Below are 52,021 nucleotides of genomic sequence, written 5' to 3' on the forward strand. Positions count from 1 at the left end.
CTCCGCCTGCTGCCCTCGGATGTGTCCTTCCTCCGGTGGCCCGGGTCCCGCTGGCACATCCACCTCCCGCCCCAGCCCCTCCGGCGGCCGGTGGTACAGGTGGGAACCGTGAGACCCCGGCAGCGCCGGGGCTGGTGGTTGACAAATGATCACCCTCCTCCCGTGTTGTGTCTTGCACGTAGCTCTATCTGTTTTGAGTTTGGGAGCAAATCCGTCTGCAGCAGTGCTCGGAGGTATTGTAATTAGCAAATAGAATTGGATACACCCTTGAGTATTGTTTACGTCCTTCAAAGGAAACCAGTCAAGTGGTTATTCACGTATCTGGGATTTCTGAATTTAAGATCAATGTTGAGTAACATTGTTACATCTTGTAACACCCTCGGTGCTTTTGCAGCATGTAGGGGGATTGTTTTGTGCGTGTGATTTCTTCTGATTTTGTGGTAGTTTCTGCCTCTTTACTTAATTGTAACGTTTATTGTAACGTAAACTGAATCATCCGCATGAAATAACTTCTGCTAGTCCTAGGGTTTTAAAATGTGTTTCCTTACCTGATAACAAATGTTACAAGAGTTTTTAAAGGGTAATATGTTCCTTTACTATTACCAAACATTAACTGTCTTTGCAAAGTAATTTTCTAGGGGAGTACATGAGGCCTACCTACTATGTTTAAGGATACGTTGAACTGTAAATAAGTAGTCTTATGTTTTGCGGAGTCACATGTAGGAAAAGTGAAAGTGTTTTGGTTTAGTATATTTTAGCTGTCTTGACTAAGAAATACCTAAGCAGTTACGAGTGTTTTACTTTTATAAAACACATGCCATCAGTGACACAGTCTTAATGCCTTACAAGTGTTTGAACTGTGTTTAGGACGTTGATGGTGTATACTTTCCGCTTTGACGTCTGATGTTAGTTTCTCCACCTGGTTCCTCTGTGAAAATCGAATTGTCTTACCTTTCTGCTTTCTAGGAAATGCTTGTTCTGAAAGGGTTTAGCAGTGCCAGTATGTGTAGAGTTGTATAGTCATGAATACCGTTGGAGGACTTGTTTGACCTTTAACTGTAACTTCTATTTTTACTTTCTGCTTTTTAATATTAATAATTTTTTGGCATGTTAATCTGTATTTTAATCTAACACATTTATGAAATACAGATCAAATACTTTTTTTCTTTGTAAACAGAGTTTGGTGTAAAACAGTAATTGCAAGCAAGTCGTTGTGCATTATATATGTTGATAGCTAACGGTCTAGAACTAGAGTAGTTTAGTCAGTAGCATTCTGTTAAATGCTTAAGACCTCAGGAAAAAAACGGTACAGCTTCTTCATGCTGTCCATGTAATTATTGAGTTGTAATTTATTTTAGTTCTTTCTATCAGTGTTGCTTTTTAAGTGGAAAGAAAATTATGAAGGATTTTTAGTGTGTCACTTTTTTTATTGAACAATGCTGAAAACTTCTGTGCAGTTAAAATTTCTTCACGAGTGTATGTGGGTGGTGTTAGAGAAACTAGCATTTGCTTGAAACTGTGTTCAGGGATTACACCATTTCTTAGACTGCACACTAGTAGCCTTCAGTTTCAAGATCTGTAAGCTGGTTGAAGGAGTTAGCTCCTGGTTACAAAATGTAGGTGTGATCTGCCATCAAGCTTGTAAATAAAAGGTGGCATACCTTTAGTCCTGGCTAGAAACAATGGAGCAGTGTGTACACTGGGTGAACTAGGATTTCTTTAGTCAACAGGCGTAGAGATGAGTTTTATCTTGAAGAGCAGGCAAAATCTACAGGGTCATAGTTAAATTGGTGATTAAGATCAAATACTGCTTTATGGCTTTAAAAAAATCTGTTTATAAAAGGAAGGTCTTACTGGTGTTGTATAGGGAAATAGTAGTTTCATTATTTACAAAGCTTTTTTTTTTTATTTAAACACAGGAGTCTTCAGGCAAATTCAAAGCAGGCGTTATCTGCTTATAGCAAGTCATTACTGTGAATTACTGATGACTAATAGCATTTGTAACCATGTTCTTGAGTTTCACTGTAGATTTAACTGGTCACAATGAAGATGATCTCCTGGATTTTAAGAATCAAACTTAGTTACTTCAGTATAATGTAAACATTAATTAACAGTTGAAACGTGATTGGAAAGAAAGTAGTTTTGATGTGAGTTCAAGCTTGACGGTTGCTAACCTCCAGCTCAGGTAATCACTAGATCTGTTTTTGTTGTTGTTTAATCCTACTGTGTTGCCAGTAATATGCTTTGCCTGTGACTACACAATCATTTGAAATTTTAGGCAGGTGAAGTTTAAAAAAATCAGGGTGGCCTGTTTCTTCTGTTTGTTTTTAAATGATCTTGGAAACCAAGAATGGAGGGTCTGTCTCTGTTTTGTCTAATTAATAGTGACTTACAGATGACTCCAAGTAAAATATTGTTACAGACCTGAAATGTCTTATTTAATTGTCACTAATAATGTATGTAGTGTCCTTGACCTTTTTTTTATTTCAGCGCAATCTTTAAATATGATTGCATTAATAATGTTATTGAACTTCCTGGTTTTGGAAGGGAAGAACAGAAATACAAATTTGTAGTCTCCTGCAAAACACGCATTTTTAACATCTGGGGAAATTAAATTATTAATGGTAAAGTATATTTTTACCTGTAATAAAGAATCTTTCTTTCTACAGATAGAAATGCCATGAAACGTGGAATTAATGTGCATTAAGATAACTGTTCTGGTTGCTATTTTTAACGCTTCCCTGGAAGCCTCGCTTGCAATTCAAATGTTTAAGTTATCAAGCAGGAGGTAATAGCAGTGGGAAGTGTGTTTTTGTTTTTCTGATTCTTGACAGACTCACATACCTACTTGTGTATATACAGACCAGCTGTCATCTTGTTAGATGAATAAAATGGGGGCTGGGGGGAAAATAGCAGTGTTTTTGTTCATGTCCAGTAAGTCGCTCTCCTGTCAGTGTCATAGCACACAGAGGCATGGGATGAAAGAGGTTTGAGAGTCTCCTGTTAAATACACAGAAATCAAAGCAGTTCAATTAGTCTTTCACAACTACCTTTGAGATGCATGGGCTATCACTCTCCGGTTTGTAAAGTTCATGTTTTTTAATTTCTTTCATTTGATGCTTGTCAATTTTCCCCTGACTTCAGTGAAAGCATTGTTAGGATATATTGCCAGGTAAATAATAACATTAATATTTGACTTTTGAGGTACTTGCCTTGAAAAATACCTTTTGTGCTGGGCACAGCAGCAGTTGTTGACAGAGCTCTTGTATACAGCTTTTGGACAGGCAGGATTCCAGACAGATGTAACTGATACAGCTGGGAAAAGCAGACTGACTTCTGGGTACAACTTAGCTCTGAAGAAGCTTTTTTGTTTTGTTTTTATTTTGGGGTTTCTTGGATGTGCTTTGTATATTAGCATGTGAATTCACAAAGATCCTGACATTTTGGGCTTGACTGTTCCAAGACAATGTCTTGTTCATTTTGACAAAACCACGTATTTTGTATTTTAGTAATTACTTCTGCTTTTGGAAAGTAGAAGGAGATTTGTGGAAGTAGATTTGTGAATCACAAACAAGATACCATTAACATAAGAACAGCATTTCTAAGTTAGAACAAAGATGCATCTAGTCCATTACCTGTCTCCAAGAGTAAGTAGTCAGTAGCAGATGCCTGGGCAGGAGCATAAAACTGGATAAAGGCAAATGGTTGTGTTACTCTTGTTTTTAGTTCTGGATCCCAAAGTCAGAGTTTATTTCTTTTTGAGTCAAAACTGTTTACTGTTCACATTTTTTTCTCTCTTTTTTTAAAAAAAAATTGATTTTTTTTTTTTTTTTAAATCCCTGTAAACCTCTTGAATCCACAGCATCCTTGGGCAGTGAGTTCCACAGCAATATTGGAGCCTATGTGGAGAAAAATGCCTCTTTTTACTGAGTTTTTTGAACTTGACACCTGATAGTTTTGATGCAACTAAGCTAGCTCTTTTGTAATGAGAGTAAATAATTCTCCCATTCTGTCATTCATTTTGTAGACTTCTTTACGTTACTAAGTATGTGAGCTTTTACAGTAAACCGTGTCTAGTAGATTTTACTTTAGTTTAATATCTACTAACTAATCCTAAGTCAAGCCTGTATGGCTGCAAACTAAAAATTTATTTGTGTTCTTGTGCTTTTCCTCATCATATCCAGAGGGCTGAATCAATATTTTTAGTTTGATCTTGTGGCTTGGATCTACAAAGTGGGATTATTACTGCCTTTTAAGTAGTAGAAGCTTTCTTGCTGATGAAAGCCAGTGGATTCTGAACAAGGATCAAGTATATCTATTCACCAAGTAAATTCCTTGGAAAATTTTATTGTATTCAGCATTACCCGAGCAGGAAAATAGCACAAGAGATTGTAAAGAACCTCTGATGTAGCAGTGCACTTTTTTCTGTCATCTCATTGCACTTACTTAAATTACATGCAAAGTTGTGATTGCTGTATGAGTTAGAGCTGTGGCTGCATGCATGCTCAATGAAAATTTCTCACTGGAAACAACAGAGGTTTGGCTTAACAGTTGAGGTGAATGGACTATAACATCTCCTAAGGTAGTTTTACTTGCTAGCTTAGGAAGAATGTTCTTCGCTTGTTTTTGCCCTATGGTTTATATTTTAAAGACTTTCTTATGAATGTAAGTGTTAGATACTTCAAGAAATCAAACAAAACACTTTTTTCAATTAATATATTTGTAAGTAGAGATCAGTACGTCGAGCCAGATTGGCACCTGCTTTTTCCCTTTCTGGACAACACTTTTGATGGATACAGTTGCTCCTAAGGAAGACAGCTGCCTGAAATGTTTTTGAGACCTTATGATTGATTTGTGTTCAGAGGAGTATTTTGGAGTTCCGTACTGGTTGTACTGAAACTATGAATTCCTTGCAAATTATCTCTAAGCATAAAACTAGGAAATGTTGGACTTGGGTATGACTTAGGAGTCAGATTCCAGAAACTTTTATTTACTTTCTTTAGCAGACACTGTGTCGCATGCCATAATGACTAATAAGGTTAACTGGGCTATGTTTATTGGTGTTTTTCTGACTACTTTAAAGTAGGATTTGCAAATGTCAAGCTCAGTACCCATAGTGTTCTCACATAAGCAGATCTGGAAAGGAACGTGGGAGGAAGAAGGTAGAGTGCATATTATTTGAAATGAAAATAGAGAGATGAGTGTGAAGTTTTTCTAGTCATAATTTGTGTTACAGTTGTTTCTGTCATCTCATTTTTTTCATATTTCCCTCTCAACTGCACACACCTTATGAGTGAACTTTTTTTTATTACTGAAACAGCATTACAAATTGTCATGCACCAATGGGGTAGCTAAGGTAAAGCTTTAACAGTTTTGTGTTTGGATGAAGTAGCACTTGCCTTGCTCTTTCTGTTGGTATGATTGATATGTATATGCAACATCCTTACCCAATTCTCCAGTTTTACTGATCTTACAAATCTTCTTACATCTGTACTTAGCTACAGGAGTAAGTACATTCTTTGTATAGTTATGAGAGATACTACAATGTCCGTTCCAAGGATCTGTAGTTGAAAGACAGCTTTGAGACTCTTACCTTCAGTTATAATAATGAGGTAAGAGATATGTAAATGAAATCATGCTTTGCTTTGCATTGATTAAATCAAAATACAATACTGATCTTTGGTTGTGAAATTCACTGTGTTTGAGCAGGAAGAGACAACTTTTGCTATCAGATAAGTATAAGTTAAGTAAGTTAATAAAGAAAATAAGTTAGTCTTTCACCCTTTTCAAAATAAATGTGTGTGATTAATTTGATGATAATTCGAAAATGACATTATCTTGTAAATATTAGTCCTTCATGAAGGTAGATGTGTTTTGGAGAATAATTTTGCTGTGGAGGAATTCCTCTGCTGTTGGTTGTGGTGTTTTGTTTGTGGGTTGTTGTTTTTTTTTTTTTGAGCATGTGTAATTCTCATGCACAAAGCAAAAGATTTTTTCACAGTCATGCTTAAGCTATTCAAAATAAGGTGATTGTGCATCTGATTTACTGTATCTTTCAGTAGAAACAACAGTGCCTTCTAGACCTCTCAAGTCCCGTTAACTTATGTAAATTATGTAAAACACTGGGAAAAAATATAATTTCAAATAAAATTACGAATTTGTCATGTGGTAGTGTGAGGCCATCTGTTTTCCAGCCTGTAAGGAGTTTTACAGCAGTCTTGATTTTACTAATCAGCTGATGTCTTTCATGGGATTTCATACTGAAATATTGGGAAGGTGGTGGTTTTATCTACTGTCTTGCTTGTTTTCATGATAAAAAGTTGATGTGTAGTGACATTTGTTTCCTGCGACTTCCTGCCTTTAAGGAGTTTTTTGACCTAGATAAAGCAGTCGGAGGGGAGGAACTGTATTTATTCTGCAGCTATTCCATATTGGATGGCATAGAAAATAAACGTTATATTCTTCAGTTAAGATTTCATCGCTACTGTTTTATCACTGAAGGGTGCTGAGGCTTTAGTAAGTTACTTGAAGAGCTAGTGCAAATCTTTGTAATTTGGTAATATGTCACTTTTTTATAGGGCTGAAGAAGGTCTATATATGGTTGGAGTCTTCCTTTCTTTGCGTGCGTTTGTGTGATTCTGGTGCAGCTACTCCTTGTGCTTCTATGCTGTTCTGTCCTTTTCATTAATACTGCGAATCATAAATTTTATAAAGCATCGTCTTCATGTATGCTGTACAGTTGAGTATTTGTGAATATTTCAATATTCAGAATTTCAGAATGTATTAATATTTCTGTGAACACATCACCTTTTTGTTTTGTTTGGTGCACATGGACAAACATGAGCAGATTAACAAACAATTATGTCCGGCTAAACTAAACATTCTTGTTGACTTCAGCAATGTGGATAAAGATGCGTATGGAATTGAGCATTTGTAGAAACAGAACTGTAAAGTAAAAAAGCCAGACACATGTCATTATCATAGCTTTATGAAGCATAACAAAATTAGTATAAAGTTGACTGGAATTAATTTTAATTCTGTGCTAGTTTACAGTTTTACATGAAGTATTACGGAAGGGACCTCCGGCCAAACCCCTGCTGAAGGCAGAAATGACTTCGACATTAGATTGGACTGTTCAGCACCTTGTGCATTTGGATTCTGAGTGTCTCCAGGGATGGAGATAACTATAACTATATAAAATATTTCACATAACTACACCCTCATATTGAGAAAAATATTATCTGTATTTCCAGTAGCAGAATTTTGGGAACACGCAGGGTGGCTAGCGTAATGAGTAACTTAGCACTAAATCATGAAAAAAATACAAAATACTTGATCGCTACTTGATACTGCTACTTGATAGTGTTGTTGGTGACCTGAAGTAAATGCAATTGCTGATAAATATGTACAGAAGATATCAGCGTTGCTAAATATTGTCCTCACAAATAATGAGGACAAAAAATGGACTTGGTCAGTGCATTTAAAAAAAAAAAAGGCATTTCAAAAGGTACACAGGCCAGATCTACAGGATAGGAAAACTGTTATGAAAAGTAGTAGTAGAGTGCATTTGAAAGTCATGACTGTAGAGAAACCATTAGATGCCTGTATTGAGATGATGTGTCAAAGCAGAGTGACGTGATGATTGTGTGGAAATAGGGGAGCTGTATCAGGGAGGTGCTGGAACTTCATGTGGTTCAGGAATCAAAATTTGTGTTAAAGAATTCTGCAAAACTGCAAGGGTTTAAGGTAATGCTTACTAAAAAGAATTGAAGGCTGGAGGAAATCCCAAATAGTGAGGGTCTTAAGGAATTCAGTATGTTTGTCTTATCAAAAAGGAGTGCAAGAGGGCTGCGTTGGTGTATATACACTTTTATAAGTACTGAAAGGCTTGCTAATGGATGATGCACGTTTAAAAACCCAGGTGCTGTAAACTAAACTCTCAAGGTTTGAACTAAGCGCGTATTTTTAGCAGTGTTGGAACAGCTTACTGAGAAGGATGGTGATATCTCTATTTCACACTCTTCTGCTGATCAAAAATAGATACCTTCTTGGAAAAGGTGCTTTAAACAAAAAAATGAACTTTGCTGTACTCAGACTTGGTGACTAGATGCAGTATAGGTATGGTTGGATGAAATTTCATGGCTTAGGGCTAGAAGAGGTACAAGTAGGTGAAGCTTCTTAGCTGTTCAGCTGTTACTTCCTGTGCAAGTCCTTTTTTAATAGCCTCTCATTGGATTATAGCAAGAGACTTTATTATGTGTTTTAACAAGGAGTCAGTATTTGGTTTGGTTTTTAATTGAAACTACTTCTAAAGCATCAAACATCTAGTTGGGCATTTGTTTACTTACACTTGCCAGCAGTGTTCTCGCATGCAAATGAATTTGATGCTTTTGTTCATTATCATCTTGTTCATTATCATAATTTTGTTAATATTTGAGTACACTGTAAAGTTTCAGAGATAATTTTTGTGTAGTATACAGTGATTCTTCAAAAATTCTTGTTCTTCAAATAAGTCTTAGGTGTAGCTCATGAAGTATAAGCCTCTTCTCATGTTGATAAGAAGTCAGGTTAGCATGTAATAGAAATTGTTTTTACACCTTGTACTGAAATTAAATTCAGGTTTTCTAAATCACTTAAATGAAGATGAATGTGTGAGTTTGGTTCAGAGATGATATGGATGAACTAACGTGTCAATAGAAATTGCTTTTAAATTCTAATTTTTACTGACATGTTGGAGTATGGGAGCAGATAATTTGCTTACCCTTTTCTTTATTTTCCCCTCCATTTTTTTCCCTTCCTTTTTTTCCTATGACAGCTGGGGAAAAACAGTTTAACTTCCATTGAAGCATCAATTTCCTCAAAAAAGTATACCTGAAATGTTAGTGTCTTAGCACAGTGTATGATACATTGTTTCACTACCTGTGAAGTAAAAATCTGCTTTATTTATAAAGACACAAACACATAAATATCTGGAATTTTTTTGTTTTGATTTTTTTTTTAAGGCTGAGAATATGTGAAAAAATTGATTTATCACTTTGTATTGTCCTAAGGACATATTTGGGGTGTTGTAGGCGGAATATAATCTGAGCAGACAAAGCGTATGCACACAGTTGATATACTTTAGTAGTAGGCAGGCTTGTTGATTACAGTATCAGTGTAGTAAACTCACAAGGGAAGTAGTTGGAAAGTATAAATGATGGAAACTGACTCTTAAAGAAAACAATTTCCCTCTTTAGACAATACTGCTATCTTCTGGTCTTCCTAGATAGGTGAGAAAGGCCTGTGTAGCAATGAGGAGAAGCAGAGGCTTAAATAAGATCCAAAATAGTAAGACTTAGACAAGAGAAGGGTGAATGTACACATGCAAAATTCTGTGTGGGAGTAGGTTCAGATTTGAACCAGAAGCAGCTGATTATTTAAGCAAGCAAAAAAACCTGTAAGAATAATGGTAAAGAGGGTGATTTTAGCATCATGCCATGTACAGATTAGAAAAATGGAAGAGGAGAGTTCAGTTACTACATGGGAGTGATGAGGACATAGGCCAATGTGTTTTGCTTTAGGATATCAATGGAGTTTGTAGTTGTTATGTGAGGAGAAATGAAAGGGTTTGCTGGGAGGCTTGAAAAAAGACTGAAAAAAGTTGAAGGTCATCTCAAGTTTAAGAACTGAGACTGAGGAGTCATACGATTGTTATCCTTACAGAATGTAAGGAGGCTCTGACTTTGTTATTTAATTTGGGAAATGTGATTCAGAAGAATCTGAGGTCTCACTTTTTAGAAATATAGGCTGTGCTTTCCTGAGCATCTGAGCTAATCTAGTGTTTCACTGCTGCTGAAATGAAGCATGGCAGGGGAAGGTCTTGTTTTCTGCAGTGCTCCCAACTGCAGGTTGTGCTGGCCTTGGAGCTCATCAAATGTTCTGTAAGCTGCTGATGTCTGCTTTTTTTGCTGGTTTTGGGTGGTTTTCTGTTGCATTGAAGTGGCTCACAGAGAGGTCTGGCAAGCTGTAGAGCTGGCATGAAGTATGTGGTGGGCCTGCACAGACTTTCGGCAACAGTCAACTTGCTGTGTCTTGTGGAATCATACGTTAAGGAATTGCAGTTATAAGAGCCATTATGCTCTATGAAATAAAAATAGAAAGGAAAAGAAAGATCCGAAACAGTGGAAGACCAAAAATAATTTTGATGTATTTAAAAAAGCACTTGCAATGTAATATAAAAATGTTCAAGTCCTGAAAGTTCTTGAGACAGCATGCTTTTTGATAAAGGGATATGCTAAATATTTGTTTTGAGTCAAAAAATAATAATAAAAAAGTGAATCTAACTAGGCTGGATGCTGAGATGACTCAGTTGTGTCATACCTTTGGTTAATATGTGCTTTCTGGCCCTTTTTAAAAATCTCTGCATAAATATGAATACACAGAGAAAACTATTAGAGAAGAAGGGGTACAAGTGCCTTGGCTGTGGATCGTCTCATAGCAGAGGACACAATTCCATATGCTAAATCATCATATCTCCTGCTTAAAGGTGGACTTTGCTCCATAAGTCATTAGTCCAGTTGGTAGTTTAAGAATATTGTATACTAGGGGAGTCATAAGCTTTAGGGAAGATTGAACATTAAGGATATGGAGGAGGTAGATGGCCCTTTTTAAAAATTCTGTGTGTTGTTTTTGTTTGTAGTGTCCCATCCCCCCATCCCATCCCCTCCAAAAACCCTTTTATCTTGGAAAGCAGACTTCTTTGCCTGTAAGACAGATGACTGACTAGAGTTTGTGCAGCATTCTGTCATCTGTCTGAAAGAAAAAATTATTTTGAAGAAAATTGTAAAAACCTTTCTGGTTTTTTTCATGTCCTTTATAGCAGGGGCTGTATATGTCTGTATTATTTTTTCAGGAAATACATAAATCTGCTGAAGTTGGCTATGCAGGTAGATCAGATGTGATTTGAGTTTCCTGTATTGTCTTTTGAGGGTCTCTGCTTGATAGGATGCAGAAACATCTCCCCCCAAAAAGTTGTCATGTGAGAGCAAGCTTTTTCTTTATGCAGGACAGTAAAACCAGACTGCCGTTTAAGGCAAATGTGTTAGTAGTCAATAAATAAGTTTAGTTGATCCAGCTGACCAAAACTACTTAGGTAGCAGGCTTGAAAGTAGCTGTGCATTTATTTGCTCCCTGTTCTGATTTAAGTGACTTCTCGCTGTCACTCTGGGATTTCCTTCAGAGAGGGTGAGGTGAAACATTTAAGAAAAACAATCATTTGGAGGAGGAGCAGTTTATAACAAAAGTGTCGTTCATTTCCAGTGCAGTAGTCGGTGGACTTGGATCCTGGCAAAAGTTAGTAGGAGTGAATTACATAAATTATCATCATTCAAAATCCTGTTTATAACTTCCACAGATGTAAGCATTAAATAACATATTGAGCAAAGATGTGTTAAAGGAAGCAAGTTATTTCCTTTCCTTACACGTGTGAGTATTCTGGGTGTGGCTGGGTTAGGTTCAGATAAGATTTCTACTAGGTATTCTGCCTGATCTGTCTTATGTGGTCGTCGCTTGATACACTTGTTTTGGAGTAACCAACTGAAGCACTTGAGTGTCTATGTGTAGATCTGACCCAGGATGTTCTTTTGTTGGGTAGAGAGCATTGATGACTTTGGTCCTTTCTGCCCTTTCGTCTTACTAAATGTATTTGCTTTTTAGTAGCATTAGGAGCTACAAGCCAACTGATGAACTGTTACGCTGTTCAAATGATATGAAAACACTGCTTTGAAGAGTGTGCAATCTATTCCTAAGTAACTTTATTAAAATTACTAGATTGGGTAATAAGATTCTCATAGAATTATGAAATTCATCCTCATGCAGTCCCACTTCCGATGATACTATCAAGAGTAAGAACAGCCTTTTTCCTGGCAGCACTTTTGCAGCTGCATCACTGAGTTGAAGAATAAATACAGTAGTTTAAGGTGGTTACCTTCTGCTATGAATGTGGGTTCTGAAATGAATGCAGAACAGAATTGTGAGTTTAGGGTGGGCTCCACAGTTTGTGGTTGATTACTGTATGATTCATTCAGCTTTCTAGATATTGATAATTGCTACAAACATTTTGGACCTGGAAACCACAGTGTGTATGTCAGTTGAAATGTTCAGATGACAGGCACGTTTAGCAACACAGGAAAGAGATGTAATAGGTAAAAACCACACTAGAACTTCAGTTGTTTGTTTATCCTCTTGAATTGAAATTCAAGCCTTTGTTTTTAAAACCCTTTCCTGGTATTGGTCTGTCCATAAAGCTGAGAAATGCAACTAGTCTGTATTATCAGCAAATTCCAGAACCGTTTAACAGTGCTGAAATGCCTTGTGAACCTTGGCAAGACAAAATAACCTTCTGCGGTGAATGGTACAAAGCTGTATCTTTTCTTGCCGGTTTCATTACTTAGTTCTCGACTAGCTGCATCCCTTTCTTTTTTCCTTCCCTGCTGGCCTCTGAGGAGGGCTGTTGTTTGAACAGAATTACGTCGTGACTTCAGAAGTTCTTGTGAGCTGATTGAACTGTACAAGTTCTTCTGAGGGGTTAAGCAGAGGAATGGGGTGAGATGGAGGTAACAGTGAGCAGCAAGCTGACAACAATACAGACTTTTATAGAAGTGTGTAATTTTTACGTATCATCTTTGCTTGACTATCCAGGCTTTCTGTAACAAAACTTTCTTCATTATTTCTGTGGGCTAAGGTGCTGTTTTCTCATGCAGTAATTTTTCCTTAACTGCATCATAGGATATAGGGAATATTACCTGTTTCAGATAGAAAAAAATTGGTACTAATTAAATGTTAAAGAAACTTATCCAAAGGTGAAATGGGAAACCTCATTCACAGTTGGGAGAAGAATTCACATTCTTCCACCTGTCCCTCTTTTAAAGATGTGAGTTAAATTCTGAAAGCAATTTGTGATCAAGATTTTAGATTTCCTTCATGAATTTTGGCCTGTTTTGAATAGCTTTTACTGTCTACTGCAGTACAGGCAGCCAGAGCAATCATCTGCAAGCACACCCTAGTACACAAATGTTTACTTTTCTGTCAGTAGTAAAATAACCCTGCTTGGTTTATGGTGTGGTTATTCTGAGGTTGAAAGATTGTTGAGCCTGGAAGAGATCACTAACCCCAGCTTGCTACTTAGCTATAAATAAGTTTGGTCTGCTGTGGGCTAGTAAGTACCCAAGATTCTTATGTGAGGTTATTCACTATTATCCAAGGTTATCAGCAAAATGGGTGTTTTTAAACCTTTAAAGAAGCATGTAAACCATGCAAAAAAGAAAAAGAATAAAAGCAGCATGTGAATGTAAATAATTCATCCCTCAGAAGGATAAAATAAAATTCTATAAAAATTATAAGTTTGGAGTTAGCGATTTAAAGATATTTTGGCTTAGTAGTAGCTGAAGAAAACATGACTCATATTTGTGTGTGTGTATACTTTGTGTTAGCTGGAATGTAGCTGAGAAGTGTGCCATAAAATAATTGAACTTCATCTGAAAAGCTTAAAAGCATGGTTATATAGAATACAAAATAACCATAATGTGAGAGAGTGATTTTGACTACTTAGAGAAATAACAGGATAGTGCAGAGGGAGAAGAGGCTGAGGAAGGTGTTTCTGAGGAATCGAATTTGGTAGTTTAATTGGAAATGTTGGTTGTAAAAATCAGGCTTTTCTACAGTTTTTGACATTAAGAAAAAACCGTGCAGTTGTGGAAATGAACATGGGAGATGGCAATGTAGAAGTGTGTTGCCCAAGTCTCTCTTTGTTTAGGGAGACTTGGGAAGGCAGGACGTGGTTTTGGCAATTTTCATAATACTTCCTCTGATTCCATTCTTGTACTGAAATGTGTTTATGTGCCTTATCTCCAAGGTAAACTATTGTGTCTGCAACTTTTTCTTTCTGCAACAACATTTGATATTAGGAGGGTTAGGGGGGTTTCTTGTTCTTCCAGTTAAATTTCTTATCTTAAAGGTCTGAGTCATTTAGGGTTAATTACTTTCAGATAAATATAGGTAAGTACCAGGGGGGTTGGGTGCTTGTTGCAGTGACATTGCATTTCAACTTGGAGATCCCTAGGCTCTGATTAAGGAAGCGTTGGTTACTGGATGCGTTACACTAATGCATTTTTGCCCTACTAAGGACTGTTTTGTCTTTGTGGTAACTGCTTGTTCAAACTTTCCCCGAGAGATTTAAAGAAGAGAATATATATGACTGCCCTCTGTTTTTATAAGGACGTTTTGTGGTAAATAAATTGCTGACTGAGAACACAGTGACAGTGTCTGATACAGAGAGAGCAAGAAGTTGGGCTGATAAAGTTCTTCACTGAGTGAAGGAGAGTTTTATTTTTAAATCCGAGAGGTCCTTAGATACTTGTATTGTGATGGTTCACACCATCTTTAAGTCATTAGAATAACCCTCTTAAAGATGTTCTAAATGGAGACAGGATTTGACTTGTGCAGGTAATGATTTAATACAAAAATACAAAGGAAAGGGGAATCGCTCTAGGGGATTTAAAATTAAAATACTACAGGTTGGGTATTTAAAAGGAAGTAAATAGATCTAATCATAGCCACTGGTTTGAATGCGGAAGGGGTTGATATGGTCAGAAATTAGCATACAGTAGTGAGGTGATGTTCCTTTCTCAAATGATCTGTGTGTCAGCACTGGAAGCAACTTCCTTGATACAACTTTCACGGAATTGGAAGTTAGAGTGGGGAAGCTGGCTGTTACAGAAGGCAGGTATTTGAAGTTGCGTGTTTGAACTCCAACTCAATTCATTTTTTTCCCCTATGTTTTAGAGTCTTAAAACTACAGCATTGCATTTCATTGTCATCTGGGCAATGAGCTGCATCACGTTGTGTATTGCTATATTGGAGTCTCTGAATGCATAGAGAAGTTGTGCACAACTTCAAAGAGCGTTGCTCTTCTGGTTTAAATGCATGCACATCTAATCCGTAGCATGGGTCCAAGCAGAAAGTTGCCTCTAAGAATCACAGATACTGTATTAGTCATTTTATATAGTCTTACATAAACTGAGTCTACTGGTTTTAAAAGTTGCTTCACACTACCACTGGTTATATTTAATATAAGCTCTTCAAATGAGTTAGTGCCAAGCAAAGCATTGTTTGGAGTATGGAGAAATAACCTGCAAGCCAAAATTAGCATGTATTCATTTTGAGTGGTGTGTGTTTCGTCAGGGCTGCCCAGATCATGTCGTCCCTGAAGGCAGCGCATTTCAAATTTAAATGTTTAAGCTATTACAACATGGAACATGCTGGTGGATGGTGCCAGTAACATACGCTGAACATATGACCAGCACATGCCCCCACTTCAGCATAGGCCATGAATTATTTAGTTTGTGTTCCAAGCTGTTTATTTTTGAGAGGGTTTTTTCCCCTCTGTCAGTGTCAAGCACTGAGGCTTTTGTTTAATTTCTTCCCCCCCCTCCCCTTTCTTTTCTACTCTTGCTATTGATTCTGTATTTCTAAAATTTTCTGCTGTGTTTACCACCAGCCCCACCCCTATTTTGTGCTAGTTCTCTCAGGATGCAACCCTGGTATCTCATGTGGTAGTGTCACTGAAACTGTGGAGACCGGTCTGATTATTTGGTTCAGCTTGAAATTGAGAGGTAAAATGACCTTACACTTAATCTTTTGGGACTTGATCTATATTTGTTAGTTAGCTCTGATACCTCTTCTTTGTGTAAATTTTTTACCGCTGTATTTAACACCTGTGAAATGGCAGGGTTTTTTCCCTCATTCCGTGTCATCTTTGGTTAAATAAATGGTGTTAAGCATACACTTGATAGGCCTGTTCTGATCTTTAAAACCATTTTTGATCATAGCTCAAGTTCACAAGCTGCTTGTGACTCTTCAGTTGCAGCAACTTTGTGCTATGGATTGTGGTACAGAATGTCTCAGTGAGCACTGACAGTCTGGGTGGTATTGGGAAGCAACAGTGAATAAAACTTTAAAGTACGTACAAATATATTGCATCTTTGCAGTGTTTTTTATAACATTTAAGGGAGTATTACCTCTCTGATGGTGTCAGGTTTGACACAAAATTAATTTGGCTTCGTGAGCTTTTCAGAACGCATCATGTTGTAATTATTTGTGTGCGCTGTAGGTAACAGGTTTAACATTGCATAGTTCTTTATACAGATTATTCTTTTAAATTCAGTTTTCTCCTGAGAGTGCATTGAGTTAAAGGATACACTGTTGCAGAAGGCTTTTGCTTCTCATGTTAAATATATTGGTAAACTTTATTTTTCAAACATTTGCAGTAATTGAAAGTATCTTTCTCATTGTTTGTGTTTTTAAAAGGGATTTTTTTTTTTTTAAATCCTCACATGAGATTTATACAGTAGTACAGTTTTATTAAAACATGAACAACACTCTCATCGTTTTAAGCGTGCCTGTATATAAGATTCAGGCTGTGAAGATAAACTGTAACTAACCCTTTGGTTTCAGGGTTAGTTAAAACAAGCTAATTGGGAGTTAGAGCTGAAAGAACCATCTTGTTCTGTCCCGTGTGTTAGCTCTGGTGTTCACATTGTGTGCTCAAGTCAGATTAGTTTACTGGTAGGCCTGAAAAACGATCCCTTGGAAGAGCTGGAGAGAGGCAGGCTCAGGATTAGTTTTCTGTCAAGTCAGAAGTGCAGTTTTTTCCATTACCAGATGGGAAGAAATTAATAAGATTGATAAAGTGTCTTCACAGTATCTTACGTAGCAGTTTTATCAGTATTTGAGCCAATGTAAAGGTTCTCTGCCCTTGAAAGGTCTTGGTCGTTCTTTCTAATTCCTGATCCGGGCTCCATTGGTCCAGCTGCCCACTTACACTGGCTCTGGCACCACTAGGTCCCTTGTCTCTCACTAGCCTCAGAGAATACTACTTTCCTCTTAAAAATTTTGTTTTGCTGGGTTAGTTGGTGCTGCATTAGTGAGTTGAATCAGCTGGCTGAGGGGCCTAACAAGCCCTGCACTTAGCAGAGAAGTCCCTTGCCTCCTTCTCCATGGGCAAAAAAGCTACATAATGCTTCTGGACACTGCCTCTGCAGGGAGCGTAAGTTCATAGGCAAAGATGCTAGGCACACAGCTCAGAAGAAAAAGAAAAAAAAAAAAGTAAAAGATAGCCACTGTGGACAATGAAGTTGGACTCTAAAAGCAGCAAAACTGTGCTTGTACTATTTTTGGTAGTTTCCAAAATGTTTGTATGATTAATGGTCCTCATTTTGTGCTTCGCCACAGAAATATCTTCAAACACAGATATTTGATAACTAGTTTCTAGTAGTCTCTTCTAAGTTTTATGTTTTGTTTTTTTTGCGTAATGACGAAGATTTTAAGGGTTTCATATCGCATTTCAAGCTTTCTGTGTCAGGTGATGGTGTCCTGTCTCATTGCCTTTACAGTTTTTATGGAAAAGTCACTGATTCGTGTGATACTTTCATATAAACTGACTGTTGTTTTCTCAGGAGAGAGAGCAAAACTGGTTGTAAGATATAATTTTGTAACTGAACTAATTAGCGCTTTTAAGGTCTCGATGTGATTCCTGATGATGATTAAAGGAATGGTAGTTTAAAAATATCTAGTGAACCTTTTTGACTCTTTCTAAAAACCATGACAAATGAATTTGTGCATTGAAATTAATAGTTAATAAAAAACTTGTAATACATGGGGAAAAAAATCTTGATTCTTTCTTTTTTTGGGATAGGGATGTTAAAAAACACAGTTTTATACAGATTATTTTTAATCACCTAAGGTGTCTGTTATCTTTGGGTTTAGCTTTTCTGACTTAAAGCCTGTACATTGTTCTCTATATACTGGAAAAGTGTACATGTTATTAGAGTATAGATAAGGGCATGGTCTTGCCCTCCAGAATTGTTAAAATGTCTCCTAGATCTTCATATTTTAATCTTTCTTCTCTTCTCCATTTTTTGCTTTGATTTTTTTTGGATAGAATTTAAAACCAGAAATATTAGTCTTTTACTTTTCCAAATGGATGTTTCTAAGATCATAAAGTAATTCGATGTATGAGTTAAAAATGAGGGAAGTGGGCTCCAAATATGTACTAGTATTTGTTGCTACTTCTGTATTCATAATAACTTTAACTTAGGAGCCACCTTGGATATTATGGTGAATGCGACATTTTTTATGGTGCTTCCTATACTAATATATGGCTTAAAAAATATATTATCAGGGTAAAGGTTTTTTTGTCATTATTGAACGAAGTATAGTAGTATGCCTTACCCATATATGAAAATTAGGCAATGCTTTCTGTAGCTAGGGATTAACATTTCATTTCAACATAATACATCTTTCTGAAAATCTGAATCTTTCAAATATTGGTTGGTTTTCAAGTCTAAATGGAAACATGTTAATTTAAGTACTGTGAAAATTAGTGTTTGCAGTTGTTTTTTTATGCAGTAGCGTATGCATGGAACTCATTTGCATCTTTTCAGCTTTGCTATACAAGTGGATTCTGCAGTGGAATTTTGAAGAAATCACATGACTGATGAAATTGTTCTTAAATATGCAGTCCTACATTCAAATCTCACTACAGAAATGTATGATTTTATAGCAATCAGTATTTGTGCATGATAGAAATTAAATAGAACAGCAGATGGCCTTCTGATATAGGGAAGGTCCAGCAGATAGATACGTGGACAGGGGAAGGTGTGGAGTTTTTAATTGATAATTTGGAAGATTTTTTTTTTATATGACAGTTTTGACAGCCCCAGTCAGGGAAGAATGATATTCAGTTGATAAGCTGGAGAAGTCTGACTTAAACAAATGTCACTTGCTTTTTCAGGGGGGTGAAAGTAAGAAACATTGCTTTTTCATGTGCGCGCTCCTTTGCGCATGCTCGCTCTCTCTGAAAGCTTTGCCAATTTCTGCTCATCCAGGGAAGTTTAATTGAGCAGTTCAGCAGAATGTTCCTCTGTAGCTGTACAAGAACCTCTTTGGAGTTGATTGCAGCTTGCTTTATTTTTTTTCAGCATTCCAAAGCATTTCATAAACTTAACTATATGAATTTGGCTGCACAAGAGGAAGAGAAGACTGGACTTGACATTAATTTTTATTCTGGAAGACTTTGACTAATATTTGTCAGTTACTACCTACAAAGTTGGTTTGGCTCTAGCATATCTCAAAGAAGGACCAGGGTTTGAAGCAGAGCAAGGTATAGTGAAATAGTACATTATGTATCAGGCCCATTTTTTTTCCATTTTGGTGTTCTGTTTTTGGAAAATTTAATGGTCTGGAGGAGCTAAATCACAGAATAATAATAAATAAAGGTCTGGAATTTGAAGCTAAACCAAAAGAAACCACTCTGAAGATATAATTGTTCTAGTATCAGAAATCCTTGAATTTGGTTTGGTTTACACAACCAAACTACATGCTTTTTCTTGTTACCCGCCCATGGAGTATTCTTTGTTGGGATCAATCCAGTTATTATGAACTCTGCTGCCTGTCTGTAGGAATGCAGTTAAAGTAAAACCAAGCTGAATAGTGTATAGCAGTGCTAATTATTTAAGTAGGACAAGAAATAAAAAGAAAAGTGAAGATAGAACTTGCCATGTATTTCCCTCTGCAAAACAGATCGGTTATTGCAAAAAAAAAATAATTAGTAATCTGGCTTTTTTTGGCCAGTGGAGGTATTTGCAATTTCATTACGTTGGTATGGGGCAATGTAGGAGTATGATTAATTAAAAATAACAGATATAACATAGATAAACAAAACTAAGGTAAGTCCTTCAGTATTGCAAGCAGGTAGGACGTACTCTTACTTTTCCTCACCTCCAGCTGTCTGTTGCTGGGATGTTTGCAGGTTGTTCTGCGCTGGTACAAGTAACAGACATGAATGAGTAACAGTGACAACTATTCATTATCTTGAACGAGGAACTCTTGTTTATTACTAAAAGAAAGCAAATGAAGAGTCCCCTTTCCCCAGATATTTTTCAATATTTAGGGTATAATTTTTAGCTTTTTCTGTTTTGTTTTGTTTTTTTTTTTTTTAATTACTTGAAATACTGGGGGTTTTTCTATGTTTGATAATGGAAAAAAAAATCCTGCTTCTCATAGATACGTAGGAAATTAGGTTTGTGTAGCTTTGCATCTTCAAATTCTTCGGTATATAACTGTATAGGTTTTAATTAGAATGTATGCATTTAACATGCAGTTTTCATGGTGTAATAGTAAAGGACTGGTGAAATGAAAATTCCTTTAGCTCTGTTTGGGAGGATGTGATATATTGCTTAAGATATGTATACATGTTTTACTTTTTGCCATGTAGGCTTCACAGCCACTACTTTTTTGCTCCTTAAGCAGCTACTCCTGTGCAACAAACTCTCATTGAAATACTTCAGTCTTATTTAGTTAAATAATCTCCCTTTTACTGAAGATGTGTGTTTCACCTGGGAGTTCTGCCTCTTAAAGTGATTGTAGAGAAGGAAGACTTAAGGGATGATCCAGTGGTTTAAGCAAAGATTGGGTGTTGGGGAAAAACATGTTCTGTTCCCAACTCTGTTGCATGCTTGCCAAAATGACTTGGCCAAGTCACAAATCTGTTTAATCTGTTTTTAAAAATGGGGATAATACTTCATGGGCAGAGGCAGGGGGGATGGTGAAATTTCAGTGCTCTTTTCTAGCACTTGAAGAGCTATGCCTTGCCTTTTAAAATTGATTCCTTGGGCTTTGAAGTGTTTCATTTTGTCTGCAGTGCAGACACCCTAGTTTTCTCCCTTTCAGACTTGCCTGCCCTCTCCCTGTTTTTGATGACTATTTACTGGTTCTGTTTTTGCCAGAGCTCCAAGCTTTCTTACATACACTGTTCCTGTGTGAATGCTACTGTCCCTAAACTTCGGTGTGCCTAGGAGCATGAAGAACAGAGACTCAAATGTGTTACGTTGATGTGTGTTCAATACTTCAGTGTTTTCTGATGAAAGATGTTACAGAAATGCAGAGCAGTATGTTTATTCAATTATAGATGAGACCTTCAAAGTAGTCTATGTGGGAACATGTAAATGCCTTAGTTATTTACTAATACAAATACATGATACATAATTGCCATTACTCAAAGTTTTATTCCTAGTGTAGTTTCTAGTATGTGTACACCTTTAGAGTGGTAGAAATTTTGTGAGGAATGCTTGACTTCAGTGGTCATTATCCATTCTATTAACAGTATCTGCAGTCAAAATACTGACTTCCTCAGTCAAGCTAAAAGGTCCCAAGTTAACCAAACTTGATCCTGTTGGAAAACATTGAATATGCACTCTTGTTTACAAATGGAGTTCGGCGCTTCCTTTTGTGACTGGTAACTCCTGGAAGCCTTTTTTTTTGTATTAGTTAAAATTTCAACCTTTCAAAGAGAGTGGTTAGAACAGTCGCATAATAAAACATTTTTTATTTTATTTGTAAGTACAATACAGCTTTTAAATTAAGGTGTTGTGATGGTTTTACTTTACCTTTTTGAAGAGATGTTAGACTGTGAGATGACTTAAACTTACTAAAACATCACCAGACTTCTGCATTTTGGCTGGAGGAGTTTTCTGCTGGGTTAGTAAATTAGCTGGAAATACTAGTGGCTCCTGGTAGCAGGTGAGCGTAGTAGTCGTGTGGCTGGGAGCAGAACTGGTGCAAGAGGCAGGGAAGAGCCTGCCCCATTTGGCAGCACTGAGCTGTCACATCGCTGTGTCGTGTGTAACCATCCCCAGGATCAAGCTTTTATTGCCGAGAACCTGGTTGGTACCGGTGCTTCAGGAATCTTGGTTTATATTTTTCATTACTTTACTAGATGTTGTTCAGAGTGGGTTTAACTTTGCTTAATCTTAGAGGGTGTGTGAGTGAGTGAGAGTGTATGTCTGTGTCTACGCCTAGACTCCCTTTACATTCAGTGAAAAACAGGTATCCCTAGACGTGATTTCTCCAAACCAATTTAGGCTTTTCCCTTCTTTTGCATGTACAGTGTTAAGTGTCTGTTCATTTTCACTCGCTATAAAGATAGATGACTAACACAGGTACAGGTTTATGCTTGGAGAAATTAATCCCATGCTTCATGTTTGCGTGCTATATCCTTTCCTTCACTATACTGCTGTTCCTTTATCAGTACTGTGACAATGGTTAACATCTATTCTGATGAAGACTTTTATTTAGTTTTGTTTCTTTTATTTCTGGACAGATTTCCACTTGTGTGACTATCTGACTTGTTAAATCGTGTCTGTTACTTTTATTCATTTGTGTCCTTCTGCCCTTTCCTCCTGCCCCTTAGGACAGCCCACAATTTGAGAACTTGGCATGGTCTTAGAAGAATAGCTCAGGAGGAGTGCTTCTTGAGGAATATTTTCCAGTAACAATGTGTTTGTTGTAGATTAAATAGTTTCTTTGCTTCGCAGCCTTTGAGACTCTTTGGAGTCTTGATTGGTTCTTGAGTGCCCACACAAGTGATTAAGGAAAGTAAGTTTATGTAATAATGTGGAGCAGTCCATGCATAGAGAATTTCTAGAGGGTCTGCACCTTCACTAGAAAAGTTCTAGAAATTTGCAAATAGAAAAAAAAATTAAAAAGTGGTTTGAACAAACATTCTGCAGAGTACAGTTGGTGTAAAAAAAAAAAAATAAAAAAAAATCTCAGAATAGAATATAAAATCATGGTTTCCATTGAGATACCCAGCCCAGCAGTATTGCTAAAGTGAAGCAAGTATGGAATGGCCCTTGAACATCACATATCTTTACATAGGTAATTGTGACATTTAATTAATGCCCATAGCTTTTTTAGAGGAGTCTGAAACAAGTCTGTTCTTTGACCCGCCAGGCAGATTTAAGGGGGAAGTTAAACACTGCTGTCTACTCAAAATTAAAGTTGGTAGGAAGCAGTTTTTGTCACTCTTCAATGGCCTGAGTTAGTCATGGATTTCTGTGTGAAGTAAAGGACTGCTCTGCTCTTGGAAGCAGAGTTCTGTCTGGAAAAGCCCATCTAAAATAAGCTTTGCTTCCTTGATTCAGGAATAATCTTTTTTTCTGTGCAGCCTTGCCTCTCTGGGTAGCTGGTTTTTTGGTAATGATTAGGGAGTTTTGGCATAATTTTGCAGTAGAGTGCAGGCCTCTGATGAGGTAATAAATGAAGTCTTTTGTTACTGAAGTAATGTGTGAGTCATAAGTGCTTTTTTTATGATTATGCTTGCGTCAAAACACATCATGACAGCACTTGTACACTGTATTTCCCCCTACTGTTTTAGTTGTAAGGAATAGTAAAATGCCAAGTGCTGTATGTTTGGCTCTGAGCAGTTTTGTTTGGTTTGCTGGTAGCTTTTTATTTAGCACTGAATAATATTATTATAACTTCAGTGTTTCCAAATGAACTTCTGCATCCCCCGAGTACCCTACAACTGAGGGGGAAATGCCAGGCGCCTCTGTAACTCGCCAACTTGGTAATAACAGATGTAGTGGGTTTGGTTTGTCTACTTCAGCTCAGCTACGATTGTAAATCCTATGCTTTAGGAAGAGTTTTGGAATGGTATTTACTGTCGTGGTGAAAGTTTGAGCTTGCGTATTTGATAATAGGAAACTAGTGTTAAATGCAGTTATCTGGAAGGAAGAAGAAATGGTGATTGGTTTTTTTACTTTCCTGTTGCAAGTGTTTTGTTTCTGTTTTTTAAACAGGAAACTATTGTATTATAGAGCTATGTATGCTCTGCTGAGACTCAAAATAGCTATTTGAAATCTGGTTGAGATAGAGGCACACAATCTTTTTGGACAAATTTTAATTTGTTTTTATAGTTTAGAACGAAATTTAGGGATAGAGACCACACAACCTGACTCTGCATACGGCTTTTGTGTACAGAGATGCTAAATACCCGAAAATGCGGTGTTTCCATAGGCGGAGTTTCTTTTGTATTCACAGGCTGGGGAGCCTCAAATTCCAGAGGCATTACATGAGCAGTTTTAATGAATTAGTGTCTGGTTTTCCTGCAGCAGATGTGACAAGCAGCTTTATAAGCTGCTTCCCATCGATCGCTGTTTTCCAGCTCTTTTGTGTCTTTCTTTTGCTTAGAGAAAAGCAACGAAGAGCTTGGTTTCTACAGTAACTGCTGCCTACATTCTTGCCTGCAGGCCAATTTCTTTCTCAGTTCCTGCAGCCTGTGCAGGGCTACTGTATTGAATTTCTTTAGGTTTTGTTTGGTTTGTTTTTGGGGTGGGTTGTTTTTTTTTTCTTTTTTTCTTTTTGTTGGTTTAAATATTTTACCCTTTAAGAAAAGAGGAGAATGCAGTGGGAATTTGTGATTTTGAGATATGTATTTTTAATTAACCATAGCACATTTCTGTGACTGTAGGATAACCTAAATGTTTTTGCTGCCGATCAATACCAATGTTTGTGTGGTTGATATATAAAGAAAATGGAATGTCTGGCTGCTAAAACAAGAACCTTTGAAAATTTGTAATAGCACTTTCATTAATGCTGGTTCCTGTAGCATAATTATGCAGAGGGAGGTGAGATCAGCTTTAAGTTGTTAATGGAAACGTTTGCAGCAAAATTTGTTGTAGTTGAACAGCTTCAGGACACGTCTTTTTCAGTCTCGACTCTTAAAGACCGTTAGAGAAATTGTTGTGAACGTAGGGTTAAAAATGCATTGCTTCTTACAAAGTTAGCTTTCTAAGTGGGAAAGCAGAATTGAACACTATTTCAAATAAGAACATGTGTTTATTACTCTGTTTGTATGTGCTGCTGGTGGCTCAGGAATGTTCCTGTTGTCGTCATCAATATTCTGTTGTCATAGGATCATTTTTTGACGCAGACAGGCTTGTTCCAGACCCTTCTGAAAGCATGTTAGCACCGTTCCTGTAATGAATACCAACAACTTTACATACTTCTGATGCACTTGCTAAAACATGAGTGGGGATGTATGTAATCTAGGTTTCCTATGGAGGAGCTGTTAATTTACAATTAGACCATATTTCCAGCTTTTGCTTAGAATTTGGTAAAAGTGTTTTGTTGGCCCACTTGAATTAACATGAGACTACAGCAATATTTCATCACTCCTGATGATGCATTGATCTTTGCTTTTGAATCTTAAGACATCTGAGCGTGTAGATAGATCAGTGATCTTTTTCTTTAGAGTGTTTTTTTGTACTGCTTTATGTCACTGTGTAGACGGCGATGGCACACCTGAAAAAACACAGAAATACTTGTGAAAAGCGTGCCCAGTGCTCAAAATAAAAAGTCTGATTGGTTTAAAAATCTGAGTGGTTTGTTCCTTATGGTATTAGAGGTCAAGCTTGCTATAGAGCCCTCGCATTTTCTGTTTGTGGAGGGCATGCTTTGCAACTATTGATCTTTGGTCAACAGAAATCAATTGCAAAGGATACAGAGAATTAAGGGAAACATGCATGAGGTCATGATTCACTCCCCAGAGGAAAAAGCTGCCGCTTTTTAAAGGGCAGTTGCTTTTTGAGTAACCTCTAGAAGTGTCCTGACTGGTAATGGCCAAACATAATTGAATGTAAATTTATGGTGAATTAGCCAAATCAGGACTCAGTTTAAAATCATGGAGGCAGGAAGGAGGAGGAATCCATCCTAACACAACGTGTGTGTGTACATGTGCTTGTAGGAAGTGATGCTGTGTTCCTGCTGGGGTAGTTTCTCACATTGCTGCACAGGGTGTGACCAACTGCAAGCAGAAGAGCATTGAAAACTTCCTTTTAAAAAGCTAGCAGAGGAGTTGGGCTTCATGTTTCTTTAATATAAATTTTAGAAGTAATTTTTTTTACCCCCCCTCCACCCAAGTCAATAGGGAGGGAAAAAATACTTCTTTCTTCTATTACCAACAATGTAGAAAGTTTTACAAATGTGATGTTAAAGCTACAAATTTCTGATAGGAGCACAAGGTTATACCTGATGTAGATGAACAAGCACCTGTATAAAAATCCTTCCCATCGAGAAAGTTCTCTCTCTTTCAGACACTAAGAAAATAATTATAATCTGATTAGCATTATAATATATTGGATCGCCTTTTTTCAGTGTGTCCATTATAAAATTTCCTATACTCTTAGCACTTTTCTTGTTATGGGTAAGTTTTACAGCAGCACTTTTTTATGTATTCCTAGCAAAAACTTCGTAAAACAAAACTCTGAACAGTTATTTGTGTTTAAAGATTCAAGGAAATACTACAAAAATTGTAATTTTTTTCTAATATCTTATAGTTTATTAGTAATCATTTAGTGCTGGGAGTTTTAAGGCAGCTATTTTAATATTGTGACTCTTTGGATAGATTTATATATCTACCTTCATCATTAATTTGGAAACCCAGATTTTTAACTGTTGAGTACTTTAAGATTATCTTGAAATTTTGACTCTGCTTTGAAGCAGTTCTGTTCCGTTTGTGGTTTCAATAAGTTTTGTTTTTGATGAGTCTGTTTAGGTCTAAAGGTGAAGATTCTGTTCTGGAAATGACCTGAAGTATTGACTACCAGTTCAATTAAACACAGCCCAAAGTCTTAAAAATAAATTCTGGATGTGAATAATTTAGTATACCTGTTCTTGGTGTTGACCAGTCAGAAACCTTTCAGTATAAAATTCAGAAGATGAAGAAATTAGAAAATGTAATTACGTTTCTTTTGGAAAAGGGTGGACTGAGTGAAGCAGCCACTTTCTCCTTGGTATGGGAATTGTTGCATTTCTCCAAGTTGACAGAGTTACTTCTTTCAGGTAACTCCAAGACATGGAGTGCATCTCTTCTTACAGGTTTCCTCGTGTTTTGTGTGTGTCAGTTTGATCTGTGAGAAGAGCTGAGCTCAGCTGTTTTCTTTAGAGATGCACCTTTCTCTCAGGACATGAAGGCATAATGCGCAGACTTTACAAAGACTGAAATTATATTAATTGTACTTCAACTTTTGGAGCTTTTTTTTACCTCCATGGTATTTCTAGTTATTTTTGTGAAGACTCATCTTTTAATCCTAGCTTATTTAAAAATCGGGTAAAAAACCCAATAGCTACATCTAGTTTAATTTATAATTAATTTCCTAATAATCCATTGTGATGAAATCATTAATAAATGAAGCAGCAAATGGAGAAAAGATGAAATTGTGGTCCTTGTTATTTCATACTGAAATTTACCCATTAGCAAGAAGTCCTCCAAATTGTGATTTCCAAGTACCATGTTCCTATGGATGCTTGAATGCCGCCCAGTTTTGACATGCTGGTCTTAGATTTCATTTACAGATGACACGTAGAGCGACGCAGAGGAGGTGGTACCCTCGTGTGGATTTCTAACATTGTGGAACTGGGGTTGATGCTGTTACTTGTCGGTGACCTGGGGTATGGGACAGAGAGTACGTGTTGCAGGTTGCAGATAATGCTGAACTGGGTGTGGGGAATAGTTAATATCCTGGCGGGCAGGGCTGTCATCTAAAGGGACACTGACAGGCTGGGAGAAGGGACTGACAGGAACCTTGTGAAGTTCAGCAAATACAAATGTAAAATCCTGCGTCTGGGTTGGGTAATGGCTGGGAAGGACTGACCGGGGAGCAGCTCTGCAGAGAAGGACTGGGGGTCCTGTGGGAGAGAAGGTTGCCTGTGTTTAAGCAGTGCACCCTTGTGATGATGGAGGATGGCCTCGTACTGGGCAGTAACGGTGTCTGGTTTTGGGCCCCCAGTACAAACAAAGCTGATGACAAACTGGAGAGGTGAGGGGAAGGCTGCTGAGATGCTTAGGGAACTGGAGAAACCCAAAGGTGGGTCTAATTGAAGTCTTCCCCTGCCTAAAGGGTGGTTGTAGAAAAGGTGGAGCCAGGCCATGCTGAGAGGCTCGCAGTTTGAGGACGAGCAGCTGTAGCAAGTTGCAGCGAAAAAATTGTATCTGGACAAATGAGGAAAACCCTTCACTGTTAGAGTGGCTCGTTGTAGGAATGAATTGCCCAACTCTATCCTTGGAAGGATTCACAATTTGATTAGACAAGGCCCTGAGCAACCTGGTCTAACTTCAAAGTTAGCCCTTCTTTAGCAGGAGATTGGGCTGGAGACCTTCAGAGGCCCTCTCCAAACTCAATTTCTCTGTGGTTCTATCTGAATGATGTAAAAAACCCGATTATTGTTTGACTTAAAATACAGTTGAATCAAAAGTGGGCCTGGAAATGTGCACTGTAGATTCTTACTGGTGACTTAAGCTTCAAAATGTATCTTCCACCAGAAGTATAAATAAATTAATTGGCTGCGAGGATCATTTTTACTGCGGTGATGGGGAAAGACCAATTGGGAGGCGAGTCATAAGTAGGTAGGTAAGAGGAATTAGGAAGGGGATTAGTTTCAAATATCCCTTCCATGGAAGGGAGGCCATGTCTAGAAATACGATGATTTCCATGGATTTTGTTAGTTCACTGATGGCAATAGGGGAGGAGAAGGAAGTATGAAGGTAGGTAGTTGAGTAGATGAGATACAGAGTGACAGCTTGCAAAACGACTTTTTTTTCTTTCCTTTTTTTGAAGTGGGTTGTATAGATGAGTTTCTTCTATAGCAACCATCCTGGGGTATTACATCGTGAAACTATTGTCCACACTTTAAACAGTGAGTAAAACCTAATTCAACTTGCTGTAGACGAAGTGTTTGATCAGATCTCTCCCTGTGGATGTGCTGTGGTTTTTGTTTAGTTCATTGTACAGCTAAAGAATATGCCAAAACCAACTTGATTCTGATCAAATTAGAACATGTTCCGTACTTTGATTTTGGAAGTAAATGTACTACATTTGTGTTAATGCAATTTGTTCAGAAAATTTGTTGGTTAGTATACAGTCTTTATTCTGCATTTTTGGCTGAATTCCAGCTATTAAAAAATGCTTCTGTTAAAAAAACTGTTTACAAATATGAATCAATTGACAGGTGTGGTCTTTTGATAATATTCAGGTGTTTGTGTGTTCTAACCAGATGGTGATTTGTAAGTATGTTGTGTCTTCCTTAATAATGCCATCCTTTCAAGCTCAATGTGTGAAATGTTGTAAACTGTAACAGTAACACCTTTAGGTTTTAATATAGCTCCTGACTATAAGTTCCAAGTTTGTTTGGCACATTTGTAACCTATACAGTACCCTTGATTAGTCAAAGCTCCTGGTTTTGGGGGTGTTTTTTGGTTCTTTTCCAAACTTGATCGACATTTGAGAGCTATGCTATGTCTCTGCTATGTTTTGAAGTCTGTGCTTTAGTTTTATCCGAGTAGGCTGCCCTTACCTTTTTTGTGAAAGATGCCCACAGGGGAGACAATGCATTAAGGTAGTGCAGTAGTGTGAGAAGGGAGATGTTTTAATGGGCATGCTCACATGGGATATTGGAGGAATTGTCAAGTACACACGTTTTGTGTTTCCGTATTTCTGGTACTTGTGTCTAAGTTGTGAAGATCCACCTCCTCCCTATTCTTACCCCACCCCAGCACTGTAGGACTCTGTTTGCTCCTTATGTGCTGGGTTTTTTTGCTAGGCAATAAATCTAACCAGTGAAGGAGCATCTAAAGCTGTGTCTGGTGGTTCCCACATTTTTCTTAAGTTGAAATAAGTTTGGTCTGAAAAGCATTAAGTTAAACTTGCAGGTATGGAGTAGCCTCAAAAATATATTGAACAGGTGACTAAAATGTAAACCTGTCTCTATGTCAAACAGATGTTCACTTTCTTACACGGATTTTTGTTTAATCTCCAGCACAAAGGATGCTAACCTCTTTGCATACACTTTGGCTAACCTCTTTGCATACTCTTGAGGAGTAGTGTTGTCATTATTGCTGATTAACTGAAATGTTTAGAAAACATTTTTATTAGCAAAACAGCTGAGACCTCTTTCAATTGTCACTAAAACAATATAAGCAAAAAATACTTCCTACTGGAAAAAGCAAAGAAATGAGTTGTTACTGAAGATATTAAAAAAAAACCCAAATCCAAAACCCAAACAAATCACCAAAACCAACCCACAAATTGGTCCATTTAACTTCCTTGCTGAAATACGTGTGCAGTTTTTTTGGCATAGATTCTGTTCCTAATTTAGTACATTGAGCATGTTTCAGAAATAGGTCGACTGTTAAATTCGGACATAGTCCATACTGAGAAGTAAGACTGAGAGAAAAGGAAGGTCATTGTCAATTCTTTCTCTTTACCCTGATCCTTGGGTGTTTATTATAGGAAAAAAGAATCACTGCGGTGCATGTGGCAAGAAACAGTGAAAATCAAGTGCTGCCTTTTGTTCTGTAAACATCCTTAGATTAATTTTAAGAAATAAAAACCAAAACACATGGGAGTTAGTGTTTTTAAGGCTATGCCACAGCTGACTGTTCCTTCCAATTCTTAGGTCACTTTGATGTTTAATACATTTTTCCAGAGACATGATCACTTTTGTTTACAGTCTGCATCTTGCATTCATAGCTGTGTTTCTTAGGCCTGTTGCAGCATGCTGTTGTTTCCTTTCCTTATAAAAGCAGATATACCTAGAATCACTTAAAAAAATACTAAATTTCTAAGCTTTGTTTCTGGATATTGTGTCCTTTGGAAAGTCTTTTTCATGATGTGGAAGGAGGTGTGTAAATATAATTGCGGGTTTAGTGCTGACTGTAGTTTAATAGCTTAAGAAATAATAGTAAAAGTTATTTGAACTGTAATTTTCTCTCAACAAAAGTGTCTATAAAAATAAGTCTTGTTTGCTCAATCTGTTTATCTACTGAGAAGTTATAAATAGCCTATTCTGTTTAATTGGGTTCACTTCTAAATGCTGTGTACAGAGATGTAGAAAGGAAAATACTCAAAGGTGTGTTCATTGTATTTTATTTTCCAAATTTTTAAACAATTGCACGTTGTTAATTTATCATTAGTCTTTAAATTTAGGCATGCTATCTTTGGTAATATACAAAAATGGTCAATTTATTGAAATTGACTGTTAAATTCAGCTCTGAAAAAAAGATACTTGAATGTAGTACCTCAACAGCTCTGTCCTCTGTAAGTGATCAGAATTAGGATTGGTATGTGTTTAGTAAGTATTTTAAGAGAAAAGAAACCAAATCCTTTAGTTAGACCAGTCTATGAAACTGGGTAGCCTCAAATTGGCCAGTGTTTATGCTCCTGATTAATTTTGATGTCATGGACCTACTTGTTCATTTGCAGAAGCCATTCTTTGGCATCATAAAATAATAGCTTTTTGTCTTCAAAATAATACTTCTTTTAGGGATAGTTGCAAGATCAGGATGAACCTCAAGAAATTTAGAGACAACACATAAACTGCCCTTGTTACAAAGAATTGCATTTCCTTATATTTCTTTCCAAATTTTAAAATTGCTTACTTGGGGATCTTTCTGTATGATCTGTAAAATGACAGTGGTTACAGGTGATTGCATAAGGTACTGTACCTTTTCATTTTTATATAAGGTTAGGCAATACATGCAAGTTATGCGGAAAATCTTAACATTCTGTAAACAAGTGGCTTAATATATTTGTGTTTTATTTTTCAGATGTACTTTCAGGTTTCCCAGCACAAACATCAAGATAACATTCACGGCTCTGTCCAATGAAAAGAGAGAAAAACAGGAGGCCCCGGAGTCCCCAGTGAAGCCTGTGCAGCCCCAGATCTCTCCTTTAACAATAAACATTCCAGACAACATGGCTCACCTGATCAGCCCTCTCCCTTCTCCCACAGGAACTATCAGGTATTTAAATCCTGCAGATTGGATGTAGGGCAATGTATGGTTACAGACTTGAGACAACTTTCTAGTTAATTTTCAGTATTTTGCTTCTGTGGTAAAAGTTCAGTTGAAGCTCAGCATTACCTGCCTTGGAGAAAACCATCATTCTACTAACTAATAAGATAGCTGCATGAACAGCCTTCAGTATTCAAATTTAATATGTTAAATGTGTAATGGTTTGCGCAGAAGCCTGGCATTCTTAGAACAGCGAAGGACCATATCTTTTTCTTGCATTCCAGGTGATTTAGATTGCTTTTTACTCTTGCGTGCTTATGGCAACACTTTAAATGAGATAAGTCTAAATTATACCACTTTTAAACATTCTGATAATCGCTGTCCCCCTGAAGTTTGAAATTGGAAAAAAATGTTTTTTGGTTACCATTAGTGTGGAAGATAGACTGATCTCTTACTCCAGAAGATCGGTTATTGATTAGTCTTTGCTGGAAGCAAACAGATGTTTTACTGAAAATATAGTGTAAGATATGGAGTTTAGTGTAGGGCAGTCTTCTGCAAGGGAGGTTAGTCTGGTTTTTTTTACTTGCTGTGCTTCGTAATTTGGTAATTGTAGCCCATGTCCAACTTGTTATTTGGGACCAAACTCAATTGAACATACTATGTGAGCTGTCCTCACAAGCGGGTAGAATTTGTTTAGATACAATTTATAGAATTCATAGAAAGTTCAGGAGCAAAAATTTCATTTAAAGGCACTGAAAGTTGTATTTCAAAGTCACATACATGCTTTTGAAAGTTTTTTCTTCCCCTCTCACTTCCTGTACGTTCACTTGAGTGAAGGACTGTTAATGCTTGAATTTTTTAAAAATTTAGATCTTGTTAGTGAAATTTGAATGTAAAGTTAATTGACTTCTTTCATGCTTGCCAAGATCTTGATCTCAATATTGTAGTGTTTAATGAGATCTATATAAATGGTGAAAATAGAGAGAAAAGAGATTTAGACTTGACTGTATAACAGGTTTGCTTGCTTATTAAAATTCAGGGAAAACATATCTTGCCTAAGAAATGACAGAGCAGCTCATAAATATTTCAGATAATATCACATACATCGCCACAGTCTTTGCCTCACTATGAATTTTGTAATTCTCCTCAGGACTTTAATGCACCTGTTGAATATAGTTTATTACAAAATTAAAAAAAAAGAAAAAAAAGACAATTTTCAGTCTATTTTGAGAGCAAACCTTGACAGTTTCTCTTCAAATCATCCTGTTTTGTAGAAGACATGTAAACTTGCTTTGATTATACCATATGTGTCGCTTTGTCAATATATGCTAAAGTAAGCACAGTAGAGGGATGTTGTCAGTTGGTATGTGAAAACATAGAACAGCAGTGACCTATATTTAAAAAAATAAATTAGTTAAATATTTTGGCTGTAATCAAGGATTCTTCCATACAACATTTAAAAAATCCAGTATATATCATTAGTGACAAATTGTTGGTGGATTTCTCATGATGTGAAGCTTGAAGAATGTGGGTTTTTTATATATATTGCCCAATCTACACTGCCTGCCTTGTTTCTGTGCATAAAAAGGGAGGTAGCAAAAGTCTTGAGAGACCAGGCAGACAAAATTTGAGAGATGTAAATTTGTTAAAACTTTATTGTATAAATCTAAATAATATTCTCTAGCTTTATTTTTTACTTGATGTTTTGAACCATAGATTCAAGATAGGTTAAAGACTGTCTTTGGACATAAGGCTGGTTCTGGTGGCACAGTAGGCTTTGTCATTCTAATTTTTAGTTTACTTTTTTGGAATTTCTGACGACTGTCTTGAAATCAGTTACAGTATGAATTGCTGAGAAGTATGCGTCCCTGTAGAGAACTGCCAAAAATTTTTGTGGGGAAGGGGACAGACATCACCCACTTGAATGTCTCTTCCCTGTTGGCTGAATGGAAATTGTAGAAGAAAATCGACTTTGTGCAGTTGTGGTGCCTGTGGACTGTGCAGGGCCGGGAGACAACCGTTAGACAGATTTTACCATGGAATTATATACAATTTCATCTTTGTTTTTTCTGTGATGGGTGGCAAAATGTGAGGTATTAAGAAACACTTTTCTTTGTTTGGCACTATCTTTTGCTTTGTAACAGTGTATCTGCTCTGATGGCCTAATACTGTGTTAAATTAGATGAGTCAGTGCTGATGCATGCCATTTATAGATAAGTTCATTTTTTTTATACATATATATGTGTGTGTCTGTATGTGCACATACATGTAAAATCTTAAAATGATGTTGGTTTAGATTTAAGTGAGAATCAAAACTTCTTTTTCCTCACTGCTCACTGTATTTTCTCAAATGTGCAAAAATACTGCACAGGAGAGATGATCTTTTTTTGATCAGACTGAATACAAGCATATGGCAGAAATTTCATGCAAGATGTGTTTCTTGTTTCAAATGAATGTCTCAAAATTTGTGGTTGCTTATGTAGTTAAAGTGGACTTTTCTGTTGGCAAATCTTACACAAATACAGTACAACCTAGTAAATCAGTTAATCCTTTTTCCTTTGAGGAAGAAAACCTGAGCTTCATTTGACAGGTTTCTTCCTGCAGTAATTTTAATTCCCATGGATGAGTTAGAAAGGCTTGGAAGATGGAGTTTATAATGGAAATACTGACAGACCCGTAACTGTAGTCTGGAAGCTCTGGTAGCAAGCTTTTCTGCAGTAAGAGCTTTTTGATTAGACGTAATGTAGTGATATACTGTGTAACAAAATAGTAGGATCTTCTTTTTCTGCTCTACAGTGCTGCAAATTCCTGCCCATCTAGCCCCCGTGGTGCAGGCTCTTCAGGGTACAAAATGAGTCGTGTAATACCATCTGACCTACATTTAATGGCTGACAATTCACAGTCAGAAAATGACAAGGAAGCATCGGGTGGAGATAGCCCAAAGGTAAACATTGTTTGAAATCAATCCCATAAATTACATTTGAAGTGAATGTAGGACTTCTGCAATTTTGTTTGCTAAAGTATATGCACTGGGTCATCATTTAACGTTACAGACTTTAAAAACAATTTGTAGGTTTTTGTGAGTAGACATGAGATTGATTGATTTATTTACCTCTGTTCTCTTTGGGGAGGGTCTGTATGTATTTTCAGTTATATATATATCTGTTTATAGGCTACTGAAAATTTCTTTGCTGTTGTATGTTTTTCCTAATTTTTAATGTTATCTTAAAATCTGCTAATCAGAAGAGCGAAATTGTCGTCGTTTCTTTTCTGCCTCAAGATTTTGGTTGTCCAAAAGTGCCTTGAATCAAGTTAATTGTGTTTTGTAACTTTTGATTTAGAAAGAGGTGTGCACATCTCTAAAGTTTATTGATGCAGACTTTTCTTTTTCTTGTACAGGACGACTCTAAGCCACCTTACTCCTATGCACAGTTAATAGTACAAGCAATTACAATGGCACCTGATAAGCAGCTTACACTAAATGGAATTTATACGCACATAACAAAAAATTATCCATACTACAGGACAGCAGACAAGGGCTGGCAGGTAAATTTGATTTCTGGAATGTTTTTTTAGTTGTGAGTAATACTGTCAGCTGTATATTGTCATAAGTCAATTGGTGAGCCCAACAGCCCTTCATAAATAGAATTTGTCAATTGAGTTGTCTTTTTCCTGATTGTAAGTTCTCCAACAAAGTAAGCAATTTACATCATTCTATATTTGAAACGTTGTTTTATTCATGGAATGGTATCCTCTAAACCTCTAGGAGGGATACCTACAGACTTCTGGGGAAGAAAAGTACAATTGGCACTGTGGATTTAAATATACACGTGCTATCTAAGAATGTAGTTGTGTTCTGTAACTTATAATTGTGTAAACATCCGTATTGTTATCTTGAGTTAACATTAAGATATTAAACGTTACAAGTTCGGTTTTATTTGAGAACAGAGATCTTGACCATGCAGTACAGTGAAGGAACAAGTGTCTGTAGCTGTCATTATCTTGCAGTATTATGTGCCCTTTTTTATTTGTGCAACATACTCTATTTGTGAACTTAATTGCTTCTGTACTGAGTTAGACCAAACCTTTCAATTCTGTAGAGTTAATTTCTGCTTTATTTTTGTTTTTAACGAGACCAACCCCAGCGTTTGCCAGGATGACTAACCAAGTATGAATCAGTCTGCCATAGTCTTTCCAGATACACATAAAGGTTCAGTGCCTTTGCTGCTGTTTTTAGTTTGAGGAAAGGACAGAAGAGCACAATTGGCAGGACTGGCCCGTTTACCCGTACAACATTCAGGCTGCACTGTCGATCATGGAGTATCAGTTTCACTGTGTTGCTGCTTAGTACAGTCATGATCTGCAACAGAGGCATGCTCTGAAGTTATTTTCAGGGAAGTAAAATTTGGAGAGACTGGGGGAGGGGAGAAGTGAGGAAGTGTTCATACTCTACTTGCTGTACAAGTAGAAGACTAAAGAATATATGCCTTCTCAGTAGAGGAATAGATTTTAAAATATTAATCACATAATTATTTGTCATAGGACCTGTATGAAAGTTGAATCACTCTTAGAGGAATTCCAAGGTTAGTGGGGGATGTAACTCTTTCTAGGTTTTTGCGAATGGTTTGGCTAGTAGAGGACTTAGTTGTCGTTGTGGCTAGGAAGTCTCTTTTGTTTCCCTTTCACATGTAAGCAGTGCAAAATCCTGGCTGCAGTCATACTTACATACCTGTTTTAGCAACAAGATTCTGTTTATAAAATATTGGTGTACTTTTTGCTTCCTATTCTGAAATATCTTGAATATCTGTGTGTATAATGCTTCTTTATGTACGCATCATGGACCCAAACATGCGCATACATTGTAATGCATGGCTAAAGAATTCTGCCTTAGGACAGTGTATGTATTTAGATGTATAATACTTCATAACACCAAGGTGATAGAGACAGCAGACATAGTATATTCTGGAATAATTAATTAGCACCTATTCCTAAAAACAATTGGAAAGGCTGAAAACAAATGCTGTTCAGTCACTTGTCATATAAAGCACTGCTGTAGCACTAACAGGTGTATGTCCTGTATGAATAGCTCTGCTAGCTTTTATCTATCAGGTGTTAGATTACAGTTAGGGTGAATTACGTGATAGATGTTTTAGATAATATTTGAGGCTGGATATGCATATGTTATTCAAAACATAGAGTACATACATGTGTATAGTATCCAAATCCTATACCTTAATAAATACTATTGAGGTATTTATATCCTTTATTATGTAAAGGTCTCATTTTGTTGAGCACTTGAGGACTCCTCTTTGTGAATGTATATTAGCAGGTACTTTTGGATCTACTCTTTTATTCTAGCATATGGAGAAATAAATACAATTTATAAAGATGTTCTTGGCATCTTTCTGGTTCTGTTTCAGTTTTTGGCAGGGAAAGCCATTTCTGGTTTCATCAGTTTGCATTTAAGAAACCATACATGGTTATCATTGCTTTAAGTTTTCCAGACTTGCCATCCGGGTCACGAACTCAAGACACTTGCTCAAGATTTGCATTTGATTTTTGCAGATCTTTAAAAGCTTTTGTTAACATAAAGCTTTTTCTCCATTATTCCCCTGTTCCCCGACAAGTATTTCAGTATGTATGCTTACCATTATTTTCTTTTTGGTCAGTGATAATGTTTAGAGAGGTTTTGGGTTTAGCTATCTTAAATAATAATAATAATAATAATAAAAATCATATGTGCAAAGCCAGGCATAGATACAGCAACTTGAGGGCGTTAGCAGTTTTCTACATGTCACTGATCTTGTGTGTGTTATAGCAAAGTGACAATTAAGTGATGTGCAAAGTAGAGTGCAGTAACGAAGATCTTGCTGAAGAGCTGTTTTAGGACCTGCTGCCATTTGTTGTTTTTCTAGACACACTAAATCCTTGGCTCCTTTGTTGAGACAGACTGGACTGTGGGTGAACTCCCAGCAATCTAGCTGCATTTGGAACTTGTGTAATTTAACCTTTTCTTTCTGTATTGTGGAACAGTAACAGGATTATCATACAAGACCAGAGTCAGTATATACTGTATTTTACAGGCCCTCCTAGAATGAACTGACATTTTCTTTGACACCTGGGGAAGGGTGGTGTATGAAGACTGATAATTTTTCTTTTTTTTAACACTGCATTATGCACAAGTATTTGTAGTGTTCTAACACTTTGTTGCAATCACTGTGTTTCTCATTAGAGAATTAAATGGGATTCCTGTTATTGCTGCATTAGCATATTGCTTTTTTTTAATTGTTGGGAAAGATTTTAAAAATGCAAGAGTCCTTTCAGGTTTATGGCACTGCCTTTCTAGTGCTCTGAGTTCTGTTGAATTAAGGAATTAAAGAGCTGAACCCCGAGTCTCCTATAGTACGAACTGCTGCAGTAGGCCACATTCTGACTTGGAAAAGTTATATGAATTCTACATATTTTTTTATGTTCCATAGAATTCAATACGTCACAATCTCTCTCTGAATCGTTATTTCATCAAAGTACCACGTTCCCAGGAAGAACCAGGCAAAGGCTCATTCTGGAGGATAGACCCTGCCTCTGAAAGCAAATTAATAGAGCAGGCTTTTAGGAAAAGGCGGCCTAGGGGAGTACCTTGCTTTAGAACCCCTCTGGGACCACTCTCTTCTAGGTAAGGAAAAACAGATGAACAAAAAGACTATGGCTGTTGTTTAATCTTCAGACTGATACAGACTTGATAGTTTTGGATACAGTCACAAGTTTAGTAATTTAATTTCATCCAGACACAGTATTTGAATTCTGTATTATTTACTAGGAGGCTACCCCATACACTAGGCTTGTTTTTATTGTTTGTTTTTTGTGTTAAAGAACTGACTCAGTTTGCATAACTAACTATCAGATTGTTAATGTAAGCAAGCCTTGCTGTACCTTTGGGTGTTGTTTTGGTTTTGGTTTTTTTTTTTTTTTTTTACAGAATTATAATTTTAATTTCTAACTGCCATCTACTGCATTTTAAAACTGTTTGCAAAGAAAATTATGGAGTACCGGCTACTATTCTATTGAACTTAGAGTTGACAATTATGTATTTGGTTTCATAATGTTCAAGCAGAATTCTTGATGGGGAAATACGTGAGTTTAAATTACTCCCTCTAAAGTTATGGCCTTTCTGCTGGTGCAGATCTCTTATTACTTGCCCTGTAGACTGACATTTGCTAATCATTCTTCTCCACCAGAAGAAACGTTCATTTTTCACAGATTGTTTAGAGTCTCCCTAAGAAGGCATCCAGCCGCTTCTTTTCCATTAACTATACCTGAAGTTTGCGTTTAAATTCTGTCCCTGTTTAACAGAAGCTTTATAAAAGATGATCAGAACTGTTTTGGGTTGTAACTGTACTTGCCAGAAGGCAGAGGTGCCCTCCTGTGGGCAGTGTCTGTTACGGGCTCTTTAGAGGAAGGTCACTGTCTTTCACAGTTCAGAAGTTAAAACGCATCAGCTGCTGCTTTCATTTTTAAATACAGAAGTGCCCCAGCTTCTCCTAATCACTCTGGAGTGTTGTCTGCGCACTCCAGTGGAGTCCAGACCCCCGAGAGTCTGTCCAGGGAAGGATCTCCAGTCCCAATGGAACCTGAGCCTAGTGCTATCCAGCCAAAACTAGCGGTAATACAAGAAGCGCGATTTGCACAGAGTGCCCCAGGTGAGGAATCCTGAAATAAGCGTCTCGGGGTTGGAGGTGGGAGAGGGCTAATATATAAATATTACCAAGATTTCACATGTTCACCAAAAAAAGGGGGTAAATATTTAACTTTTTAACATTTAGAGCAAATCTGTCTGATACACGTAAATGTGCCAGGGAAATTCTGTTTGCGTACATACGGACTGTTAGCTGTGTGCTGTTCAGCACCCTTGGGCACTTTGTTACTGAGCAGAGATTGTGCTCCTGTCCTGTATAGGACTGAACTGTCTTGTAACACTGGTCAATTCCTTTCAAAACGTATTCGTTCTGGTTTAGAAAAAAAAACCCCAAAACAAACAACAACAACAAAAAAACCCCAAAACTTCAGGTTACATGGGTTACAGAAATAAGTAAATGTCTTGCATGTGTCTGTGGTCATGTCATCCTTTCAAAGGTGAGGATAAAGAATTGAAAGGATAAAGAGAGAAAGAATAAATTTACTTGATAAGAAGTTACCTATTTAAAAAAAAAAGCACAAGGCATGATGGTATAAGGATGTACTTGTTTAATTACCTTAATTTATATACTTTTGCCATCTGTTTTCTTGCTGATACTCTGGTACTACAGAAGTGCCAGTGACCATTCTGTGGTGAAGGCAAACATGGTTCTAAGCAGAGACACCAGGCTTTCCCCAGCCTAGGAAGCTGAAAGTTTTGCCAGTGCAGACCTACTCCGCACAACACCTGAAGCACATCTATGTTCCCATCTATGGAACGGAGTTTTACTAAAGGAGTATTAAACATGGCTTTGTATAGCTGCATTTGGGGAGAGGTGGGAGGGCTTTTGCCCCAACGGTGCATGGGTCTTGCTGAGTTAATACATCAGGTACCTTGAATATGTGGCTTGGAATTGCAATGTGTCATAATCTTCATTGTCAGGTTTTATCTTTTGGATCATTCAGGCATTAGTGAAGGAGGTTGTTAATCCTCTGAGGCTTTAGTGTTAAGTTTAAAAGAATGACTGGCTTAAAAGAAATAATTAAAATTGCTAGCCTAATTTTTATCTCTTTCTTGGTAGGATCACCTCTATCTAGCCAACCAGTTTTAATTACTGTACAACGGCAGCTACCACAAACTATTAAACCCGTCACCTACACTGTTGCAACTCCTGTGACAACATCAACATCCCAGCAGCCTGTAGTTCAGACAGTTCATGTTGTTCACCAGATACCAGCTGTGTCTGTCACAAATGTGACTGGATTAGCACCAGCAAATACTTATACTGTAGCTGGACAGGCAGTAGTTACGCAAGCTGCGATGGTAACCCAGCCCAAGGTAGAACCTCAAGAGAATGGAGACCACAAAGAAGTAAAAGGTGAGAACCTGTGGGGTTAGTTATTTTGCTAGCTCTTTATACAGAATGATTATTATTTGAAACTCACTTCCAGATGAACGTTTGAAATGTTTGGCTAAAACTGAAGATTGTGCATCCTAATTTCTCAGATATGGTGGAGCTAGTAATAAAATGGTGTACTTTTTCACTGAGGGTTGATTGAGTAAAAACAAACGGTTCTTGAACACTTTCTTTTTTTTAACAGTGTTTTATCATCTGTTTTTCAGTTAAAGTGGAGCCTATACCTGCTATTAGTCATGCTACAATAGGAGCTGCTAGTCGTATCATTCAGACATCTCAGACCACACCCTTACAGACAGTTACTATAGTGCAACAGGCACCTCTAGGTCAACACCAGCTACCAATAAAAACTGTAACACAGAATGGAACGCACATAGTACCTATCACCACTGCGATACAAGGACAGGGCAATGCTGGTATGTATTGTGTCAAGATGTTCTGTTGCTTTATACATGTTAAAACCTCAACGTGACCAGTGCTGAATTTTTTGAGTTCTGTTCTTATGTGTTTCGTAGTTATACTGAAAACTTAAGTTCTACAAAAAATTTAGATTACAGCATTGTAAGGGATTGTTCCCTCCCTGTTGGTAAGAACCATTGTTTCTCTTCATTGATGATTACCTGAACAGCTGCTTATTCTTTTTGTGGTCATTATAGGGATGTACTTAGTGGTGACAACCTGTCCTCCCTCCTCGTTAAACCCAGGATAGAAACAAGTTTTAAAAGAAGTTCCTGTAAAACAGTGCCATTAAAATGGTAACTGCTCCCCAGATGGTTTGTCAAGGACCCACCAACAGGAAAACAAGACAGAACTTGCTTGTGGGTTGGCTTTTTGAACTGTTACTTTTCATTCTGTTTTTATTGAACGTGTACTAAAAATGACAAAAATTCTGTAAGATTTTGAGGTTCTTCTTGTCTGAATGCCACCTTTCCCCTCTCAGACTCAGCAGGCTGAGTGGGTAGCAGTACTCTTTCATAATTTTCATATATTCACACTTGTTCACAGAATGTTCAGTTTTGGTTTGCTTTGCAGGTGCATAGAGCTTGTTCTAACAGTTTCACTTTGAGATGTTATCTGATCTGAAGGAGCTTTTTTTGTCATAAAATATGTTTACAGTAATAGTTTTAGGCTATGTTATATCAATTTATTACCTGCATTTCTGCCCTAAAGTCTTTCTAATGGAGTGAATTACCTGCTTTGTTTCCTTTTTACTCTTCTTCCATTACTGACATTCATAGGTCAGTGTTCTGTCTGCTTCCACTTCATCTCCGGCTTAAGTAAAGCAAAAGCAATTACTGTCAGACTTCATATGCGCTTTTTTGTCAGAAGGGATATATGAATTGAGCCAAGAGTCCTGTAAAATATATTGAAAAGTTATTTTTGGAAGTAAGAAATAATTCTTTTTGTCTTGTTCTTGGACTCTGAAGACTCAACTGATTTCAACATGTTTTCCTTGGTAGGGAAGCCTAATGGCTGCTAGGTGTGTTTAAGAAATGTGGCTGAACGTAGGAGTACAATTGTGCTTCTTGCTGTTTCACTGTGTGTGATAGGGGTGTGCTTGCAGTGATGGGAGTTTTCACTCAGATTCCTGAGCTTAAATACCTCATGAGATATTCACGTTTTGAACAGCAAGTGAGGCGTATTCCAGGTCCTGGTCTCTCTGGTAAAGTAACTCCTAAACCAGTAAGAAACCAGGTAGTTCTCAGGCAAAGCACCCAAAGGGGGAACTTGGCCTACAGAACTACAGATTTCTTTCTATGTGTCTACAAATACTTCTGCATTCACATGCATACATCTACATATGTCTGTGATCGCATGCATACATCTGTGTTTACACACAAATTTGTGTGTGTTTATCTCTGTCTTTGGAGAAAGAAAATTTGTGCAATCTGAAAGCTAAGAAATCCAGAGCAACTACTGTTGTTCTAACGTTTTCTGTATGTAGTAAGAAGGTACTTTCAGATCTTACTCTCAGCAAAACAGTTTGGCAGTGCTGTTTACTACCTGTCAGTCTAACTGAAAGCTGTGAAGTCCAAAATAAATTCGGGTCTCTTATTGCAGAATAAAATTATGTAACTGGATATCCTTTATTTTGACTTTCAGTGTACATTTCAAACATTACTGTTCTTTTCTGCATTTCATGCTTCCACATATCAGTTGTGGCTGCAACCAGCAAGTGTGTCTCTACTAAACAGACCTCAGAGTAAATAATGCAGTAATATTCTTAATGCTTGTTAGAAGATGAGGGGTAAACTTCTTGTTTTTATTTAAGCAACAATAAATTTGCAGTAAGGCATTTTATTCAGGAATAACTGTCTCTCTGGCATCTATTCAGAAATCATACAATGAATGGCTTTTCTAATAGAATCTGAATGACTGTTGAGATACAAGAACAAATTATTTTACAGTTGCAGTGAAGCTTTTTGCATCAGGTAAATATTTTCTGAAGTATTTATTCTACCAGTAAATACAAAGTACAAAACAGTTTGGTTACATGCAGAGATGATATTCCAGGTATTCTGTAGGATAGCTTACTAAGAACAAATATAACAAGTTTAGCAAATAAGAATTCCTTATGGACTTCACATTTAAGCTCCACTAGCAGGGAATGCTGTAATAATGTCAGCAAAGCAGTGATGCTGAAGAAAAGGGCTTGTGTGTAAAAAAAGCAGGTGGTTTGATAATGTTTAGATAAATTTTCATGAAATGCAATGAATAAGTAAATACATAATTAATATTTTGCATTATTTGCAAAGACTTTTGAATAGTTGGTTTAATAAAGTCAGGGTGAATATTGAGGAACAAACTGCTAACAAGTAGAAGGAAGGAACCTTTGGATGTCTCGGAAGGTTTAAAGGAATGTACTCACCCATTAATGGTGACTTCTACTATCTCTTCCATGGAATGAGAAAGGTTAAAGTCTTGTATAGGATGTTTGAACTACATACGTTTCTATTCATCTAATTCAGTTGCACAGTTGAATCTAACCAAGCACGTCATTTCTTAATGCTACTACTTGTTAAAGCGCTACCTTTTCCTTACGTTGTAGGTAAATGCCTCATTATCGGTCAAGGAGCAGTTGCTCCTTGAATCGTGTGCATCTCATGGCTGTGTGAATTGTATAGCTTTTCTTAAATAACTTATGGCCACAGATGAGTATGACGAGGTGGTCCTCTCCTTCCAGGCCAAGTAATGCATTGTGCAGTGATCCATAGACATGGCCGGAACCTACTGAAAGGGGATTTTGAATTCGCTTCCCAGTTCTGTCACAAATTACAGTGTAGATTGGCTTTCAGTCATTTAATCGTTCTCTGTCTTCAGCTCCCCATTGACAAAATGGAGATACTTTCCCATTCTCCCACCTTTGTTTAATCTTTCTACAAACCTGAAGGACTTTTTCCCAAATCACTCAACATTCATGCAGATTTGGACAATCAGACCTGAATCTCAACTGGGGTTGCTCATACCCCACATAATACCAATAAAGGAATTAACCGTTTTAATGAAAATGCAAGTTTGCTTTCAGTGTCATCTGTTTTGACAAGGATTAGGGTGCTGAAGTTTTTATTATCTTTCTACAGCTGCTGCGAGTCCTCTGCATATGTTAGCAACCCATGCGTCCGCATCGGCATCTCTTCCGACAAAGCGCCAGAACGGAGACCAGTCAGAACAGCAGGAACTCAAACGTATCAAAACGGAAGATGGAGAGAGCATAGTCATAGCTGTTAACGTGGACACCCCATCTGTGGCAGTGAGTGATAAAGGCAGCCAGAACTAGAAACTTAGGGGAGTTTTCTTTCTTTTTTTTTTCTTTTTTTTTTTAAATAAACTCCATGGTGCCAAAAGGAGACACTTAAATATAACACCTAAAATGTTGGAACATGTTCTCACGCAGTGGGGAAAGGGGCCCTGTGATCAGACTTCAACTTTCAGCACTGAAAAAAAAAAAAACCCAACACAGGTGGCCTTAAAACTTGGTAATTTAAAGTCAGACTGCAAAACATCTTGTTCCAGAGGCTGTGACCCCCGCTCCTCCCTGCCCCCTACCGAACTGTGTACACTGAGGAATACAGTGTTGGGGAGGGCTGCAGCTTTAAAAAAATCTTTATCAGATTATTTTAAGGACTGAGTATCTCAGTGTAACGGCAGCATGATAAGCGCTTAGTGTGAACTGGTTTCAAACGATTGTATATTCCTTAAAGGGAACAGAGGCAAGGAGCCATTTCCTACATCTTGGCAGCTAGCCTTTCATAATGACCTACCCGATGCAGTTGTTGGTAGATATGCAGTATTTTGTTGTTCACATGTGGAATTAGAAATTTTTGAGGTGTATTTTCATTTCTTTGCAAAATAATGGGGTCTTTGACATTTCAAATCACTCCATTTCTACTCCGTAAACTTTGGAATCACACAATACTTTTCATGTGGAATTTTGTTTGGTAAAAAACTGAATGTAGGGTTTTTTTTAACCAATGGAATGATTTACTTTTGTCTGTCCTGTTAAAGTTCAGATAAAGCTACTTTATTACATCTGCAAATTTTCATATTTTAGCAGTTGCCTGATAAATTTAATCAAATTTTATTACCATGTGTAGTGATCAAATGCTTCTTTGGGCTTGCATGTAACTGATTAGAAATTACAATGTAAATGAGCCGTTAACTGACGTAAAGAACTGCTATGAATTTGACCAGAGCTGCACTTACCTGTTTCTCTTTCTGCTACCTTTTGCTGTTTGTTACTTTGTGTTGACTTTGACTGTCCCTGGCATATTTTTCCAGTCTAAAGTAAAACAAGAGTCTCGCTTAATATTGTGTATGTTTAAGATAACAGACTGTTCTTCATTTAGAAAGATGAAATTCTTTATCACGAGTCCTTTTAAAAAGAGTAAAATTATCTTGTCAGAGGTATATTCGATATTTTTAAGCTTAAGCACCCATCAGTAGAAATTAATCTGACCGGTTTCTCCGTAACACTTTTGATGTCATACACTGACCTTTTGGGGTCTCCATTTAAGAGTAGCTGTTGTGGTTTTCTAACAGTGGCTACCATATTATTATAACAATTTTTTTTTTTAAAGTGTGTGTTCTGCAGTTGAACATTTTAAAATGTATTGGTAATTTCTCACTTTAATTGTGGTAATAGATTCCACTTTACATTTCAAAATTAAATTTAAACGTAAGGCTGCTGTTCAGTCTTTAATTCATGTAACATCTTATTTCCTCATGCAGTAAGGTGAGTGAAAGCTAGATAGTTGGCTTAATTTTAATCTGATTTTTGTCATTTTCTGTAATAATGATGCATTATTTATATTTCCTTTCCTGCTACGAAAGGAGAAAACTGTATTTTCATGATGGACTGAACAGTTTGGAGTGGTTTATTTAGGCAGCTTTTGGGAACTATTTACCTAAAGACCAAATATGAGAAATCTGTACAAGTTTTGTGTTCATCCACAAAATGGAACTGTTACAATGTCTCTGCAGATAATACATATTAAAAAACTATGAAAAAAAAAAAACTCTACACAAGCTGAATTTATAACAGGCATTTAAAAAAAAGCATAACCTGAAAAGAAACATTTCTGTAAAATCGCAACATTTTCTTTAGAGGTTTTAAAAATAAAAAAATTAAAGTTTTAACATACTTTTTTTAAGAAAAAAAAATCCAGTACTAGTAATTTAATTTGGTGTTGAATGAATTGACTAGAATGTGGTTTATTTTCAGAAGTGAGAATCTGTTCACATCTAGGGCTAGGTGAATATTAGTGTATAAGATTTTTTTAAATAAAATTAAATTTTATTCAGCAAATTAACTAAGTTGAAATTACTCAACAAGTGTGTTTGAAATATTTATGTATATTTTGGGGTCATTAATTCAATTTACGTTGGCAGTGCCACAGGAAGTGCTATCGGACCAAACAAGTCAAAGTGGTCCGTACTGTCCGTTAGAGGTAGGCAGGCTGTACGTGATGCCCTCCTGGGTAGAGGGGGAGACGAGAAAGTGGTCTGGGTCCTGGTTTGGTAACGTGGTGGCGGTGGTCTATACTTTTCGGTGTGTGTCGGATTTGGCAGAAGACTGCATTGTTCTTCAGATGGATAAACCCTTCGAAAAAGCTGTGCGATGTGAGAAAACTGCTTATGTCCTTACATGAAAATAACATATGCTTACCCATGCTTTTGGTGATGCTGAAGAATGCTCATACGGGATTATCTCGAGTGCTTTTGACTAATGCGGACTTCTCTGTCTTACGTGTCAGGCCTTACTAAACTGAGTTGTTGGGTTGTTGAAACAAAACTGTTCCCTGGTTTGTCTGTGTATTTATGTGCCTCCCACTATCAATGCAGTGATGGTTACTGCACAGTAGCGAAGACTGAGTCAGAATCCTGTCACGCCCCTGCTTCCGAGGAGATGCTTGTGACCTTTCTTAAATTGGTCTTACGTGCCAGTCATCCTGGGCTCCTGTGGTCAATGTGATCTTCTTTCTTTTGCAAATTGAAAACTTCTCCAGGTGATTCATGTATGTAGAGATTTGACCTCTCTGTAGGAACTGATGTACCCTCTCCGGTTACCTTTTGTGTTTTATGATGCATGGTGGTGCTTCCTTTTGTGCTCCTCCCAGGCTGCCTGTTCAGTGTTCTCTCTGTAAAGAGTCGGCTTTTGTGAAATCTTTAAAATGACTTTGAAAAAGACTCAGAATTCTGTTCTAACGTGTGGAAGACCTAAGCATGCATTTGCTTTGAGTGACAGAAGTGTTCCTCTCCACTGCCAGCGTGTTCAGTCCTCCTTGCATGAGATCCCTCTCCCTGTCCTTATGCTGGCTTTGGTTTTGATCCAGCTGTGCACAGCAGCGGCCCCGCATCCCAGCGGGTTTGGGAAGGCGGCAGCACGGTCTCCTGGGCAGTGGGATATTCTTGCCTCTGGACACTACAGTTCTGCCTTCGTGCTGGCCATTGTAACCGCAGCTGTAGGGTGTCGTGTGGTCTGGCAAAGCGACAGCGAGCCCTCTCCACGGAGAGGGGACTGTGGGTGGAGTGGCGTGGAAGACGAATGCTTTTGGATCAGCGTGGTTAGTCTCGGTTCTGAGCTGCTGCCTTCCCCCCTGCCCACATTGCAGCATATCTACCACAGTGGTGGCAGTCGTCATTATCCCATTTGTAATTGTGCTGATTTAGGTAAATACCTGTACTGTGCTAATCCCAAAAGACAGAAAAGCTCTTCTGGATCAAAACCACTTCACAGTACAGATTGCTGTACAGGAGGCAAAACTGGGAAAACTTTGCCTTTACTGGCGTGGTTGTTACAACAGAGGTTCATTTTAAAGTGTTGGGGGTTAGAATTACTTAAATCCAAATGTGGAACTTGAAGTTTCAGCAATCTGTGTTTGGTTCTGTGTTTTGTTTCTTGATTTAATGTCTCCCCCAAGGTAAATTTTGAGTGGTTGGTAGTCATTAACGCAGGTTGAGTTGTGGTTTTTATATAGCATGAGATTTTATATAGTTGTGATTTATATAGATATATATGTGTGCGTGTGTGTAATATTTTATATATACCACGCTCTCATTTACACTAAATTAAGTGCTGCTTTCTACTAACCTGACTGACCCTTTTCTATACACCTGTCTTAAGTATACAGTTTAACATTCTTACTAAGAACCCTACATTGTCCCTGACGCCCAATGAATTGATAAAGGGAATGTCTGAGGGCAGTAAGTGCCCAGCTTGCTTTTAACCAGCACGTTCTTCTTCATCTTATTTGTGGACAAGCAGATGAAAACAGGATTTACTCCTGCTTCTCCTTGTTTTCTTTCCTAACTATTAATCAAGCCAGACACTGAATGAACTATTTTTTGTATGAGAGTCTCATTCTTCTAGAAGTTGTGTTAGCATTTGGGGCTGATTTCAGGTACGTAGCCAGGGATTTGCATTAGTTCAGCAATTTGACTTTAAAAAAACATTGGCCACAAATGTATTGATTTAGCACAGACTGCCATACTAACAGATAGATGATTATTTTTTTCCATAAGTTTAATGAGAGGGTGCACTTTCTGGAATAACTCTCATTAATGCTGGTTTGGTTTCTGATCCTCTTTTTATGCATTAGTTACGTTCTTTTTGTTTCTCATCAGAGCTGGGGAAACCCTTTTGTCTAAAGTACTAGAAAAACATACTAGAATGCTGGTGTCTGTGTCAATACTTTCAAGAGTTGGGGAGAAATCAAAGGAGCGCTACAAAACTGCTGTAAAGGGCTGGAATAATTAAAGCTGAAAGAGCATAACCTATTCCTTTAACAAAAAGAACGGGCTATTGTGTGAAATTCCACAGGATCTCTTAAGACCAGACCAGACAGAGTCATTGGCTTGTTTAAACAAATACAACCTTTGGGGAAGAAGAAAAAAAAGGCACTAAAATGGGGGCATTGAAATGGCTTCATAAGAAAGATGGCTTCATTCACCAGCGTGGGACTCCAAAGCAAGTGTTTCTGAAGCGCACGTTGTTCTGTAGCCTCTGCATTCAGGTCAGCAGTGTCTGCCACAGTCCTTTTGGCCTACCTATATAAGAACTAGTCTTGTGTCACACATTTTCTAACTTTACTGATTAATCTTGTATTTTCTGCTTTAATGTGAATACTGAAAGGTTCTGAAAGAAATACTCGTATCCTCTGGCTCCTGCTGGCAAGTACCTGGAATTATTGTTGAATTTATTGCACTGGCTAATCTTCTGGTTTTCCTTTCAGGATTTTGAACTGTGACACAGGTACTATGGAAAGAGACTGCAAACTAGGGAGAGAGAAGGTGTTCAGTTATTTTTAAACATAAAAGGAATTAATAATGAATATACTTAAATAGCTGATGCTGATGTAAATACACTGTTTTTCAGGAGCAGTCGTATTTTAGACTTACTGTGCAAACTCTGCCATTTCCTTCTGGCTGCCAGATGAACCCAGTCGGCACCACGGGCGTTTCCCTTCCAGTCCGTGGGGCTGTCACCCAAAGCCACGTGTGACTAGCGAAGAGTTAAGACAGCTGTACTTAAAGCAATAAAACGCTGTTGGACCTCTGGACTAGAATACTCATCTTAAGCTAACAACTTGACATTTTTAAATCTATTTAATCCTCTTTTGTCACATCAAGTAGACTTCTGACAGTTTGCCTTGCCCCGCTTTTACTCTGCAACCTTATGTCGAGCAGGGGCATGTTCGAAAGGTGAGTCGTTGCCTATTCTGGTCTTTTAAAACTTCCTTTCTGGTCAGTGCGTGCCCCTCTGGGGAAAGCGATGCTGGAGCAGCTGCCCAGGAAGGCCTCGTCTTTGTGCAGGACCCAAACCCTGGGTGTTTTCCCGCTGTGTGCCACGGCGCAGGCCAGTCGGCTGTTGCCAGTCTTCTTTGTGAGCTTCACAGCTGTGCAGCATCATAAATAAATCAATGTAGTGGATACGTGGTCTGTCTAATACTTAGAGTACTATTTATTTTCAAAAAAGTGACTAACTAAAATAGTATTCCATTTAATTTTAGAGGTATGTTTATCCTCTATCTCAATGCAAATTTTGGTTAAATTTACCTACAGTGATGTAATGAAGGCCTGGCAGAGCAACCTAGAGCCAACACCACGTGGGAAGACTCATTCTTTTACCTAATTTTCAGTCCCTGCAAAATAGCCTATACATACTTAAGGATTTGCAAGTAGTACAATAAGAAGGAATTTGAGATGAACGATGTTTCGGTAGCTGTTAAGGCATTCCATCATTAGTACAGCACCATTGCCTGCCCGTGTGCAGTGAGTGTTATTTTCAGGTCACCCTAGAACAGACGTTTAAGGGAAGTTTCACAAGTTCAGTAGAGTTTTTAATCAACCAAGAAATACGCTCATAGTCTGTCTGGTCAGCTGTAGGGTAATTTTAATGGGAGGGCAAAGGCTGGTGCTTCAGCAGATTAGGATCTGTAAAACCTTCAAAGCACGGTGCAGAAGGCTTAATGTTTCAGTTAGTCGTTTCCTTGCTATTTAAAGTGAGTGCAGCTGACCGGATCATAAACAGCTTCCGACTGCACAGGAGAGAGAGGATTTAAAGCATCCTGGGAGAATGGTTTCTGACACGTTCCTGCGCATGTGCTTGTCCAGGGAGACGGCGCTTTCCAGTGGGCCCATCTGCTCGTACTGCCCTTAAAAGGTAAGAAGCTTCAGAACAGCAGCAGTGGTGGACGCTGTGGTAAATGGTGCTGAGCGAGGACTGGTTTGCACTGGAAATCGGAGTTGTTTTGGTGTAAATACCAGCGTGCATGTCCCAAGCAGTACTTCCTGTCCTCTCTTTACACAATTCAGCTTCTGTCCTTCAATGGCCACCGCTATTTACTCAGTTGCACATTATTCCCCAAAACGTACAGCAACAGGAACTTTGGCTGTGATCATCAGTGAATACAGCAAAATTAGTCACTTTTATTTAAAAGAAATAACATATTACAAATAAGTGTGCAAAACAATTTCTGTGATTAAATACACATAAAAGCGACATGCAACCTTGACATCAAAATCCGCGTAGAAGTTAGTCTTTAGTATGTTACGTAACACTAAAAGAAACTTGTCAAATTTAGAGTTTGCAGCTAAACAATCTTAGAGTGAATGGGCGTGTCAGACTTGAAGCATCTGTGAAATCAGATTTCAGAAGAGCAAGGCTTCCCTCCCCCCAGGCCTTTAGTGCTGTGAACGAGAGCTTGTGTCTATTTCAGTTTCTAGTTTAGTATCTTGTGCCTTAGTTCAGCAGTAAGTATTAATTGCCATGTAACAGAAAAAAAGTTTACAAGTCAGTTGGTTTAGTCTTAACCTAGGCCAACAGTATTTAGTATGCAACATGTCAAATTAAAAAAAAAGGAAGTTGGCAAGTTTAAAGCCATCGCAGAGATGTATACTTCACGCCACCTCGTTTTCTTATTGTGCTGGACATGTAAGTGGCCTGGCCCCTCTCCCAGTTGAAGCACAGCAGTTTTGGAAGCGGTCAGTACAGCTGTCACACCAGTACCGAGGGTGGTTTTCAAACCTGGAATGGCTGTTCTGTTACAGAAGGAATCACCTCTATAAATACAGGAGCCCTGGGTGCCCGAGTGCCCTGGGTGCTTGCTCCACGCACCGAGGAGAGGTTAGTTGGATCAGCCTGTCCCTAAACGTGCCTGCTGCCACTGCGTACAGCTCGGCACCTCTGACGCGTCGTGCCGATCGCTCAACTCACCTGACATTGGCAGGCGGGCGGACAGACCACACCGCGGCCGCAGCACAGCCA

The 52,021-nt window shown here is 37.6% G+C and overlaps 1 protein-coding gene across 1 annotated transcript; it reads left to right on the forward strand.

The window, feature by feature from the left end:
• Nucleotides 1-27,612: 27,612 nt before the first annotated feature.
• FOXK2 (forkhead box K2) lies at nucleotides 27,613-44,565 on the forward strand. Its single transcript, XM_009706722.1, has 9 exons — nucleotides 27,613-27,695; nucleotides 31,481-31,675; nucleotides 34,463-34,610; nucleotides 35,066-35,212; nucleotides 38,146-38,339; nucleotides 39,188-39,363; nucleotides 40,420-40,716; nucleotides 40,962-41,171; nucleotides 44,337-44,565. Exons 1-9 carry the CDS (start codon nucleotides 27,613-27,615, stop codon nucleotides 44,531-44,533), a joined length of 1,647 nt encoding a protein of 548 aa, XP_009705024.1. The 3' UTR covers nucleotides 44,534-44,565.
• The last annotated feature ends 7,456 nt before the right edge of the window (nucleotides 44,566-52,021 follow it).

This window comes from Cariama cristata, unplaced genomic scaffold (assembly GCF_000690535.1).
Source record: "Cariama cristata isolate BGI_N322 unplaced genomic scaffold, ASM69053v1 scaffold25818, whole genome shotgun sequence".
NCBI classification, from domain to species: domain Eukaryota; kingdom Metazoa; phylum Chordata; class Aves; order Cariamiformes; family Cariamidae; genus Cariama; species Cariama cristata.

Coding starts and splice junctions, on each gene's coding strand:
- FOXK2 (XM_009706722.1), top strand. CDS start 27,613: ATGGAGGATGGCCTCGTACTGGGCAGTAACGGTGTCTGGTTTTGGGCC. Junction 35,213..38,145: donor CAGCAGACAAGGGCTGGCAG/GTAAATTTGATT, acceptor TATGTTCCATAG/AATTCAATACGTCACAATCT. Junction 38,340..39,187: donor CTGGGACCACTCTCTTCTAG/GTAAGGAAAAAC, acceptor TTTTAAATACAG/AAGTGCCCCAGCTTCTCCTA.